Source organism: Medicago sativa, chromosome 1, assembly GCF_051527215.1.
Source record: "Medicago sativa cultivar Bolivia chromosome 1, Bolivia_mono, whole genome shotgun sequence".
NCBI classification, from domain to species: domain Eukaryota; kingdom Viridiplantae; phylum Streptophyta; class Magnoliopsida; order Fabales; family Fabaceae; genus Medicago; species Medicago sativa.
In genome coordinates, this window is record NC_140749.1 from 6,613,597 (window position 1) to 6,674,544 (window position 60,948).

At 32.2% G+C, this 60,948-nt stretch overlaps 4 protein-coding genes, 2 non-coding genes and 1 pseudogene across 62 annotated transcripts; 3 read left to right on the forward strand and 4 right to left on the reverse strand.

Annotated features, from left to right (window-relative positions):
• Positions 1–3,265: 3,265 nt before the first annotated feature.
• LOC146952116 (strigolactone esterase RMS3) lies at positions 3,266–4,822 on the reverse strand. Its single transcript, XM_085758003.1, has 2 exons — positions 4,259–4,822; positions 3,266–4,118 (listed from the first exon to the last, which is right to left on the reverse strand). The coding sequence occupies exons 1-2, from the start codon at positions 4,630–4,632 to the stop codon at positions 3,686–3,688; spliced, it is 807 nt and encodes a 268-aa protein (XP_085614129.1). The 5' UTR covers positions 4,633–4,822; the 3' UTR covers positions 3,266–3,685.
• Positions 4,823–12,652: 7,830 nt separating this feature from the next.
• LOC146952117 (DNA mismatch repair protein MLH1-like) lies at positions 12,653–15,477 on the forward strand. Of its 6 annotated transcripts, none has more exons than XR_015033541.1 (5): positions 12,653–12,905; positions 13,258–13,614; positions 14,449–14,583; positions 14,713–15,065; positions 15,171–15,477. XR_015033541.1 is itself a non-coding variant. In XM_085758015.1 (5 exons), the coding sequence occupies exons 3-5, from the start codon at positions 14,470–14,472 to the stop codon at positions 15,224–15,226; spliced, it is 381 nt and encodes a 126-aa protein (XP_085614141.1). In that variant the 5' UTR covers positions 12,653–12,905; positions 13,258–13,614; positions 14,449–14,469; the 3' UTR covers positions 15,227–15,477. The 6 variants fall into 6 exon arrangements, 5 of the variants coding, with proteins under 5 accessions (XP_085614141.1, XP_085614148.1, XP_085614146.1 ...); XM_085758015.1 differs by having other exon boundaries at positions 14,713–14,923; XM_085758022.1 differs by having other exon boundaries at positions 13,443–13,614; positions 14,713–14,923.
• A 5,506-nt stretch (positions 15,478–20,983) lies between these two features.
• Positions 20,984–22,540, reverse strand: LOC146952118 (strigolactone esterase RMS3). Its single transcript, XM_085758071.1, has 2 exons — positions 21,977–22,540; positions 20,984–21,836 (listed from the first exon to the last, which is right to left on the reverse strand). Exons 1-2 carry the CDS (start codon positions 22,348–22,350, stop codon positions 21,404–21,406), a joined length of 807 nt encoding a protein of 268 aa, XP_085614197.1. The 5' UTR covers positions 22,351–22,540; the 3' UTR covers positions 20,984–21,403.
• An 11,364-nt stretch (positions 22,541–33,904) lies between these two features.
• Positions 33,905–40,490, reverse strand: LOC146952119 (uncharacterized). Of its 50 annotated transcripts, none has more exons than XR_015033715.1 (11): positions 40,101–40,490; positions 39,708–39,815; positions 39,288–39,468; positions 39,128–39,185; positions 38,900–38,995; positions 38,678–38,736; positions 36,327–36,392; positions 36,124–36,204; positions 35,431–35,541; positions 34,341–35,147; positions 33,905–34,217 (listed from the first exon to the last, which is right to left on the reverse strand). It is a non-coding gene; the product is annotated as an uncharacterized LOC146952119 (transcript). The 50 variants fall into 50 exon arrangements; XR_015033817.1 differs by having other exon boundaries at positions 35,431–35,484; positions 36,024–36,204; XR_015033823.1 differs by having other exon boundaries at positions 36,024–36,204.
• Positions 40,491–41,838: 1,348 nt separating this feature from the next.
• TRNAC-GCA (transfer RNA cysteine (anticodon GCA)) lies at positions 41,839–41,910 on the forward strand. The gene has a single exon. It is a non-coding gene; the product is annotated as a tRNA-Cys (tRNA).
• A 1,434-nt stretch (positions 41,911–43,344) lies between these two features.
• Positions 43,345–45,982, reverse strand: LOC146952121 (elongator complex protein 1-like; annotated as a pseudogene). The gene is made up of 2 exons (XR_015033909.1): positions 45,819–45,982; positions 43,345–45,205 (listed from the first exon to the last, which is right to left on the reverse strand). The product of XR_015033909.1 is annotated as an elongator complex protein 1-like (transcript).
• A 342-nt stretch (positions 45,983–46,324) lies between these two features.
• LOC146952122 (methionine--tRNA ligase, chloroplastic/mitochondrial-like) lies at positions 46,325–54,093 on the forward strand. 2 transcript variants are annotated; one of them, XM_085758082.1, is made up of 13 exons: positions 46,325–46,356; positions 46,398–46,667; positions 46,914–47,057; positions 47,481–47,630; positions 47,880–48,047; positions 48,944–49,068; positions 49,616–49,709; positions 50,254–50,352; positions 52,028–52,208; positions 52,320–52,435; positions 52,948–53,103; positions 53,496–53,624; positions 53,703–54,093. In XM_085758082.1, exons 2-13 carry the CDS (start codon positions 46,401–46,403, stop codon positions 53,877–53,879), a joined length of 1,806 nt encoding a protein of 601 aa, XP_085614208.1. In that variant the 5' UTR covers positions 46,325–46,356; positions 46,398–46,400; the 3' UTR covers positions 53,880–54,093. The 2 variants fall into 2 exon arrangements, with proteins under 2 accessions (XP_085614208.1, XP_085614207.1); XM_085758081.1 differs by lacking the exon at positions 46,325–46,356 and having other exon boundaries at positions 46,389–46,667.
• Positions 54,094–60,948: the final 6,855 nt, after the last annotated feature.

Here is a 60,948-nt window from a genome sequence, read left to right on the forward strand (position 1 = left end):
TTTTTTTTTAAAAGGACTGATTTCAAACCAAAATTTTTTCTAAGGGGTAAACCGAAAATGACCTATTTTACACGGGGGAAAAGCACTATTAACTTTTTTTTTAAATCAATGCATATATTTTAAACTTATTTTTTTTACAAGGCATAATCTTATTTCACGAAGCATATATAATATTCAAATTTGTATTTTAATTTTTAAGCTGTTATTTTTTCACTATATATATGTTTCTCATGCGCCTTTTTTTTGTTATTTTCAAAATACCCGTTGTTGAGATAATAGAATTCGAACCATATTTCGGATTTTATAATCCAAAATGTTGAATTTTTGTTTTCGAACACACTTCTATGACCTGGGAACCCAGAGATTGGAAAATAAAATGTTCGGATGACCTAGGAACCTTGAGATTTGAAGATATAGTGTTCGGATTATAGAGTTTGAAATTTCCTCAATGGTTTCTCCAAGACATATTCATGTATTAGTTTAAGGAATAATAACGGTCAAACTGTAACTACTGTCAAACATATTTATAGTGTATGTCTCGAGTATAGTCAGTCTATTAAGGCTAGAGATGAGAAATGCAGTATTTGATGAAATCATTGATGGAGAATAAGTATGTGTATCGTTGTTGGAAGTATGTTGATTTCGATTATATCAAAGATATTTTTTGGATGCATCCGGAATTCATCAAGTTGTTTAACACGTTTTCCATTGTGCTTGTGTTGGATTCCACATATAAAACCAACAAATATTGTCTTCCGTTGTTTGAGTCTATTAGTGTCACAACATCTTAGAGTCACATCATACTCATATACACGCGTCGTTTCAGACGAGCGTGATCATGTTTGAACATAGGTTCATAGGAAATATGTTGTGGTCTAAGTTGGTTAGAAACATATCAAGGAACGCTTTGCATTTTCTCGCAGATGAGGTTGATCGAGCAGTTGGATGTGGTACCAATAAATCTATATGTGGTTGCTTAATTTTCATCACATACAGATTGTCGTGTGCGTATAAAATTGCAAAAAATATCAAGAACACCCTCCCCCTCTCTCCTTTTGGATGAAATTCACACTCACATGAAATGGTCGTGATTCGAATATGAAGGTGATTGTACAAATAGAAAAGCGTTAAAAACGCATATGATGAGAAAAATAATAGCCTATTTTTTATTGCATGGAGAGACAAGATTCTAACACTTTTAATTTAGGGTCTTGCTAACAAGTGCCCTTAGGGCACTTTGTTAAGGATGCAAAAATAGAAAATAATTGATAAATTTAAAGTAGAAAAAGTTACTTTTTAAAGTTTTCATGCATTGAATGCACCATTTCCAAGACAAAATTTCTTCTTTGGTCTTCTTAACAAGTGCCCTTAAGACATTTGTTAGCATTTCCCTTTAATTTAATACTTATAAAATTGAATGACCAGAAAAGGTCGACCTCACATGAGTTTTCGTTGACAAACCCAATATCACATTATAGGCCTAAGGCCTTATTTAAGTTTAGTTAGGAACATCCTTAAAAAAAAAAGAAATAGTGTCAGCATATATGTTTATTAATAAGAAGCCCAACTTGGACCTAAATAATGAAAAATGAACCTGGCTCATTTTGAAGTTTAAAAGTGACAATGAAAAAGTAATGGATAAAATTAAGAAAACAAATGCTTAATTACGGAAAGCAGCATTTGTTCAAAGATCAACTGACTAAAATCAGATTCTCAAGCACGACAAAGCATTCGATACCCACCTAAAAAAGGGATTAAATATCTTTAATAACTCAAAAGAACTACTTCTATTTACAGTAAACTAAAAGAAAATGCATAGATTAACTGCTTAAGGAATTTCAAGTAAAAATGAACTAGATTATGTTGATTAGCATATATTAACTGATTAATAGGTATTCGACCTATTATTTATGTTCTTTTCTTCTGCCCTCTTGCATGCAGAAAAGTGGATTGTAATTTTACATATGTATAATCTTTTCATTATTTTTTGGTTTTTTTAAAAGGCTTTATCTTTTCGAATTATATATACATGTAGACTATAAAGGGGATTTGAACAAATAACTTTCAATTTTGGTCGGGCTTTTTTTCCATATAAAATTGCACTTGAAAACATATTTTTGGAAAAAGGAAGTGGTAGAACTTGTAGGATAATCCATGGAAAAAGGAAGAAAAAGAAGAGAAAAGGAAAATTATGATGAATGCGGAAGAACAATGTTCACTGCCATATAGAGAATATTACAGTATAGAGAAAGTGAATCAACATTGTATTGAATGATTACAAGGGGAAGGATTGCAAGTATATATACACAATGTGTGAAGGAAAAGTCTCTAACTAACTGTAACTAACAATCATGACTAATTGTAACTATAGTTAGTTTATCAGTTAAGTCCAATGTAATGTATAAAACACAGATGACCCTTATAGCAAGTAACCATGTTAAGGCTTAGTATCTAATAGTTTCAATACTCAATTTGATTCTATATAAAATTTTGGATTCAATTTGATCCCCTCGAAAGCTAACTCAGTGGTGAAATCATTAGTTAGCTACCACATAGCTAATTTTGACGATGCTCGTGACTAAATGACCTTGTCAATGTATTGTTTGTAAAATAAAAGAGCAATTCATATGAAATAATACACCAGGTGTCACATTGAAACCTAAAATAAATTCGACGAAAACCAAATTGACACATATACTTAATCTTGTATGTACTATTTCTTTATGTTGATTTTAATGATATCCTTCACGTGCAACTATTAAGACTATTTTATTTGAAGGTTCATAACACATTTAAAGGTATATCAAACTATGAAATTCATTACTAGTGTTTTAGAGAATGAATCTATACAATTATTTTTTTAAGGAATTCCAACTATTTACCTTATTGACTTACCCATGCAGCTTTATGAATTTAAAGAAGAGTTGATAGAAGACATGTTTTTAGATAGACTACTATGATTGATGATATGCAAGATATGAATATGTAAGATTTTAATACGTGATCCTTAATTAATTTTTTTAATAAATCAAAATTTGTTTGGTCTAAAAGTACTTAGATGAGTTTGTTTGAACAAAGCCAAAACCCATAAAACAAGTGGACCATTCATATCGTGGATTGGATTCTAGCAAGAAATCCAAAATGCAAAATATTATGACCGGATAAGCCATTGTCTTAAAACTTACCAAAAGTCAATCATAGTGCATAAGGTAGCATCAAATCAAATAATTGAAAATCACTAGATAAAATTTTAAAACACAAAGAATAAACCAGTAGAAAACAAAAGACCTTTATAACTAGTAACTACTAATAATCATCATCAAGTCAAAAAAACTACTAATAATCATCATGATGATGATAACAATAAAATCATATATAAAAGAAACAAGGCATTTCTCTTTTCTTTTTTTTCTTTGTTTCCTTTTTTTCATATCGCAAATTAAAAGTAAAAGAACCTAAAAATGGCCACACATCACGTGACATCACGTGCAGATTCTTATCCTACATAAAAAAAATCTCATAAAATCTATGAACCAAAACCCACACATTATTCGACACGTGTCCACTTCGAACCTCTAGTACATGTCTTCTAGAGTTTTAGACCAGTACAACCATGGTCCTTGGTCAGCATCCAATAGTTATAAACTCTCAACCACGCGCCCAAGGCAAGCTTAAATACCACGCGCTACTGTGAAAGTGCTATCTCCAGTTGATGAGCCAAGTAAGAAGGAGCACTCAAATGAGGAAGATGCCCCTCCGTGTCCAGCCACTGCACCGTACTCTTCCCGCCAAGATGCTCCTTCATGTACGTCGCCACCGTCGCCGGAACCGACATGTCTCTCGCCGTTTGCATGATACAACAAGGTACCTTAACCAGTCCTAGAATCCCTCTCAGATCACTGTTGAAAACTGTCCTTGAAACAAAGAGAGATATATCTGGTCTCATGTTAAAGAGCGTTCTAGAAAATTCTCGAACAGCTGTCGGAACATCGGCCCCGACAGCCAGTGGAGCAAAACCGTTCACCCACGCTTCATAGTTTGCTTCCATTGCTGAAAAAACTTGCTCAATTTCTCCCTGCTCGAATCCTCCGTGGTAATTTTCACCGTCGTTCAAAAATCTGAATAAATAAATAGTCATGTTACAATTTTAGTTATATCTGTCAGCAGTTATATTCATAGGCGAATCGAAATGACAAGAGCGTAATAAATGACAAACGTGTTTAAAAATTAGTTATGAGTGTGATGAATGTTGTGTTACCTTGGGGAGGCACCGATAAGGATGAGTTTGGAGAAGAGCTCAGGGCGGCGAATGGAAGCTAGCATTCCGATCATGGCGGAGATGGAGTGACCGACGTAAGCACAGCGAGTGACGTGGAGGGAATCAAGGATGTTGAGGAGATCATCAACGTAAGCGTCAAGAGTTGTGTAACGGCGGTAATCAAAGTAATCGGGGTTGACACTGCCGGCGCAAACGAGGTCATAGAGAATGACTTTGTAGCTGCGGGTGAAGTAAGGGAGCACGCGCTGCCATGCTGATTGGTCGGTGCCGAAGCCGTGAGCGAAGACGATGTATTTGTCGCCGGAGCCTTCTACGCGGACATTGAGTGCGTCGAGGATGGAAGTGCTGCCCATGTTTGGACAAAAGAAATGTGTGGAATTTGATTTGAAGGTCAAAGGTGTGGCAGTGGATAGAAACGATTGTTTATGTTTTGGATTTGGATGTATAAGAGATGTGTGTTTTTTGGCGTTTGGCTTTTGGGAATTTAGGATATGAGCCAACGTGAATATAAATACTAGCCTCGTCTGTTTTTTCTATCTCACTGTGTTTTTCCTTTATTTGAGTGGTATTTATAAGAAGAAAAAAAAATGTTGTTTAGACACTCATTAAGCCACTCTAGATCATGTGGGAGAAAAATAGAAAAATAGATGTAATACATGTAATATTTTGACAATATGATAATAAGAATGAGATGGAAAGAAAATAATATGTTGAATGAGTGTGATGAAATTGAGTTAAGATCATCTCAACTTCTTAAAAAAAAAAATGAAATTGCTCATTTAAGAAAGTGAAAAAAAGACATTAATGAATTTAATTGGTCTACCAAATATGAGTTCATTAATCATGAAAAACACCGAACTCCTTGTAAATGGAAACCTTTATTTCTTTGAGAAATGAAAAAGATTTTGATGCTAAAAATTTAGGAGTATCCAACTAACATTGTTGTGTTTATATTGTCAAGATTAGAATCAGCGTCAGTCATTTACACACAATATATAACTCCAAAAATGGAATTTAAATTAGGGAAAACACTTGTGTATTGTTAAGATTAGGGTTGCGACGATACAAGTATATCTCTTAGATCAGATGTATTGTGACCACATGACACACACATCTCAGACGATCGTCTTGATCGGATGATCTGAATTTTAAAGTTGATTTTTATCTTATTAAAAGCTAAAATTTGGATTTGGAAATATGGATCAATTCATCTTGATATAGCAGCCAAAATACATGTGTGTGTAACTACATGCAGTCATAAGGCTGTGCACACAACTTGAACCCCTGAAAATGTATCGTATCAACCACACACCTTACTTGTTGTGTCTAGACTAACTATTCTTTAAAAAACAATTTTTTATACATTAAACTTATTACTAATTATTTCCTTAGCGCACTTGTCAGCAAAACTCTATGAATATTATCAAAAATCAAATGTGAAATCGAATAGGAGATGAATGTTAAATGATTGTTTAGTTATTTTTATAAAAATATTTATATTTATAATGCCACAAATTTTTATACATGATACCTCCACCTAGGGGCGGATGCATGTTGGAGCTATGTGGGACTATAGCTCCACATGCTTTTCCCTATTTTTTTATTTTTAGTAGATAAAACACATAACGTCAAAAAAAAAAGTAGATAAAACACATATATCACACACGTACGGTAGCAAATGCAAGTGTTGACCATTTTTTTCAGCTATGAAAGTTGTGAAGAGTAACCTATGTAATAAAATGAGTAATCAGTGGTTAAGAGATGCTCTATTAACAATTAGCAATGATGTCATTTTATCTCATTTTCAACAAATGGATATGAGATGATTTTCATTGTAATGTATTGTATCAAACAATGAGGTAATAATATTTGTCGATTAAAAAAAATTGTTTGTATTATTATTTATTTGAAATTTTAGCTCTACATGTACTAAAGTCTAGATCCGCCCCTGCCTCCACCGTTCAAAATTTCTGGATCCGAAGCGCGTCTCAAATGTGTGAATGGAGATAGTCGGCTCACACTATGGAGCGTGATTGTTGGAGCACTAGTACACAAACAAAGGGTGACGCTGATGATGACGAATAAGGAATGACAGTAGATGATAATTAATTCAACATGTATGGTTGTACATTCATCCAAGTTCAAGGCACTGGAAAAAAACGAGTACATGTGTACCAGTTGCTAGTTAGCTTCAATTTTCACCAATCACCAGTACATCATAATCCAATTGTCAAGGCAACAATTGCTATCATTTGCTGTAGTTTGGTGTAGACGTGACAGAGATAGAATCTTTGCATGAATTGTTGTTTGATTAAAAATAGAAAGATGTAATGTAATAACATAGTGGAATCTGATTCATTGGAAGTAGCCTTCAAATTTCTTTCCCCTTCATTTACCTAGCTTAAAAAAATTAAATTAAATATAGTACACTATGCAGTATGGTCCATTTCTTTCTTGTTTCCACAGAATACAAAATTCACACACAACAGGAAAATCAAAACGAATATGGAATTGACAAAGTCTGCACTTTTTTTTGTCTATTCGTAAAATTTCATTGTCTCTCTCTGACAAAGATGTAGCAAGCTGCTTTCACCATCTCTAGTGTCTAGCAATATGCTTTTACTCGAAGCCACTAGTTAAATGCATATATAAAGAACTTCACTTATCTTCAATTGCTAATTTATGAAAATTTATTATATGCATGCATCACATGATGCTTTCCTTTTTTCTTCTATTTTTTTATTTATTAAAGATGCTTTCCTTTTATTCGATAAACATATATATTGATACAAAATTCTAATGTGAAAGTTGATTGTCAAAAAAAGTTCCTAATGTGAAAGTTACGTACCATAACAATTAACTTTTTATTTTTTTGAAGAAATACAATATAATTAACTTATTATTTCTTCAAAAAAACAATTAACTTTATATCCATTAAAAAAACAATTTATTATATGCAGTTTTAGCAAGCACAAGTTTTTTTTTTTAAGCTCTACCTATGACGCAAAATAGTATAGGAAGTCCCAATTATATATGAAGTTTGATCAAGTAATAATAATTATATTAAAATAGATTTGGACCACAGAACAGGATTCAGATTAGTGGATATAAAAATATACTTCCGACCAGGTGGATAAACTAATTGACTTTAGGAAGAAAAATCTCTCTGAGTCTAATTTTATATATGGAACTTTAGAGGATCACACAGTATCCTCAAAAAATTTAAACTCCAACAAGTTAACTTTATAGTACATATGATTCAAAATGCAATTCATTAATTTGATATTCATTTGTTGTATCAATTAGCAATTAACAATGATTTATATATGCGAGAGAAGCTAATATTAGAAATGAAATATCGATGTAAAACAATTCACAATGAGCTTGATTTTCATCAATTAAAATCACAAATTCGAGCTTCATGAATAGAAAATATGTTCTTCCAATTCAATTTGGATTATTTGAGATTCAATGTAGCGCCTAAGTGTGCAATTGATATGTGGTGATAAAAATTAATTTCAAATGAGTTGATTATTTAAAATTTATTTTGGGTAAAAGTTGGTTGAATTTAATTAAAGTGATTTATATTTAAAATATATTTATATAAAAGTTGGTTGAGCAATAAGTTCGTATATTATAGAGCAAAAGTTCAAAATTAGATTAGAATTAATTCTAGAAAGACAATTATCTTTATTCATAACATTCAAACATGTTAGAATCAATTTTATCTAATTCAAAAGTAAAACTACACATACACAAAATACTTGTGTGTAATCTCCAAGAAAAAAAAAAACCCTAATGAAATAGATAGTATAATGTTTTTTTTTGGTGTCTGGGGTTCGAACCCCAAACATTGCATATATTATGCATTATCTTTACCAACTGAGCTAAGCTCACGGGACAGATAAAAAAAGGGCAAGCTGTCAAGGACCTCAAGGTTCTACATAAAGCCAATAATTTTGCACCATAGATCATCAATGAAATCAAAGATAAGAGAATGCAAACAAGGCTCATCCAAAAAGAAGTAGATAAGTTTTGAATATTGGGCCCTTGCCCTAACTGGCATATTCATTCATATTGTGACCCCAACGATAAGGAGAGACAATGTAGGTATTCCAAAGTTCTATATATGGTGTTGGCACAAAGAAGTGACCTAGTTAGTAGTTGGGACAAACTTTCTTCCATGTTTAATTGTTCTGCTGACTCATTACTCTCTCATATGTTTTCCTTTTGCCTTTTCTAAACCTTGACTTTTTTTCCCTATATCTTTAAAAAGATAATGCTTTGTGTTTAGCCATCTTCTATCTATTATTCTTGACTAAATGGAAAGTTTAGAATGAGAGAGACGTGTAACTAATCCTCATTAATTAAATGCAAAAACAAATTCTCCACTACTCCCTCTGTCCTAAATTATAAGTAAAAAAACTCATTTTCTTTGTCCCAAATTATAAACAAAAAAGACAAACTTTTATCATATTTAATTATGTTTTATCATAAAATTACTCCCTCCGTTTCAAAATACATGTCCAAGTCAACCACTTCACATATGCCAATGCACAATTTTGACTGTTAATATCTTTAATTAGCTAAAGTAAAAAATTATAAAAATTTAATATTTTGAAAATATTTGTCGAGACAAATCAAACAATATCTTACATGCTAATATTTGTATTTATACATTAGTTAAAAAGTATGGTCAAAGTAAGTCAAGTGAATAGTGCACATTGCAAAAATTGGACATGTATTTTGAAACGGAGGGAATATCTTTTTCAAAGGAAAATTAAATGCAAAGTGCATTCAATTTGCTCTCTTTTTCATTTTCTCTATAAGCAACTACCAATGAAAATTATTTTTACTACATCTTCCTATAAAACTTATTTTAAAGATAACACAAAAAACTGTGTTACAAACTACTACATGTTTTAGTTTTCTTAATAAGTGTGATTTTTCTTTTTTTTGCTTAGTAATATGAGACGGAGGGAGTACTCCCTCCGTTTCAAAATGAGTGTCGCTTTAACCAAAAAAAATTGTTTCAAAATGAATGTCACTTTCAGTTTCCAATGCAATAACTTTTTCTTTTCAATTGTACCCTCTAATTAATACTCTGCACACTACTTCCAAAGTATTACTTTTAAAACTAACCAATAGTTAATAAGGATAATTTGGTAAAATAACCTTTCTCTTTCTTTTAATCATTGCATTTCTTAATATGTGTGTAAACACCTAAAACGACACTTATTTTAAAACGGATGGAGTAATATATTATTCTTGGGTACGTGGACAAAGAATTAAACACTACCTGAAACATAAGAAACGTTGAAAACATCCCACAAATGCAAAAATCTAAACTCTATTTAATGTTGCTCTTTATTTTTGTCACTAAAGTTTCTTGGGTTTAAGTGAGTTACATTTGAAAAGTCAAATAGATTTGACTCTTTAGTAAGTATGAAATCCGAATTTGAGATTGCAAAGTTATTTAGTATTTTTTGCTTCCACTATAGCGGTTTAAATGTATTTTTTGTGACATGAAACAAAATTTTACTTTGTTGATGATTCTAACAAATTTATCCTTGAGGAGTATATGTGAAGATGGGAAAAGAAGCTCTCACTGTTTTCCTTTGTGATTTATTCTCAGCACTGCAGTGCAACCAAGTTATGGTGGGTTTGGGTACAGGAAGCTTGAAAAAAAAAAAAAAAAAAAAGAGAGAAGGTGCTACCTGCCTTTGTGGGAAAAAAAAGATAAGGATTCTAATTTAATTAATCCAAAAGTGTCATACTAAGGAACGTACTAAGGAACGTAGCCGAAACACTTTTTAAGAATTCCAAATTTAAAAATTAATCATTTAAAAGGTTAAATATTACATATTTCGATTATGATGTACTCCCTCCGGTCATTATTATAAGCAAATTTTGGCTTTTTATGTTCATTCAATAAATGATGTATGTGGTCTATATTGTAGACCACATACATCATTTATTGAATGAATCTAAAAAGTAAAAATTTGCTTATAATAGTGACCGGAGGAAGTATTAGATGCACGAATTTTCATAAAAACTTATTATTAAATGTCCTTAAAAAACGTCATGTGGCATTTGTTAACATTTCCTTTAATACTCTCGTTAGCAAAATGAAACCAAAAGGCAATAAGAAGGTTATCCCAAAAACAATATAGGGTTGACCCACCAACGATTAGTATCAAAATTTAAATCTAATTTTCTTGCTTTCATCCATAAAAAAGAGAGTAACTTTAATTCTATCAAACATTTTAGTCATTGTCTTCTCCTTTTACCGAAAACAATGGAAATTTCTTTCTCTCTAAATAATTCAATCAGAGGTCAGCCAAACAATATATATATATAGATGACTTTATTCTTCTAAAATAACCACACAATGAACTAAAATGCAAAATATATATGATCAGACAATTGAAGGTGATTCATTGGAGAATATTTATTAGTTCTTTTATGAAGAAAAATAATAATATATTTGTTAATTTGAAGAGATATTTCACAATGAACACTCTCATTCTTATTAATAACAAATAAACCTATACTACTACTAATAAAGAGGATAAAAAAAAGGACACAATTCTTTTGGGTATAGCATATTTTCAATATTTATAAATCATCTTTAAACAATTTTACTCTTGCATCTATCTATATTATTAAAGGGCATATACAAAAATCAAATTCTAAGAGTAGTCACAAAACATCTAAGTGGTTGAGTAATTAATCAATTGATATAAATTGTAGGAGAAGCTTTTAATTTTAGATGTAATCTAAGACCAAATAAAAAAATTCACCAAATCAACAAGAGGACTTTTAGGCCGGTCTTGTTCACCAAAAACAACTTGATTACATTGTTTCAAATAACCCAAAAACCATCCATATTCAATAAAGACACTCCTTCACTTTTTCCCCATGAAAAATCAAACCTATAAATTGAATAAGATGTCTAAAACTGATGTTTGGAAAGCAACAATAGTTGCTCGAGGTTGTTATTGTATATTTAATAATTATCTGTTTTTTATTATGATTTTTTTTACAATAAAATAAGTTTTCATTTAAAATTTGAAATAACTAGAATACAGTAAAATTAGCTATGAATTAAGACATTTGTCATTCATATTTTATAATTCAAATACATGTTTTTTTAGGGGAATTCAAATACATGTTATCAATACACATAAAAAGATTCAAAAATCATAAGTATATTAACAAACCAAACTCTTAACGTTAACAAGTAAACTAAATTGTTCCATATACGACCAATGATCAAGATTAATGAAAAATCCACGATCTTTAATTGCATTCAACTTTAGGGGGAAAAATATCGGTGGTGTTCGCCCATTTTAGCTATATGTAGTCTTTAAAATGACCAATTCAAATGAATGGATGACAAAGTAATTCTATCATATTATTACGCATGAGAATTATTTGATGGGATTTTAGAGTTTAGACTCTTTTACACGACTTAAGGTGATTTTAGACATACTCATTGAAATCCACTTAAATATACAAGTCAATTACCATATTTTATCTTTGATTCATCTTAACATATGCCAGGTACTATATCTAGTTTTGCTATTTTTCTTCTTCAGAGATCCACACAACAATAATTACATAGAATTGTACTATGTTAACTTTCCTTTTTTATGCACGCGTGTAATGACTAAGTAGTAGTAATATAAGTTCCCACTTATTTTGTGGTCATAGAGCTCTCTACGTTAAGAATAAAATTAGGATGTGACCTTTGTATCACATATTTTCATGACTTTGATATACATGATGTTCTTTAAAGTTCATGTCAATGGAGAGAGTACATCACTAGAATTTGCTGCGCAAGCTCCACCAATTAAATATATATGTGCATGCTCTTTTCCCCCTCTCTTTTTAGCAAAAGTTCTCATCCAATCCACACAAACTTTACGTTTTTCCTTGCTGCAATCATCAATTCACCACACAACCATTCTGACACTACAAAAAATAAGCTTGATTGCGGAGGTTTTATTGGGGAGGTTTTTAAAAAACCCCGCAAATTGGCTTATAAAATGACGCGTGCACTTGATTATGTAACAAATACACCCTCCGGTCACTATTATAAGCAAAAATCTACTTTTTAAGTTCATTCAATAAATGATGTATGTAGTTCATTAAATAGTCCATATACATCATTTATTGAATGAACCTAAAAAATGAAATTTTGCTTATAATAGTGACCGGAGGGGTACTTATTATTCTACGGCGGTTCAAAAACCCCCACAAAATTGAAGTAATTTTTCCCATTTTTCCATTATCCCGCTTGTTTTTCCCTATGCGCTCTTTGTTTTCACAAAAATAAAAAAATAAAAAAGGTTATGGGTAAAGAAACTCATATTTCAGAAACAAAGAACCCATCTCACTCTCTCTCTCTCTCAACGTGAAAACCTCTGTCTCTCCAAACGCATGGTTCTAACAGTCTCACTCTCCGTCGCCGCGCCGCCACAAAATCGTATGTCAATCGATTTGTTTACATTCCAATTTGTGTTTCTTTACGATCTTTTTTTAGTTCCGAGAATAGCTCGCTCAGTCATCAATCTACTTTAGCTTACTCAATCATCCTTCTCACTCGAAATCCATCCAGAAAGTAAGTGAATAACAAAACTCATCTCTGTATATTGATTTGTTTACGGCTAGGTTGTGATTTGGGATTTTAGGGTTTCTGATTTGGGGTTTTAGAGTTCTAATTTGGAGTTTTTGATTCACGTGCTCCTTCAGGTTGTGATTTAGGATTTTTGGGTTTCTGATTTGGGGTCTCTGATTCATGCTTTCCTTCAAAATTGGGTTTTAGGGTTTCAGATTTGGGGTTTTTTTAGTTGGTTTTAGTGTTTATGATCTGGGTTTTTATTTATTTATTTATTTGTTGCTACATTGTGATTTTGTGTTTTTGTGGTTTTTGTTACTGATCTTTTTTTGTGGTTTCTATTTCATGAATTCAGTCATGGATGCTGTAAATTTGAATGTATGACTCTATTGTTGGGAGTCTTGATTTGGAAATAAAAGAAATCAGAAGCATTGCTATCAAGCAGACTTTCATGCACATTAAGTCACTTTGATACTTGGTATAAGATATTGAGTTCCAACAAGTTACACTAGTCTAATGTCCTTATTGTTATACTGACAGAATAGTCTAATAGTCTAATGTGTGAGCGGCATACGACTTCGAAGTTGTCTGCGTTTAAGGATTTGCATAGGATTACGTCTATGGGGTTTAGAGGTGAAGCGCTTGCTAGTATGACTTATGTGGCGCATGTTACTGTTACTACTATTACTAAAGGCCAATTGCATGGTTACAGGTTAGGTTTCTTTCTCTCTTTCAATTCAATTTCTGTAGCATCGACACCTCTGATGAAATGTGTGTCCGGTGTCTGACATAGACACCGAGACATTTGATTAAGTTTGAATAATCTATTTTCTCAAATTATTACCCGTACGTACAAACGCCTATCATGATAAGCGATTATGTATAAGCTATTTCTATAGAAAAAGATAAAATAAATTTAAATTATTTTCTTATAAGTTGTTTTTATAATCTATCTTGAAGAACTTATGAAAATAAGCTGAAAACAGCTTATGAACAATGTCATAAGCTGTTTTCATATGTTCTCCCAAACAGTTTTGCAAAACTTATGTTAGTAGATAAACTCAAATAGGTCAATCCAAACTGGCCTAAACTAAAATTAGTGAAATGTCATAAGTTGATTTTAATTAATTGTCTAGTTAATGAAGACAAATTGAAGGTTATTATTAGGATGTTCTATTTCGATTATAGAAATGCTAGTACTCTTTTTGGAACTATGTTGTGATTAAATGTTTATGCTCTTCTAAATAAACAATTGAAATCGGAACATTAATTCAGTCTCTGAAATTGTAGATGACATGCAATTTGGTTCTTGAAATTAACAAATCTCAATATTACTAGTCTTTTTAGATTTGTCAATTTGGTTCCTGATAATGTGATTGTGAAATTTTTAATTTTGAGGATCATTTTGAAATTACGTTAATTTCAGAGACTAAATTGCTTGACTCTTACAATTTCAAGGACTAGATTAGTGATTCACTCAATTGGAATTGAATGTTTACATGTAACCGATTGAGATTCTTGTGCCTGCATGTGCATGTGCTGTCAGGTTGAGAATCTATTCTATAATATGGCTGCAAGGAAGAAGACGCTACAGAATTCCTCGGATGATTACTCAAAGATAGTAGACGTTGTCAGCCGGTTTGCAATACATCATACCAATGTCAGTTTCTCTTGCAGAAAGGTTGGTTTTTGTAACTTGAACAATAAAACTAAGCTTATTTACCACTACATTCTTATAGCGGTATGCGTTGTGAGTTATGTATGTTAATTAATTTCCACTGATCATTTGGGACTCTACTATTACTATTAGCACGGAGCTGTTAAAGCAGATGTTCATACAGTAGCCACATCTTCAAGGCTTGATGCCATCAGAACAGTTTATGGGGTCTCAGCTGCTCACAATCTGATTGAAATTGAAGCTTCAGACAATGATCCATCTTCTTCAATTTTTGAGATGCATGGTTATGTGTCTAATGCTAACTATCCTGCCAAGAAAATCACTATGGTGCTTTTCATCAATGGTATACATTATATTAGCTATGTAAACATAAACTATGATGCGTTTTGAAATGTTTAGAGGTGTTTATAGTTATTAGATGAAGTCTCTGCCAGTGTTTGTTTATTCTGTCAGATAATATGTTTTGCCACATAGAAACTCATAAGGTTCGTAATTGTGTTTGTTTACTGCTGTAATTTTGTTTTGTTTTTTACGAAGTTTCGTCAATGTATTTTAACTAATGAAGTGTTTTTTTTTTTTTTAAATTTCAGTCGAGCTTAATTCATCTTTGAACACAAGAGGATCGTGTGGTGGAGGCAACATCTGATGTTTTTAGAGTATATTTAAGATTATATGTTAGTTTTATGTTTTATATCAAACATCAAACCACAGTTGGTTAGATGTTCAAGTTGAACAAGAGTAATATTAGTTGTATATTTAAGTTGAACAAGAGTAATATTAGTTGTATGTTTAGTTCTGATGATATCCCTTTTAGAGGAAGACATATTTTATTCTATTATGTATTATGTGTTGTATTGTTACATTTGATATTTGATTATATATGATTTTTTTTAACTACATATATGCTATAATGGTTAGATATTTATTTTGGAATTTTGAGTGTAATGATATAATTTATTAGATATTTACCATTCCAATAAATTAGAAGAAAAAAGTAAAAAAAAATAAAGATCCACAAAAGTATAAAAATGCATAATTTATTTTTTAAAAAAATATTATTGTATTTGAGGAGGTTAATAACCCCCACAAAATGGTTGACATACTGCGGGGGTTTTTTGGAAGCAATACCAGCGGTTGGCCAAAACTCCCGCAAATAATTTGTGGGATTAGAATAAGCGGGGGTTTTGAAAACTGCCACAAAATATGTTGTGGAGGTTAAAAACCGCCGCAAAATAGTGAAAAAACCGCCGCAATTCATGCGCGTTTTTTGTAGTGTGAGTAAAATGTCATTTAAATTACTTCCACTATTATTCAATGATTATCACATTTATTTAGCATATATTAAGAAAATGAGCTATGCTATTTACAACGGAAAAAAAAACTTCACGAAAGTATCCCGATATAAACTTTGGCCGATTAAAATTTAGCGCTAGCAGAATATATGGGTGTGGTGGGTGGATAACAAACAGGTCAACAATAATCATGCAATAAAAATATTTCACCTGCGTCGTGAAGGTTTCGCTGGCCCATTATTCGCTAACAATAACATTTCTCAAAGAAAATATGATAAATGAAAGAAAAGGAGTGATGATTCAACTAAGTTATCCTTATTATCTATTAATAATTGTCACTTTATATTTTTTATCCGTCTCCAAATAACATAGAAGAACTAAGTCCAACCCGATATAACGATGTGCAATTTAAATTGTGTTTCGTTTAAATTATATTACTATACAGGAAATTGGTAACTTAATACAAATTCTCAACTTGGTTCCGAGCATGCAAAAGTAAGTAAATAATATGATCCTTAACGAATTTGAATCCTCTACAGCCCATTTAATGATCTAGCAGATTGTAGAGTCGTTGGATCTAAATCCCAAAAATAATGTACTTGAATTCAACTAACTCTTGGAATACGTTGCATCGTGCAGCATGTATAGACATCTGTGAAGCCCCGATACTTCAAAATGGATGACGTACCGTACCCCCTGCGTATCCTGCACCGATACCTGCCCGATACTTCCCGATACGTATCCAGAGAGTATCCAAATATTAAATTTTAATTTTTAAAAAATTAATTATCCGATATTTTCCGATACGTCCCGATACACACGGATACCTGTGTTTTTTATATTATTTTGATTTCTTTTTTTTTTGTAAAAAATAAGAATAAAAACATTATATTACTATAATATATATACATTTCCTTTATCTTTATTTGGTGCCAGTACGACCCACACCACACCACACAACACAATTGCATCTTTCCCTTTCTAAGAAATTAGGGTTTCAACTTTTTCTTCCAAACTGGTCGCCGTCCACTTTGGCCACAGTCGAAGTCTTGGTATCGGACGACTTTGGTATATATTGCGTATGTAATTGACTAATGATCACTCTCTTAATCGTCAATATTATTTATATTTATGTTAATGTGCTACGAGCCTGGTTTCTTGTGTTTGTTAATATATTTGCATATTAAAAAAATGGTTATAATTATATTGTACATTTAATTATATAATTTTTTTTATTAACGTATCCTAGCCGTATCGTATCTTGATTTTTGAAATTTTTCCGTATCGACGTATCGGTGCAGTATCGTATCCGTATCGTATCTCGTATCCGGGCTTCACAGATAGACATTCTTTTGCAATTTTTGAGAGTAATGGTTTGAAATTCAATTGAAATTCAACCATCTCCTTGTATTCTTCAGTTTGAAATTAAAATTTACAAAAGGAATAAAACTCATAACACAATCTACATAAGTTGGAAGAGATAGTGACTCATTCCAAAAAAAAAAGTCTATTTAGTTTAATAAACTCATAGTCTCACTTCTTACTTAAATTCACCGATGTAAAACTCATAACACAATCTTCCAAAGGTTCTTGATTATCATTCTGATACCACTTGTATATGAAAAAATATTTTATTTAAATATACAAAAAATCACATAAAACTTTAGCTTAAATATAGTTTTTGGTTCTCTGTTTAACATTTAAAAATAGTAACTTTTAAATTGAATATTGGGTAGTTACGACTTTTACATGTGTTTGATTTGTATTTTCAAGACAAAATTTCTTTTTTGTGGTTTCCTTAAACAATGCTCTTAAATATTTGTTAGCGAGACTCATATTTTAATCATGACATAGAAAATAAAATAATAAAATTTAAACTACACGTATATGCACTATCGTTGTGATGTGCCAATTTGGTGTTCTTGGTTACATCAGCAAGAGTAAATTTCACATTGAGTGATGGAGAAATGTTTTGAAATGAATTTAATAAACTGAAGAACTATGTTTTGAATTTAGAAACAGATGGGTTAAAATCGTAAACAAGTAAAAAAGAAGAGATTAAAAATACATTTAAACTTAATTTGGACGTCAATTGATATGTATATTTGTCATTTGAACACTTAAAAATAGGGATTAATGATGTTCGAAATCTTGAGTAAGTATATTATTTAGCAGATGTTAAATGAGTTGAAGCAATTTATTATATTCACTAACCTTTTTCCTAAACTCAATACTACTACTACTTATTCAAAGAGGTATGTTATTTGAACAACCATTTTTTATACAACTTATAGGACAACCAAAATTATAAAAAGAAATGTATGTCTTGACACGAAAACCAAAGCAATCGAGAGAGAAAGCAAGAGCATAATGAGTGTATGAAAGAGAGGGTTGTCCTAAAAGTTGTAAGAAAATGGTTGTACAAATATCATTTCTCTTATTCAAATTGTGCTAATTGATGTCAAAATTAAACAACTCATTTTGATAGAGAGAAAAATTGGAAGAGTAATGATATTTTGACATCCATTTGATGGGGGATAACAGCATCATGTGAGTATGAGAGAGAAAGTTGTCAAAAAGTGGTTGTCAAAATATCATTTCTCAAATTGGAAAGGTTCGTAATGAAAGAGAAATGATATTTGTACAACCATTATGATACAACTTTTGTACAACTTTCTCTCTCATACTCACATTATGTTTTTATTCTCTCTCTTCCTTTTTCTCTCTTTATTATTTTTGACCAATGAGAAGAGAGAACAACAAAGTTGTCTCAAAGGTTGTAACAGTTGGATGTGGTACCAATAAATCTATATGTGGTTGCTTAATTTTCATCACATACAGATTGTCGTGTGCGTATAAAATTGCAAAAAATATCAAGAACACCCTCCCCCTCTCTCCTTTTGGATGAAATTCACGCTCACATGAAATGGTCGTGATTCGAATATGAAGGTGATTGTACAAATAGAAAAGCGTTAAAAACGCATATGATGAGAAAAATAATAGCCTATTTTTTATTGCATGGAGAGACAAGATTCTAACACTTTTAATTTAGGGTCTTGCTAACAAGTGCCCTTAGGGCACTTGTTAAGGATGCAAAAATAGAAAATAATTGATAAATTTAAAGTAGAAAAAGTTACTTTTTAAAGTTTTCATGCATTGAATGCACCATTTCCAAGACAAAATTTCTTCTTTGGTCTTCTTAACAAGTGCCCTTGGGACATTTGTTAGCATTTCCCTTTAATTTAATACTTATAAAATTGAATGACCAGAAAAGGTCGACCTCACATGAGTTTTCGTTGACAAACCCAATATCACATTATAGGCCTAAGGCCTTATTTAAGTTTAGTTAGGAACATCCTTAAAAAAAAAAAAGAAATAGTGTCAGCATATATGTTTATTAATAAGAAGCCCAACTTGGACCTAAATAATGAAAAATGAACCTGGCTCATTTTGAAGTTTAAAAGTGACAATGAAAAAGTAATGGATAAAATTAAGAAAACAAATGCTTAATTACGGAAAGCAGCATTTGTTCAAAGATCAACTGACTAAAATCAGATTCTCAAGCACGACAAAGCATTCGATACCCACCTAAAAAAGGGATTAAATATCTTTAATAACTCAAAAGAACTACTTCTATTTACAGTAAACTACAAGAAAATGCATAGATTAACTGCTTAAGGAATTTCAAGTAAAAATGAACTAGATTATGTTGATTAGCATATATTAACTGATTAATAGGTATTCGACCTATTATTTATGTTCTTTTCTTCTGCCCTCTTGCATGCAGAAAAGTGGATTGTAATTTTACATATGTATAATCTTTTCATTATTTTTTGGTTTTTTTAAAAGGCTTTCTCTTTTCGAATTATATATACATGTAGACTATAAAGGGGATTTGAACAAATAACTTTCAATTTTGGTCGGGCTTTTTTTCCATATAAAATTGCACTTGAAAACATATTTTTGGAAAAAGGAAGTGGTAGAACTTGTAGGATAATCCATGGAAAAAGGAAGAAAAAGAAGAGAAAAGGAAAATTATGATGAATGCGGAAGAACAATGTTCACTGCCATACAGAGAATATTACAGTATAGAGAAAGTGAATCAACATTGTATTGAATGATTACAAGGGGAAGGATTGCAAGTATATATACACAATGTGTGAAGGAAAAGTCTCTAACTAACTGTAACTAACAATCATGACTAATTGTAACTATAGTTAGTTTATCAGTTAAGTCCAATGTAATGTATAAAACACAGATGACCCTTATAGCAAGTAACCATGTTAAGGCTTAGTATCTAATAGTTTCAATACTCAATTTGATTCTATATAAAATTTTGGATTCAATTTGATCCCCTCGAAAGCTAACTTAGTGGTGAAATCATTAGTTAGCTACCACATAGCTAATTTTGACGATGCTCGTGACTAAATGACCTTGTCAATGTATTGTTTGTAAAATAAAAGAGCAATTCATATGAAATAATACACCAGGTGTCACATTGAAACCTAAAATAAATTCAACGAAAACCAAATTGACACATATACTTAATCTTGTATGTACTATTTCTTTATGTTGATTTTAATGATATCCTTCACGTGCAACTATTAAGACTATTTTATTTGAAGGTTCATAACACATTTAAAGGTATATCAAACTATGAAATTCATTACTAGTGTTTTAGAGAATGAATCTATACAATTATTTTTTTAAGGAATTCCAACTATTTACCTTATTGACTTACCCATGCAGCTTTATGAATTTAAAGAAGAGTTGATAGAAGACATGTTTTTAGATAGACTACTATGATTGATGATATGCAAGATATGAATATGTAAGATTTTAATACGTGATCCTTAATTAATTTTTTTAATAAATCAAAATTTGTTTGGTCTAAAAGTACTTAGATGAGTTTGTTTGAACAAAGCCAAAACCCATAAAACAAGTGGACCATTCATATCGTGGATTGGATTCTAGCAAGAAATCCAAAATGCAAAATATTATGACCGGATAAGCCATTGTCTTAAAACTTACCAAAAGTCAATCATAGTGCATAAGGTAGCATCAAATCAAATAATTGAAAATCACTAGATAAAATTTTAAAACACAAAGAATAAACCAGTAGAAAACAAAAGACCTTTATAACTAGTAACTACTAATAATCATCATCAAGTCAAAAAAACTACTAATAATCATCATGATGATGATAACAATAAAATCATATATAAAAGAAACAAGGCATTTCTCTTTTCTTTTTTTTCTTTGTTTCCTTTTTTTCATATCGCAAATTAAAAGTAAAAGAACCTAAAAATGGCCACACATCACGTGACATCACGTGCAGATTCTTATCCTACATAAAAAAAATCTCATAAAATCTATGAACCAAAACCCACACATTATTCGACACGTGTCCACTTCGAACCTCTAGTACATGTCTTCTAGAGTTTTAGACCAGTACAACCATGGTCCTTGGTCAGCATCCAATAGTTATAAACTCTCAACCACGCGCCCAAGGCAAGCTTAAATACCACGCGCTACTGTGAAAGTGCTATCTCCAGTTGATGAGCCAAGTAAGAAGGAGCACTCAAATGAGGAAGATGCCCCTCCGTGTCCAGCCACTGCACCGTACTCTTCCCGCCAAGATGCTCCTTCATGTACGTCGCCACCGTCGCCGGAACCGACATGTCTCTCGCCGTTTGCATGATACAACAAGGTACCTTAACCAGTCCTAGAATCCCTCTCAGATCACTGTTGAAAACTGTCCTTGAAACAAAGAGAGATATATCTGGTCTCATGTTAAAGAGCGTTCTAGAAAATTCTCGAACAGCTGTCGGAACATCGGCCCCGACAGCCAGTGGAGCAAAACCGTTCACCCACGCTTCATAGTTTGCTTCCATTGCTGAAAAAACTTGCTCAATTTCTCCCTGCTCGAATCCTCCGTGGTAATTTTCACCGTCGTTCAAAAATCTGAATAAATAAATAGTCATGTTACAATTTTAGTTATATCTGTCAGCAGTTATATTCATAGGCGAATCGAAATGACAAGAGCGTAATAAATGACAAACGTGTTTAAAAATTAGTTATGAGTGTGATGAATGTTGTGTTACCTTGGGGAGGCACCGATAAGGATGAGTTTGGAGAAGAGCTCAGGGCGGCGAATGGAAGCTAGCATTCCGATCATGGCGGAGATGGAGTGACCGACGTAAGCACAGCGAGTGACGTGGAGGGAATCAAGGATGTTGAGGAGATCATCAACGTAAGCGTCAAGAGTTGTGTAACGGCGGTAATCAAAGTAATCGGGGTTGACACTGCCGGCGCAAACGAGGTCATAGAGAATGACTTTGTAGCTGCGGGTGAAGTAAGGGAGCACGCGCTGCCATGCTGATTGGTCGGTGCCGAAGCCGTGAGCGAAGACGATGTATTTGTCGCCGGAGCCTTCTACGCGGACATTGAGTGCGTCGAGGATGGAAGTGCTGCCCATGTTTGGACAAAAGAAATGTGTGGAATTTGATTTGAAGGTCAAAGGTGTGGCAGTGGATAGAAACGATTGTTTATGTTTTGGATTTGGATGTATAAGAGATGTGTGTTTTTTGGCGTTTGGCTTTTGGGAATTTAGGATATGAGCCAACGTGAATATAAATACTAGCCTCGTCTGTTTTTTCTATCTCACTGTGTTTTTCCTTTATTTGAGTGGTATTTATAAGAAGAAAAAAAAAATGTTGTTTAGACACTCATTAAGCCACTCTAGATCATGTGGGAGAAAAATAGAAAAATAGATGTAATACATGTAATATTTTGACAATATGATAATAAGAATGAGATGGAAAGAAAATAATATGTTGAATGAGTGTGATGAAATTGAGTTAAGATCATCTCAACTTCTTAAAAAAAAAAAAATGAAATTGCTCATTTAAGAAAGTGAAAAAAAGACATTAATGAATTTAATTGGTCTACCAAATATGAGTTCATTAATCATGAAAAACAGCGAACTCCTTGTAAATGGAAACCTTTATTTCTTTGAGAAATGAAAAAGATTTTGATGCTAAAAATTTAGGAGTATCCAACTAACATTGTTGTGTTTATATTGTCAAGATTAGAATCAGCGTCAGTCATTTACACACAATATATAACTCCAAAAATGGAATTTAAATTAGGGAAAACACTTGTGTATTGTTAAGATTAGGGTTGCGACGATACAAGTATATCTCTTAGATCAGATGTATTGTGACCACATGACACACACATCTCAGACGATCGTCTTGATCGGATGATCTGAATTTTAAAGTTGATTTTTATCTTATTAAAAGCTAAAATTTGGATTTGGAAATATGGATCAATTCATCTTGATATAGCAGCCAAAATACATGTGTGTGTAACTACATGCAGTCATAAGGCTGTGCACACAACTTGAACCCCTGAAAATGTATCGTATCAACCACACACCTTACTTGTTGTGTCTAGACTAACTATTCTTTAAAAAACAATTTTTTATACATTAAACTTATTACTAATTATTTCCTTAGCGCACTTGTCAGCAAAACTCTATGAATATTATCAAAAATCAAATGTGAAATCGAATAGGAGATGAATGTTAAATGATTGTTTAGTTATTTTTATAAAAATATTTATATTTATAATGCTACAAATTTTTATACATGATACCTCCACCTAGGGGCGGATGCATGTTGGAGCTATGTGGGACTATAGCTCCACATGCTTTTCCCTATTTTTTTATTTTTAGTAGATAAAACACATAACGTCAAAAAAAAAAAGTAGATAAAACACATATAGCACACACGTACGGTAGCAAATGCAAGTGTTGACCATTTTTTTCAGCTATGAAAGTTGTGAAGAGTAACCTATGTAATAAAATGAGTAATCAGTGGTTAAGAGATGCTCTATTAACAATTAGCAATGATGTCATTTTATCTCATTTTCAACAAATGGATATGAGATGATTTTCATTGTAATGTATTGTATCAAACAATGAGGTAATAATATTTGTCGATTAAAAAAAATTGTTTGTATTATTATTTATTTGAAATTTTAGCTCTACATGTACTAAAGTCTAGATCCGCCCCTGCCTCCACCGTTCAAAATTTCTGGATCCGAAGCGCGTCTCAAATGTGTGAATGGAGATAGTCGGCTCACACTATGGAGCGTGATTGTTGGAGCACTAGTACACAAACAAAGGGTGACGCTGATGATGACGAATAAGGAATGACAGTAGATGATAATTAATTCAACATGTATGGTTGTACATTCATCCAAGTTCAAGGCACTGGAAAAAAACGAGTACATGTGTACCAGTTGCTAGTTAGCTTCAATTTTCACCAATCACCAGTACATCATAATCCAATTGTCAAGGCAACAATTGCTATCATTTGCTGTAGTTTGGTGTAGACGTGACAGAGATAGAATCTTTGCATGAATTGTTGTTTGATTAAAAATAGAAAGATGTAATGTAATAACATAGTGGAATCTGATTCATTGGAAGTAGCCTTCAAATTTCTTTCCCCTTCATTTACCTAGCTTAAAAAAATTAAATTAAATATAGTACACTATGCAGTATGGTCCATTTCTTTCTTGTTTCCACAGAATACAAAATTCACACACAACAGGAAAATCAAAACGAATATGGAATTGACAAAGTCTGCACTTTTTTTTGTCTATTCGTAAAATTTCATTGTCTCTCTCTGACAAAGATGTAGCAAGCTGCTTTCACCATCTCTAGTGTCTAGCAATATGCTTTTACTCGAAGCCACTAGTTAAATGCATATATAAAGAACTTCACTTATCTTCAATTGCTAATTTATGAAAATTTATTATATGCATGCATCACATGATGCTTTCCTTTTTTCTTCTATTTTTTTATTTATTAAAGATGCTTTCCTTTTATTCGATAAACATATATATTGATACAAAATTCTAATGTGAAAGTTGATTGTCAAAAAAAGTTCCTAATGTGAAAGTTACGTACCATAACAATTAACTTTTTATTTTTTTGAAGAAATACAATATAATTAACTTATTATTTCTTCAAAAAAACAATTAACTTTATATCCATTAAAAAACAATTTATTATATGCAGTTTTAGCAAGCACAAGTTTTTTTTTTTAAGCTCTACCTATGACGCAAAATAGTATAGGAAGTCCCAATTATATATGAAGTTTGATCAAGTAATAATAATTATATTAAAATAGATTTGGACCACAGAACAGGATTCAGATTAGTGGATATAAAAATATACTTCCGACCAGGTGGATAAACTAATTGACTTTAGGAAGAAAAATCTCTCCGAGTCTAATTTTATATATGGAACTTTAGAGGATCACACAGTATCCTCAAAAAATTTAAACTCCAACAAGTTAACTTTATAGTACATATGATTCAAAATGCAATTCATTAATTTGATATTCATTTGTTGTATCAATTAGCAATTAACAATGATTTATATATGCGAGAGAAGCTAATATTAGAAATGAAATATCGATGTAAAACAATTCACAATGAGCTTGATTTTCATCAATTAAAATCACAAATTCGAGCTTCATGAATAGAAAATATGTTCTTCCAATTCAATTTGGATTATTTGAGATTCAATGTAGCGCCTAAGTGTGCAATTGATATGTGGTGATAAAAATTAATTTCAAATGAGTTGATTATTTAAAATTTATTTTGGGTAAAAGTTGGTTGAATTTAATTAAAGTGATTTATATTTAAAATATATTTATATAAAAGTTGGTTGAGCAATAAGTTCGTATATTATAGAGCAAAAGTTCAAAATTAGATTAGAATTAATTCTAGAAAGACAATTATCTTTATTCATAACATTCAAACATGTTAGAATCAATTTTATCTAATTCAAAAGTAAAACTACACATACACAAAATACTTGTGTGTAATCTCCAAGAAAAAAAAAAACCCTAATGAAATAGATAGTATAATGTTTTTTTTTGGTGTCTGGGGTTCGAACCCCAAACATTGCATATATTATGCATTATCTTTACCAACTGAGCTAAGCTCACGGGACAGATAAAAAAAGGGCAAGCTGTCAAGGACCTCAAGGTTCTACATAAAGCCAATAATTTTGCACCATAGATCATCAATGAAATCAAAGATAAGAGAATGCAAACAAGGCTCATCCAAAAAGAAGTAGATAAGTTTTGAATATTGGGGCCCTTGCCCTAACTGGCATATTCATTCATATTGTGACCCTTGCCCTAACTGGCATATTCATTCATATTGTGACCCCAACGATAAGGAGAGACAATGTAGGTATTCCAAAGTTCTATATATGGGGTTGGCACAAAGAAGTGACCTAGTTAGTAGTTGGGACAAACTTTCTTCCATGTTTAATTGTTCTGCTGACTCATTACTCTCTCATATGTTTTCCTTTTGCCTTTTCTAAACCTTGACTTTTTTTCCCTATATCTTTAAAAAGATAATGCTTTGTGTTTAGCCATCTTCTATCTATTATTCTTGACTAAATGGAAAGTTTAGAATGAGAGAGACGTGTAACTAATCCTCATTAATTAAATGCAAAAACAAATTCTCCACTACTCCCTCTGTCCTAAATTATAAGTAAAAAAACTCATTTTCTTTGTCCCAAATTATAAACAAAAAAGACAAACTTTTATCATATTTAATTATGTTTTATCATAAAATTACTCCCTCCGTTTCAAAATACATGTCCAAGTCAACCACTTCACATATGCCAATGCACAATTTTGACTGTTAATATCTTTAATTAGCTAAAGTAAAAAATTATAAAAATTTAATATTTTGAAAATATTTGTCGAGACAAATCAAACAATATCTTACATGCTAATATTTGTATTTATACATTAGTTAAAAAGTATGGTCAAAGTAAGTCAAGTGAATAGTGCACATTGCAAAAATTGGACATGTATTTTGAAACGGAGGGAATATCTTTTTCAAAGGAAAATTAAATGCAAAGTGCATTCAATTTGCTCTCTTTTTCATTTTCTCTATAAGCAACTACCAATGAAAATTATTTTTACTACATCTTCCTATAAAACTTATTTTAAAGATAACACAAAAAACTATGTTACAAACTACTACATGTTTTAGTTTTCTTAATAAGTGTGATTTTTCTTTTTTTTGCTTAGTAATATGAGACGGAGGGAGTACTCCCTCCGTTTCAAAATGAGTGTTGCTTTAACCAAAAAAAATTGTTTCAAAATGAATGTCACTTTCAGTTTCCAATGCAATAACTTTTTCTTTTCAATTGTACCCTCTAATTAATACTCTGCACACTACTTCCAAAGTATTACTTTTAAAACTAACCAATAGTTAATAAGGATAATTTGGTAAAATAACCTTTCTCTTTCTTTTAATCATTGCATTTCTTAATATGTGTGTAAACACCTAAAACGACAATTATTTTAAAACGGAGGGAGTAATATATTATTCTTGGGTACGTGGACAAAGAATTAAACACTACCTGAAACATAAGAAACGTTGAAAACATCCCACAAATGCAAAAATCTAAACTCTATTTAATGTTGCTCTTTATTTTTGTCACTAAAGTTTCTTGGGTTTAAGTGAGTTACATTTGAAAAGTCAAATAGATTTGACTCTTTAGTAAGTATGAAATCCGAATTTGAGATTGCAAAGTTATTTAGTATTTTTTGCTTCCACTATAGCGGTTTAAATGTATTTTTTGTGACATGAAACAAAATTTTACTTTGTTGATGATTCTAACAAATTTATCCTTGAGGAGTATATGTGAAGATGGGAAAAGAAGCTCTCACTGTTTTCCTTTGTGATTTATTCTCAGCACTGCAGTGCAACCAAGTTATGGTGGGTTTGGGTACAGGAAGCTTGAAAAAAAAAAAAAAAAAAGAGAGAGAAGGTGCTACCTGCCTTTGTGGGAAAAAAAAGATAAGGATTCTAATTTAATTAATCCAAAAGTGTCATACTAAGGAACGTACTAAGGAACGTAGCCGAAACACTTTTTAAGAATTCCAAATTTAAAAATTAATCATTTAAAAGGTTAAATATTACATATTTCGATTATGATGTACTCCCTCCGGTCATTATTATAAGCAAATTTTGGCTTTTTATGTTCATTCAATAAATGATGTATGTGGTCTATATTGTAGACCACATACATCATTTATTGAATGAATCTAAAAAGTAGAAATTTGCTTATAATAGTGACCGGAGGAAGTATTAGATGCACGAATTTTCATAAAAACTTATTATTAAATGTCCTTAAAAAACGTCATGTGGCATTTGTTAACATTTCCTTTAATACTCTCGTTAGCAAAATGAAACCAAAAGGCAATAAGAAGGTTATCCCAAAAACAATATAGGGTTGACCCACCAACGATTAGTATCAAAATTTAAATCTAATTTTCTTGCTTTCATCCATAAAAAAGAGAGTAACTTTAATTCTATCAAACATTTTAGTCATTGTCTTCTCCTTTTACCGAAAACAATGGAAATTTCTTTCTCTCTAAATAATTCAATCAGAGGTCAGCCAAACAATATATATATATAGATGACTTTATTCTTCTAAAATAACCACACAATGAACTAAAATGCAAAATATATATGATCAGACAATTGAAGGTGATTCATTGGAGAATATTTATTAGTTCTTTTATGAAGAAAAATAATAATATATTTGTTAATTTGAAGAGATATTTCACAATGAACACTCTCATTCTTATTAATAACAAATAAACCTATACTACTACTAATAAAGAGGATAAAAAAAAGGACACAATTCTTTTGGGTATAGCATATTTTCAATATTTATAAATCATCTTTAAACAATTTTACTCTTGCATCTATCTATATTATTAAAGGGCATATACAAAAATCAAATTCTAAGAGTAGTCACAAAACATCTAAAAACATCTAAGTGGTTGAGTAATTAATCAATTGATATAAATTGTAGGAGAAGCTTTTAATTTTAGATGTAATCTAAGACCAAATAAAAAAATTCACCAAATCAACAAGAGGACTTTTAGGCCGGTCTTGTTCACCAAAAACAACTTGATTACATTGTTTCAAATAACCCAAAAACCATCCATATTCAATAAAGACACTCCTTCACTTTTTCCCCATGAAAATTCAAACCTATAAATTGAATAAGATGTCTAAAACTGATGTTTGGAAAGCAACAATAGTTGCTCGAGGTTGTTATTGTATATTTAATAATTATCTGTTTTTTATTATGATTTTTTTTACAATAAAATAAGTTTTCATTTAAAATTTGAAATAACTAGAATACAGTAAAATTAGCTATGAATTAAGACATTTGTCATTCATATTTTATAATTCAAATACATGTTTTTTTAGGGGAATTCAAATACATGTTATCAATACACATAAAAAGATTCAAAAATCATAAGTATATTAACAAACCAAACTCTTAACGTTAACAAGTAAACTAAATTGTTCCATATACGACCAATGATCAAGATTAATGAAAAATCCACGATCTTTAATTGCATTCAACTTTAGGGGGAAAAATATCGGTGGTGTTCGCCCATTTTAGCTATATGTAGTCTTTAAAATGACCAATTCAAATGAATGGATGACAAAGTAATTCTATCATATTATTACGCATGAGAATTATTTGATGGGATTTTAGAGTTTAGACTCTTTTACACGACTTAAGGTGATTTTAGACATACTCATTGAAATCCACTTAAATATACAAGTCAATTACCATATTTTATCTTTGATTCATCTTAACATATGCCAGGTACTATATCTAGTTTTGCTATTTTTCTTCTTCAGAGATCCACACAACAATAATTACATAGAATTGTACTATGTTAACTTTCCTTTTTTATGCACGCGTGTAATGACTAAGTAGTAGTAATATAAGTTCCCACTTATTTTGTGGTCATAGAGCTCTCTACGTTAAGAATAAAATTAGGATGTGACCTTTGTATCACATATTTTCATGACTTTGATATACATGATGTTCTTTAAAGTTCATGTCAATGGAGAGAGTACATCACTAGAATTTGCTGCGCAAGCTCCACCAATTAAATATATATGTGCATGCTCTTTTCCCCCTCTCTTTTTAGCAAAAGTTCTCATCCAATCCACACAAACTTTACGTTTTTCCTTGCTGCAATCATCAATTCACCACACAACCATTCTGAGTAAAATGTCATTTAAATTACTTCCACTATTATTCAATGATTATCACATTTATTTAGCATATATTAAGAAAATGAGCTATGCTATTTACAACGGAAAAAAAAAACTTCACGAAAGTATCCCGATATAAACTTTGGCCGATTAAAATTTAGCGCTAGCAGAATATATGGGTGTGGTGGGTGGATAACAAACAGGTCAACAATAATCATGCAATAAAAATATTTCACCTGCGTCGTGAAGGTTTCGCTGGCCCATTATTCGCTAACAATAACATTTCTCAAAGAAAATATGATAAATGAAAGAAAAGGAGTGATGATTCAACTAAGTTATCCTTATTATCTATTAATAATTGTCACTTTATATTTTTTATCCGTCTCCAAATAACATAGAAGAACTAAGTCCAACCCGATATAACGATGTGCAATTTAAATTGTGTTTCGTTTAAATTATATTACTCCCTCCGTTTCAAAATGAGTGTCGCTTTAGCCAAAAAAATTTGTTTCAAAATGAATGTCACTTTCAATTTCCAATGCAATAATAACTTTTTCTTTTCAATTGTACCCTCCAATTAATATTCAGCACACTACTTCCAAAGTATTACTTTTAAAACTAACCAATAGTTGATAAGGATAATTTGGTAAAATAACCATTCTCTTTCTTTTAATCATTGCATTTCTTAATATGTGTGTAAACACCTAAAACGACACTCATTTTGAAACGGAGGGAGTACTATACAGGAAATTGGTAACTTAATACAAATTCTCAACTTGGTTCCGAGCATGCAAAAGTAAGTAAATAATATGATCCTTAACGAATTTGAATCCTCTACAGCCCATTTAATGATCTAGCAGATTGTAGAGTCGTTGGATCTAAATCCCAAAAATAATGTACTTGAATTCAACTAACTCTTGGAATACGTTGCATCGTGCAGCATGTATAGACATCTGTGAAGCCCCGATACTTCAAAATGGATGACGTACCGTATCCCCTGCGTATCCTGCACCGATACCTGCCCGATACTTCCCGATACGTATCCAGAGAGTATCCAAATATTAAATTTTAATTTTTAAAAAATTAATTATCCGATATTTTCCGATACGTCCCGATACACACGGATACCTGTGTTTTTTATATTATTTTGATTTCTTTTTTTTTTTTTTGTAAAAAATAAGAATAAAAACATTATATTACTATAATATATATACATTTCCTTTATCTTTATTTGGTATCAGTACGACCCACACCACACCACACAACACAATTGCATCTTTCCCTTTCTAAGAAATTAGGGTTTCAACTTTTTCTTCCAAACTGGTCGCCGTCCACTTTGGCCACAGTCGAAGTCTTGGTATCGGACGACTTTGGTATATATTGCGTATGTAATTGACTAATGATCACTCTCTTAATCGTCAATATTATTTATATTTATGTTAATGTGCTACGAGCCTGGTTTCTTGTGTTTGTTAATATATTTGCATATTAAAAAAATGGTTATAATTATATTGTACATTTAATTATATAATTTTTTTTATTAACGTATCCTAGCCGTATCGTATCTTGATTTTTGAAATTTTTCCATATCGACGTATCGGTGCAGTATCGTATCCGTATCGTATCTCGTATCCGGGCTTCACAGATAGACATTCTTTTGCAATTTTTGAGAGTAATGGTTTGAAATTCAATTGAAATTCAACCATCTCCTTGTATTCTTCAGTTTGAAATTAAAATTTACAAAAGGAATAAAACTCATAACACAATCTACATAAGTTGGAAGAGATAGTGACTCATTCCAAAAAAAAAAGTCTATTTAGTTTAATAAACTCATAGTCTCACTTCTTACTTAAATTCACCGATGTAAAACTCATAACACAATCTTCCAAAGGTTCTTGATTATCATTCTGATACCACTTGTATATGAAAAAATATTTTATTTAAATATACAAAAAATCACATAAAACTTTAGCTTAAATATAGTTTTTGGTTCTCTGTTTAACATTTAAAAATAGTAACTTTTAAATTGAATATTGGGTAGTTACGACTTTTACATGTGTTTGATTTGTATTTTCAAGACAAAATTTCTTTTTTGTGGTTTCCTTAAACAATGCTCTTAAATATTTGTTAGCGAGACTCATATTTTAATCATGACATAGAAAATAAAATAATAAAATTTAAACTACACGTATATGCACTATCGTTGTGATGTGCCAATTTGGTGTTCTTGGTTACATCAGCAAGAGTAAATTTCACATTGAGTGATGGAGAAATGTTTTGAAATGAATTTAATAAACTGAAGAACTATGTTTTGAATTTAGAAACAGATGGGTTAAAATCGTAAACAAGTAAAAAAGAAGAGATTAAAAATACATTTAAACTTAATTTGGACGTCAATTGATATGTATATTTGTCATTTGAACACTTAAAAATAGGGATTAATGATGTTCGAAATCTTGAGTAAGTATATTATTTAGCAGATGTTAAATGAGTTGAAGCAATTTATTATATTCACTAACCTTTTTCCTAAACTCAATACTACTACTACTTATTCAAAGAGGTATGTTATTTGAACAACCATTTTTTATACAACTTATAGGACAACCAAAATTATAAAAAGAAATGTATGTCTTGACACGAAAACCAAAGCAATCGAGAGAGAAAGCAAGAGCATAATGAGTGTATGAAAGAGAGGGTTGTCCTAAAAGTTGTAAGAAAATGGTTGTACAAATATCATTTCTCTTATTCAAATTGTGCTAATTGATGTCAAAATTAAACAACTCATTTTGATAGAGAGAAAAATTGGAAGAGTAATGATATTTTGACATCCATTTGATGACAACTTTGTTGACAACCTTGTTTTTCTCATTTCTTATTGTTCAAAAACAATGGAGAGAGAAAAATGAAGAAAGGGGATAACAGCATCATGTGAGTATGAGAGAGAAAGTTGTCAAAAAGTGGTTGTCAAAATATCATTTCTCAAATTGGAAAGGTTCATAATGAAAGAGAAATGATATTTGTACAACCATTATGATACAACTTTTGTATAACTTTCTCTCTCATACTCACATTATGTTTTTATTCTCTCTCTTCCTTTTTCTCTCTTTATTATTTTTGACCAATGAGAAGAGAGAACAACAAAGTTGTCTCAAAGGTTGTAACAAAATGGTTGTCAAAATATCACCACTCATGATAAAAAAAAGGTGGTTGTGTACGTAAAACTTTGATACTTTTGAGGTGAGGGTTCCAATTCCAAAAGAATTTGACGCGAAGAAATAGGTGAAACTGAACAGAAAAGATAATGGGAAAAGAGATAAGGAGACAAAGGGTGGGACTAGACTTATGAATGACAAGCAAAAGTAAAGCAATGATGCGATTAATTAACGTTTGATTAGATATGGATTGCACGCGGCGTGCGTAAAACACACATTCTACACATCCACACATCACACTTTTCCTCTTTTATTATTGGTGTATGACTAGTACATGACGGGAAATACTTGTGTGACATTAATGTCACGGTGACATTAAATCTGGGCCATACATTGGGTGATATTAGATGTGTTGTGTAGCCCAGATGCAATGACAATGACGTTGTGTAGCCCAGATGCAATGGCACGGTGACATTAATGTCACCAAAGTGCCACCCGTACATGACTGGGTTCACTCCTTCATTTTTTTCAAATAAAATCTTAGGTTAGTTGGGTCGTGTGATTATGAGCTACTAGTCGCCGACCCGCGCTGTCGCACGGGTTAATGTTGAGAATCATATAGAAGCATCGTATGAAGCATATAGAAGCATATTCTATAACAGAACTATATATCCAACCAATTTGAAAATGATATTACTACTTCTGATAAAAGTGGTAATAGTAATATCACAATTTGAATGATTTGTTGTCAATTTGAAAATGATATTACTACTTTTGATAAAGGATCTTAACATTGATATTACTACAATTCTTTATCATAAATGTTTTGATGCAACTGAAAGTCAAATGAGTTAAAAAAAAACTTAGAACATAACATAAGAATTACCATCACTGCTAAAACTACTAATTCTTGCAAGAAAATTACTTGACATCTTCAATTTTCACACACAACACGTTTGGCTTTTTTGTGGTGGATGCACCGTCTTCTTTCATAATGCCTTTCTAGTTGGAGTATGTGTTGAATCAACAACAATCAAGTCATCCTTAAGGTTTCCTGAATGATTAATTGAACAAATAATTAGTCAAAGTAAATTAGTTAAATAAATCTCGACTATATGCCAGCAAATAAATTTAAATAAAAAAATATATACAAATGGGGCTTGATCAGCCAACTAACCTTAGTCCAGATGCAGGGGCTCCAAAGCAGGATCCATCAATGTTAACCTTAGTCCAACCAATATCCGGAGGGTGCCAGTAGACATTCTCAACAACACTTTGGTGTTTTTGGCCTTAAAGGAATATGAAACATATGTGATAATTTGGTATCCAGCATAGCAGATTTAGAAGCTTGAATTATGTTGAAGCTACAGCCTACTTCCACAATAACACTCCGAAACATAAGTTCCATCGAATGCACATTATTATTGAAATATCTATCATTATGTTTTATCTAAATCCTCCAGATAATGTGCAGAACTGCTGCTATCAAAACCTGGTGAACCTGTTTGCTCCAGTTACCAACACAACTCTCAATTCAGACATCTAGAGCAGTCCAGGCCTTGGTCAATCCCAGTGCACAACCTCTGCCAAAGCTTCTGCGTTTATGGGCAGCGGAAGAAAAGATGAGTGGATGTTTCTTCATGTTGATGACAGAAACAGCAGATTGACACAATCTTGCAGCCCCTTTTCCTAAGATTCTCATCCGTCGGCAACTTGTTGTCAACTAATCTCCAGAAAACGAAAGACCTAGAGGGAGGGACGAAATTGTTCCAAACTAACTTACACCCTCACCTTAGGACCAGAGATGTGCAAGGTGTTATAGGCAATTTTGCTAGTAAGTTCTCCATCAACAGAGGCCCTCCAATTCAACCTATCACGGGAATCATCGATGGAGAGGGTAACCATGAGAATTTGCTTTGTTAACTCTTCAGACTTTTGTATCAGATACATGGGGATATTCCAATTACAATCCAGAATTGGCAAGCTGAACAAAATTGAATTATAGATTAATTGATACCAAAGTGCTTAACAAATAATAAAATTCAGTTACTATATATATTAAGTATACCCTATGAAAGCCAAGACTTCTACAACGAATGCAGTGGAGATTTACAATGATATTCAGATATATGGAAGTAAAGTAAAGGTAGTGTAGCCAAAAAAAATTAAATTAGCATTGTATTGTATTTTATTGTAAGTTATTTAAATAGAAAATTCTACTGATCAGTCTCCAAATGAAATTTATCAATATTCAATTTTAAAATTACCTTGTAGAACTTGAGAAGCATTTAGGGAGACTAAGAAGCACTTGCGAATAATTTCTACAGCATCGGAGGTGAAATTGAACCAAAATGAGATAAATGGAAAGCTTTCATATTCTGTAGTTAAAACCCTTATCTCCATTAATCTATCATAAATTTATGCAGTAGCTACATTTTAATCATTCCTCACATTCTTATCACTAAAGCTTGAGTGTGCTGATACTAAGGACAGCATCAACTCTAAACTCAATTAAGCTATCAGAAAGTTAATCACAATTATATATAACATAAGATACTCATGTCAAACTATAGAATAGAACTGTGTGACACAGCTATTGATTTAGGAAAGAAGGCATGTGAAGTAGGATATGCAAAATCATAACAGAGTTTGTATGGGTGGAGGAGGCAAAGTCAAGGAACTAAGCAAACAAACGGATCAATGAACAAACAAACTGAAGAAAGTTCATAAGCTACTTTGTTAAACCTAAAAAAAGTGATAAATTTCTTTTTAACTCAATAAGGATCAATTTCATAAAATCTAAAAAATATAAACCTAATTTATGAAGAAAAACAAAAACAAAAAAATAGCACCACCATACCTTCCAACATTTGCAGGTTACGGCTATGCCAATGACTCCATAGAGTTGCTAGCATCATTACCGAAAAGCATTTTAAACTTCAATTCATTGTTAGATTTACCTGAAGCAGCAGTGTCCTCAAATTCATTATCAACATCAGCCCCAAATAACTCATTGACATCATTCATCTCAATTTTGACGCCTAAAAAAATAATATCTAATTAAAAATCTTTATATATGAAATGCAGACCAATTATAGTGTTCACTAATGATCAGCTTTTATTAACGATGGACATTCTTCGATCCTATAGACTAAAAACATACCTGAATTCGACGGTACATTTGAATCTTCGGCATTATATATACAACAAATGAGCCATCCATCCATCCCTAAGGGTATGTCCGATATATATACAGCATATATATGGAGAAAAGATGATGAGATTCGATATTTTATATCGCAACTAAAGTATAAAAGCAAACATTGCATACCGATGAATCACAATTTGATCATTTTTATATTCAACTTGATCACATCTTGATTAAATTTAAGATTCTCCTAATATTTGATTGTTTCCTCCGTGATACAATTTATTTCAGTGTCAACAGAGTCAATAGCTTGTCAGAAAATTGTGCTCAATAAGTTTATTATTGCATTGTTCAATATCAGTGATTGAGGACTTTTAAGATTGAATAAATAATGTGACAATAGTTTAACATAAGTGCACAAATATAGATAATGAGAATCCTCTGTCAAGCATTCAAAATACAACTATTCCATTTGAAATAAAAAAATCCAGAAAACAATATAGTCAAATTTAAAACTTCAATTCACTTCAAGCAATTTCATTCCTTCCTTGGAGAAGAGTGTCACAACACTCACACAATAGTTAAAACCCTTTAGATATATTAAATTACTAATTCACATAATCATCCATCACTTATTTGTTAAAATTTAATGTCACTTGCAATGTGAAAAGTAAAGAAGACCATTTAGGACTAACACATACTTCACCCCCACTAACAACCTTATTTTTCCCTATGAGCATCATATTTTTTTATAACAACAAATTTTATTAGGCAACTTGTAACACCCACGTCGTGGCTTTCGATATCCCGCTAGGTGGATACGAAAGGTTCCCGACCTAAGGGGAACGGTTTAAGCCGCAAGGGACCCCCACGACAATAGTAGGAACCGAAACACATCGGAATGAGAGGGATCCGGAGGCCGTGTAGGTATGGGACTACATGGTTGAAGGAAGGCTTATAAGAATTGTTAGGTACTACCCATATCAACAAGATGCATCTTCTTTTCGGGAGCTCAATCCATAGGAACTCCACAGTTAAGCGTACTTGGCTTGGAGTAGTACTAGGATGGGTGACCTACCGGGAAGTTTCCCGGTAAGCATGTGAGTGAGGACAAAGCATGCTGAAAAGACTCGTGTTGGTTTGTGGGGTTAGTCGGCAATCCTGTAAGCAGTCTGGGATGTTACACTTGGTATCAGAGCAGACCTCTCCCAGTACGGTGTGGTTCGGGGACGAACCAGGCGGAAGCTGGTGGGCATGTAACACCCACGTCGTGGCTTTCGATATCCCGCTAGGTGGATACGAAAGGTTCCCGACCTAAGGGGAACGGTTTAAGCCGCAAGGGACCCCCACGACAATAGTAGGAACCGAAACACATCGGAATGAGAGGGATCCGGAGGCCGTGTAGGTATGGGACTACATGGTTGAAGGAAGGCTTATAAGAATTGTTAGGTACTACCCATATCAACAAGATGCATCTTCTTTTCGGGAGCTCAATCCATAGGAACTCCACAGTTAAGCGTACTTGGCTTGGAGTAGTACTAGGATGGGTGACCTACCGGGAAGTTTCCCGGTAAGCATGTGAGTGAGGACAAAGCATGCTGAAAAGACTCGTGTTGGTTTGTGGGGTTAGTCGGCAATCCTGTAAGCAGTCTGGGATGTTACACAACTGCTGCTAGGCTAAAACACAAGCGCCCAACACACCAAAACAGCCACAACCCCTCAAAATCCAACAGCTGCAACAACAACGTAAAACCAGAAAGAAAAAAAAACTACCAAATAACTGCAGCAAACCACACAGCAGCCCTACACACACAGCAGAACCACACCAGCAGCACCCAAAAAATTTATGAAAACAATACCGAACTTAGATTTACATTGAACCAATTACCAAATAATAAGTATTCTTCACACAAAAAATAATAGTATGACTATTAAACAACAACATTTAATAAGAATGATGTCAAGGGTAGGGGCAAAACATTTGGAGCGAGTGAACCAATTTCAATAACAGTGAACCACTTAACAGCAGATAGTAACAAAAATATTAGGAGCTATCAAACCCTTGTGCTGTTTTATGAAACCAATTAGTATCAGTGAACAAACGCATTTCTACACGAAAATGGAATCAAAACACTGTCAAAAAGAAAACAAACCGCAATAGCTAAAGAGATGTTAAAATGGCGATGAGAGCATCAACAAAATTGGAAGAGCATAAATTGAATCGAAAGACAATTACACCTACTCAATTTCTGGTGCGCGTATTAATTTAAAATGAGGAACGTTGTTAAAAAAATCAGATTTAAAGATCAGAGATATAATCTAATGCATGGACTAAGATATAATGTTATTCAACAAAAGAGAAAAACCTTTTCAATTAAGCAAAGTAGTTGCAGCATCTTTTCATGTAGAAATGCTGATTTCCATTCTACAAAATAAAAAATAGAAGAGGAAGGGTAAGATGAGAAATTCGAATATGTCAAAAGCATCAAATAAGCCTACATAAACTTAATGCAATCTAAATCATTACATGCTATAAGCCCGTATACTGTGTAAAAACAAACAAAAAGATGTACCATTTTACTTCCTACCTTTTGAAGTGGTTTGAGAATATCTTCATTTTTTCGCCGATAATTAGAAGACTTTTATTAAATAGCGTCACACGTCTAACAGTGGCCAAGGAACATCTTATGGCCCATAAAAATTATACAAAATAGATCAATACATACTGGAAGAGATACACCAAAAAACAAAACAATCTAATACTATAGCCTATAAGTCTATAATGATCTTGCAAAACACCCAATGCAATGAACTACCTATTTGCTTCAAGCAATGAGATTTAACACCAAGGCCCCCACTCGATTAATCAGAGCTCTAAAATAGCCAAACAATGAAACATAATCAGCAGGAAAACTTTGCACACCAGAGGTAAAAACCATAAGAAAAAAGACAACAGTAAATACTCTTGAATATCACCTAGTTTCCATGATCCTTCTCAATTTACTAAGAGAATACCAGCAGCAGTAAATACTCTTGGAAATACTCTTCTGCAAATAAAAAAGATGTTGTTTACCAAGGAGTGTTGAAGTAAACAACATGAAGATTGCCTTATATTTATGAGAAGGGTCCTCATAGAAGCCATTCAATTTTCTGCAAACTGAAAAGTAGAATAAAACATAAGATATGTTGAATATGTTGAACAATATACACAACCATTAAAATTTATTGAAGCAACTCATATTGAAACTGGGAAGATAGATGGCAACTCTTTGTAGAACAATTGATTTGCATAAATAAAATTTGAATATAAATGCATTTATAGAAATGCAAATAGATTAAGTTCAGACACTAAATAACAGCTCACAAAAATCACATATAATAAACTCTTAAATTTACTCAATCAAAATTCAACATCCATTCATGAATGACAAATTTCAGCCTAAGAGTTTTCCTTGCCCAAGATGTGATTGTTCAAATGCACCAACTAACTCCTTGAACCAATACCTGCACTAAAACAAATTGATTAAACAGATGACCAAAATAATGACACACAAAAGTAATAGCTGCAACAAACAAAACCAATATATTCAATTTGCAATCAACAGTAATCAATTTAAGAGATAATAGCAAATTAGATAGCAATGCAATTCAAAAACTCATCATATTACAAATAACCAAAAATCAAATTAAACAAATACTTTCACTCTTATTACAACCCCCAATTTGAAAAAACCATAAACTGTAAAATCAACAAACAAAACTCACAAAAATCTTATGAAAAACAATTACCTTATTTTTAATAGAGGCCTAAAAAGCTGTTGCAAGCCAGTTTGAACAATAAAGGAATTGACAGGGAAGAAACATATAAGATGAGGAGGCGGTGGTGATGGGAGGACGGTGGGCTGGTGGCGGTGGAGCGTTTGAGACGAGACAGAGAGAGAAGACAGAAAAAGGGAGAGTGAAGGAATGAGAGGAGGATGGCGATGGTGGTGATGGGAGGATGGTGGGGCTTGCAGAGGAGGAGAGGGTGGAGGGTTTGAGAGGAGGGAGAGAAATCAGAGAAAGGGAGGGTGAAATAATGAGAGAAGGAAGACGAGTAAGAGAAAGGGAAGTTTGGTGTGTGAACTCTGAGATTGTATACCCAATAGTCAAAAGATTTGTTATGCACATTATTTCTTTGAGTTTGTCAAACCTATCACAGACCATATGGTTTATTAGTCAACTTGGCACCCAATGCATGAAACTTTGACAGCTTTCCACCAGAAGGGTAAAAGGGTAAATTGTGCAGCAATATATATGAACCATCTAGGGTTTTCCCTCCAAAAGGCTAGCAGTTCAAAATGGTTGGGTTTGCAAAGGGATTTTCTAGGGCTAAATTGCAGAACTTTGTTACTTTTATAATATTAAGATATATGCAATTTTTAAAAAGTAATTAACCATGATGATTTTGATAGTAAACAATGTGTGAAGACTAAAAAAGTGTGAAGATTTCTTTTCGTCAAATAGCTCAATAGTTAGAATTCACTAATTGAAGTGAATGAGTTGAGAATACAAGTTTTAATTACAACTCTTACATATCATAATGTCATTGTCAATTGAGTTAAAGGATGGAGATTCAACCAAAACAAAAGTGTGAAGCCTGATTTTTTTTTTTTTTTTGGTACAACAAGCATAAAATAAGAACAACATAAATATCATTTTTATCAAATAGAAAGAGTTAACTACTATCAGGGTCGGTTCCTCTAAAAAAGATGGCGTGGCCTTTGCTACAAAAAAAAAAAAACTATTCTTGAATGACGGGTATCTATTTATATTTAGTTATCCCAAATAAGTTTGGTTGTCTAAAATTAGCATAAATACGAAAAAGAAAAATTGCTACATGATTCATAGATTATTTTTTTTTGACCAAAATGATTCATAGATTTATTCATACTGCCTTGATACTTTCAATCTCAATAACAACTATAGGTAGAAAATATTTCAACAACAATAATTAGAAACAAATTAAAAGACCTCTAAAAAAAACAAATTAAAAGGATAATAAGTTCTTGGAAATAACTTGTTTGTTTACATTGAAAAGGCATTAATAATCTATTTATTAATCAGTCAATTATGGATAAAATTGACTTCTTAAAATGTGTTTGCCCAACTTTTTTAAATATTTGTTGTCAATTTTTATTTCGTTTTTTGTTGCTCTAATATTTGTTGTCAATTTTTATGGATTTTTTTTTCTTCAATATTTGAGGAGTTTTATCGTTCTTTTTATTTGTTCATATAACACGTCATGTCTTCATGAGTTTAACTTAGTTGATATAGACAATGTGTAATACATGTAAGGTTCGGAGTAAAAAAATATAACTCGCCAATTTTTTGATAGAATGAGGAAATAATATATTCTCAACCAGTTGCAATTCGGAAAGTTATCGATTGATAAATTTGTGAAAGAATGAATGCAGGTTTGTCTTTATTAAATCGCGTACTTTGTGTTTTATACATATTGATATATCGAGAACTACATACACAACAAGGGTCCATAGCTCAGTGGTAGAGCATTTGACTGCAGATCAAGAGGTCACCGGTTCGAACCCGGTTGGGCCCTTTTTGTTCGAACCCGGTTGGGCCCTTTTTATTTTATCGGGCCCTTTTTATTTTATCGGTTGGGCCCTTTTTATTTTATATTTATATTTATTTTTCCCTTTTTCTTTTTCTTTCATACCATTTGCTTCCCATTCCCTAACTACACTACTTCACATTTCGCAAACTTGAATAACCAAACGATCTCTTTGAAGCCTGCTTCGTCCCTTTTAATTTTTGCTCACCATAAACCATTTTTTTCCAACTCCTATATCATTCTTAAGAGGCACCACAAACACTTCATTCAATCATGTTTCTATGGCTCATGACAATCACTGGTGTATTGTCCTCGTGAGTTTAGCTTAATTGGTAGGAACAATGTATAATATATGTAAGGTTCGGGGTTCGAAACCCGAATATCATAAAAAAAATAAATAAAAACAATCATTAGCGTATTTGTGGTCTTGCATGAAATGTGATTTTATGTTTCTTGCATTGAAACTTTAATTTGTCAAAAAAAAAAAATCCATTGAAATCATTATAATGTAAGACCAATGATATATTATATGCTATGAATGAAAAAAATCATAGGAATTGCAGGAAACTTGATTGTCATTTTTTAGTAAAAAAATATTGTGATTTTATAAACTATAAAGTAATAATTTAAATTAAGTTCTTCTGTTCCGTAGAAGCATTATTCCTTCTGAGGCTCAGTTGTGTGTTAGTGGTTGCGGTCATCAGGAATCAGAGATTTATTTTTAACATGTCGACTATTTGGTCAGATTTGGTAGCTTGTTAGGAACTGGTTTTGTGTTCATTCAGTTGATCCATCTAACATTGTCGATCATTTTCATCAGTTTGGTTCCTCTTCAAGTTTTGCAAAGTCTCGTCGTTCTTTCATGCATTTGATATGATTTGCTAGCTCTTGGGTGATTTGGAAGGAAAGAAATCAGAGGTTATTCCGTGGTATAGAGAGCTCTCCTATTCAGCTTCTGGAGAATGTTAAATTTCTTTCCTTTTGGTGGTTTAAAGCTAATTCAGTTGTTTTTCATTATAGCTTTCATAATTGGTGCCAAAACTCTTTCATTTCATATGTGCGGGAATTGGTTGATTTTTGCTGTAATTATCGGGTGTCTTCTTGGTATTTTTTGTGTCGGGAAGGTAGTCCGCTGTTAGTTATATATATCATTTTGATTTCTTAAAAAAAAAATTCTTGAAAGAAAATCTTATAAACTGTAAAGTAATAATTAAATTAAATTCTTGAAAGGAAAATAAAACAAAGATCAATGTTGTTACCATGGATTCATCAAAATTGCAAAATAGTATAAAAGAAACTCTCCCATTAAAATAGATGAGTTTGAATCCACCTGAAAAGTCTCGAATCGACAATTGATTTATTACATCAACATCTCACTTGTCTTGTTACCCTATTCTAATCTCAAATTCAAGGATAAGGATTTCATGCAATCTCAGCATTACTACATTCTCATGTGGTTAGTGTAAAGTGTATATAAGGTAGGAGAGATTGAAAAGAGTCTGTGTTACCTGTTAAGGGACAAGGTTGCTAATGAGAAGGAAAAAAAAAATCCCGAAAATTTGCTATATGCATGATTTTTGATTTAGAGAATTTATTTTCCAAAATCAAATGTAGTGAAAATTTCGGACATTTATAAACTCCAGAGACGAAAAATACAAATTTAGAAATAAGAGGACCTCTTGTTATAAAAAGAAAAGAAACAAGAGGGTATATACATTCTAGGTTTCCCCGAGTCGTTTGTAGTATAGTGGCAGCTTCGTCTCCATGTAAAACTCCAACTATTTTAGTACCCCTCTCCCATGTATGTATGTAATTTTCATTTTCTTCCCTTTTTCTGCTGTTACTGCGGACAAAATTCCCATACTTCGAGTCTAATTCCCCATTAAATATATCAACAATGTCAACAATAAAAAGCAGATCTTGTTTAGTTACAAGAATTAGATGTGTCACAACTTGGTCTGCCAAATTTGAGTAAAATGAGAAACTGTTGCAGTTGTTGCAAACTACTAACCCCCCCGCTAGCATGCAATCTGCCAATCTCGTCCAGCCCAAAAAGCACTGGTTTTGACTGGCCAGCACTTCCGACCAGCGCTACATCCATCCAAGGGCAGGCTGCAGAAAGACCTTGATATTCTTTTTCCAAAGATCTGCCACCAGTGCCAATTTTCGATAAATACTCGTTGATTTTCCCGTCAGAAAACTGCATATATGCAGAATATTTACTAGAAGGATTTGGAACAATGCCAATAATAAGCTCTTCAAGTGTATTTTGCTTTAAAACTGTTGCATTCCAACCTGAACATGTCAGCAATCCTGGAACAATATCCTCGGAACATTCAAGTTCTATTTCCTGCAAATAGAAGCCTCGAAGTGCACCCTCGTTTAGTGAGCTTTGGAATAGGTCATTGCTGTGACTGAAACCATAATGCGAAACAGATAACAGCGTATGTGAATCTAACCATACAAGATGTAAGATGGATCCAAACACCGTTTCAGTACGAGAGGCTTCAACACTAAATTCTTTCCCCTCCAGTTCTTCCCAAGTTTCAATTGATGGAAGCTCTACAACGCATAAACTACCATCTGAAAGAAATGTAGCTAACTGGTTCTTGGAGTTTTTATGGTATACTGCCATACCCCGTACATGAGAAGAAAATTTTAGGCTAAGTACATAGGAGGTGGCATTAAGGATAAGGATAGTGGTGTTACATGAATATTGGAGCCATCGTTGACTAGTGCAACGGAATTGTCTGTAACAGCTGCGATCCAAACAAAATTGTAAACTGTAATCTGACCACCAAGAGTCCAACAAATCAACTGCAAAGGTTTTTCTTGATTCCACATGAACCTGACTTCGTCATGCTTCAAGTATCTAATTTCATGCTTCAGGTACCAATGATTGTTGCTAAAATACCATAACTTTAGAGCCTCATAATTTTCACATTCGACAACACCGGCAAGAAGATCAGAACTGCAATTCCACTTCAGAAATCTTACTTTCGCATTAATTCCTTCACCAACACTAAATTTGCTTCTTTCTAATCCATTTCTCTCATATACAGCTTTTCTATCAAATACAGCTGCAATTTTAGCACCGCTGGGCATCCACTCCAAAACTGCTCCTGCAAAAGCTTTTTCCTCCGAAGAAGCAAGTAATGCCCCTGAATCTCGTTCCAAAATCTTAAGTTTCCGTGATAAATTAGAACAACGCATACTCATCGTAGCAAAGTATTTTCCATCTCCTCGCCATGATATAGGATGTTGTTCCATAAAGTTTCTCCATCTGAAAAACAGTAGTACAATCACTATTTTGAACCAGCTCTACATAAAGAGACAACCAAATTTGCAAATAATAATATACAGCTACAAGGCACAGACATTCACTTGTACTGTATGCGAGTAGTTAAAAAAACCTAATAGAAAAATATATAGATCCAATTTGGATAAACTTCTTACAAACACTTATGTAAAAGAAATATTAAAACAATCTTACAATTACTATAGGTTCTTTAAACAGAAACTTCTCATATAAGTTGAAACTTGCTTCTGCATCTCAATTTTTTTCATTAACTTCTATCGGCCACATATAAGCTTATAAAAACTTCCCAGTAACTGAACCACCATAAACTTATGGTCTGTTTGGATTAACTTATTTGAGCTTATCTATTTATTGGCATAAACACATGTGAGACTGTTCAGGAAACAACTAATGACAAGTCCATAAGTTGTTTTTAACTTATTTCCATAAGCACTCCAGGATTTTATGATTGATTTTTACACTCAATTTCAAATAAATCTATAATTCACTCAAAATCAATATCCTGGCATAACCAAACATACACTTAATTTATGCTAAGATTGTAATAAAATTTGTGAATAGTCCAGTCCTTACTTACGTGAAGACCTTGATCATCATCATCAAAGAGTGATATTTGATACAACAAAATTTGTTGTATGAAATAGTTCATCCTAACAAATCCCAATCATGAGTCATAACCAAAACCAAAACCAGTAACCACAGCAAGCAATAACTTCACCATCAGGACTAAGCGAAATACAACTAACACCGCCATCAACATTCCCAACAACTTGAGTCACGTTCGCATCAACATCAAAAAGCAACAAAAGTCCGTTCGAAGTTCCAAGTAGAAGCGCTTCTTTCTCCATGAGATAATCAAAGGAAGTAACGGTATCATCAGGTTCAAGATCAACGATGGCATGGGTAGTGGATAATGATGAATTGATTGTTGTTAAGAGAGATGAGAAGTGTGGATGAAATTGTGGGAAGAGAGGAAGAAGAAACGGTTGCGTTAGATATCTAAGGCGGAGAATCGGAAAGTTTCGTCGTAAAGGAACTTCATGGAAGAGTTTTAGGTTTTTCATTTTCAAGCTACCGTATGATGCATCTAAGGGCAGAAAAACCCCAGAGTGCTTACTAATGTTATCTGCGGGAAAAGAAACGAGGCAGCATAAAAAAAATGGCAGTGAGAATGAACTGTTCGTTACACAACACACTCTCCATTCTTTCACTCCGTTCCAATTCCAATGTTTCACACCTCAAATCCAACAAACCCTATTTCCATTTCCCTTCTTCTCCAAGAGCAGCTTTCTTCTGCAAATGCGCCACTTCCTCAAATGATGACAAACCCTATGTCATCACAACCCCTCTTTACTACGTCAACGCCCCTCCCCATATGGGTAGCGCTTATTCCACCATCGCCGCCGACGCCATTGCTCGATTTCAGGTACCTATTCATTTCACCACAAATTTGTCCCTCCGTCTCAGAATAATTCTTTTTAACATTTTTCCTTTCTCTGTCTCGAACTAATTGTCACTTTATAATACCAATGTCACAAACCTTAAACGACTATTATTTAGAGACGGAGGCATTATTATCTAACTTTAGTGGGTTAGTTTGGTTTCTTGATGAAAAAAAAAAAAGTTATTATCTAACTTTGGAATTTTAATTTCGTTGTATGTAATTTGACAGCGGCTTTTGGGAAAGAAAGTTATATTCATTACCGGCACCGATGAACACGGTGAGAAAATTGCAACTGCTGCCACTTCTCAGGGTTCCACCCCTACTGACCACTGCAATCTCATTTCACAAGCTTACAAGACGCTTTGGAATGATGTAATTCCACTTCCACCCTTACTTTTTTTTTCAAGTAGTAAATCGTCATTATAGTCATTTTGAAAGGTTCATCCATTTAGTGCCTCAAATTTACAAAATTGCTATTTAGTCCCTTAACGTGAACAATGTCCGTCAATTTAGTCATTTTTCAAATTTAGTATCACAAGTTTAGAGATTCTATGCTTGTCTTGACGCAGCAAGAGACCGACTATTCAAGTAAACATTAGGTCTTTCAGTAGTTTTGAACTTTTGATGCATTTTTAGTAAATATGGTTTTCAATTGATTGACTTTCTTTGATTTATAGGACCGTAAAATGGAGGACCAAATTGCTTGACCCTAAAATTTTGAGGACCGAAATTTTAATTATTCAAGTTAAATATTCTTGTTTATGTGTTTTATTTTTACGAATTTTGTAATTGCAGCTAGATATTTCATATGATAAGTTCATTAGAACAACGGATAGCAAGCATGAAGCAGTTGTGAAGGAATTTTATTCGAGAGTGCTTGCCAATGGTGACATTTACCGAGCTGATTATGAGGGAATTTATTGTGTCAGCTGTGAAGAATATAAGGTGATAGTTTTAACTTCAGGTTCTAACTCCTAGACTGACAATTTTTTCTTTTTAAATTGTACAAGCTCTTTACTTAGAAGGGCATGATTACTTGCTTCTAGAACTTCAAATGGTTCTATTTACAATCCTTTAATAGGAAGATAGATAACTGCCTCTCAATCTGATGATGGGAAATTTTGATTGAGATTGTTCTCATCTTACTCTTAGTTTCATATTTTTACTTGAAGAATGTATTGCTATTTGGTGCAGGATGAGAAGGAACTGCTTGAAAATAATTGTTGTCCGATCCACCTTAAGCCTTGTGTTTCAAGAAAAGAGGACAATTATTTTTTCGCATTGTCAAAATATCAGAAGTCACTGGAGGAAATTTTGAATAAAAATCCAAATTTTGTGCAGCCATCTTTCCGTTTACACGAGGTAAAGGAATATGGAGTTCATTTTTCTCTTATCTGTATAACATACAAGTTTCCTCTATCTGTCTGTTACATTTCTCATATACTGCAATTTAAGCTGGCTAAATTGAAATTTACTTTGAGAACTTATTTAACTGCATTCACTTGAGATTGTTCACAATGGAAACTTATCAAATTAAAATTGATAGAGTAGACTAGTCATGATGTAATTAAACTATTCTATGTTTCACAAGTCTTGGAGCTCGAGTTCACAACTAATCTAGTCAATTAACACTCCTTACATTACACAAATTCTAAAAGAATAAGAATATTCTAAAAACATTTAAATCTTTTTATTTTTATTTGCAACACCCCCGGCATGAGATGACATGACTATAAGTTTATATTTTGTAAGGTCGTGTAACTGTATAGTTTTTCATTAAAGTGATTCTGTGGTCATTACATATATTGGGTGTAGAAGAGGGTAAAAACCAATAGCATCCCAAATTGATTAACTAAGTTTTTCTGTTTCCCCTTGTCCGTGTGTTTGTTTTATTAATCTTATTGAGCTTGAAATCTAATTCAATCATTTGATATGTTAATCCCATCTGAATTTGATCACTTAATGTAAGGAAAAAGAAATACAAATACAAAGGTGTTTTATCTGGCTTGTTTTAAAAACATCCCTACCCTTGCATGCTTCCCCAAAAATAGTGGAATAATGCTTTACAGCAGCTTCACCTGTGAGATAGGTATTTCATGAATTCCATATCATCTCTTTCAAATGGGTTTTCTTTAATAATTTATTTTGCTTTAACATTATGGCGTAATTTGATCCATGTAGCCGACCCCACTTAGTGGGACAAGGCGTTGTTGTTGACTTGTTGTTATTGCAAAAATAATTTCTATATAAATTTCTAGGTTCAAACCTGGATCAAAAGTGGCCTGCGGGACTTTTCCATTTCCCGAGCATCGGTTGATTGGGGCATACCTGTTCCGAGTGACAAGACTCAGACTATATATGTATGGTTTGATGCTTTACTAGGGTAAGAACTTTTATTTTATAATAATGTGTGCTCCTCTTACTTTCCCTGGCTCTTCTATTAGATTTCAGTTTCTGTTTAACATTATTGGTGCTTGACGGAAATACGTTGGTGAAATACATATAAGTTCAGATTATGCACAATTATTTGTATGGAAAAGTGATAAAGAAAAATCCACACTTCTGCTATGCTGTATAATACTCCCTCCGTCTCAAAATAATAGTCGTTTAAGATTTGTGCATGATTTTTAAGAAAATGATTAATTATGTTGATTTCAATGATAAAATTAGTATCATTTACTAAAATACCCTTATTAATTGTAGTTAGTGAAATAGTTAAGTTGGATGAAATTCAATAAATAAAGGTATAATAGTGGAAGAAAAAAAAATGTTGCATTAATATTCTAAATTGACGATTATTTTGAGACATAAATAATGCTAAAGAGGCAACTATTTTGAGACGGAGGGAATATCTTTCATCAATTCGATTGTCAATTACATAACTAAACCCTTGTTGAACACTTTATTTTCCTTTCTTTTTTTATGTGCAGCTACATATCAGCACTAGCTGATGACCAGGAGCAACCTGATTTACTAAACACTGTTTCTTCAAGTTGGCCAGCTACACTGCACTTGATTGGTAAGGTATGTCTCCTCTTTTCTTTCCTATTTTTTCAAATCTCTCTCTCTCTCTCTCTCACACTCTCTGTGCGCGTGTCTATTTTTAACATACATTTTTTCATTTCCCTTTTCTTAAGTGAGAAATATACGATTGCTGTACTCTTAACTTGTTAAGGCAGAAGGATGTCATAATTCCTTTTTATTTTCTATCGTTTTGATACCATTTTTTTCCACTTGTCATTATTCTCTCTTATAGTCAATCCCAAATACTGGGAAAAGGCTATCATACTTGTTCGGTCAAAATCTCTTTCTACTCGGCATTCTCCATCTTAAGTAATTACACACCAAATCCATCTGTATTTTTGTGATGGTTTTGTTCATCCCTTTATAGTTCATTGGTTTTCTTTTGTGACTGCAGGTAACAGCTACTACACATGTAACAGTTACTAATTTATAATATATTAAATACTCAATTACTAATATTATATAGCTTCTTCCCTTAGGAGTCCTATTACTTACACAAAGCATTCGAGTTCATTATTTCATTAATGGTTTTGTTACTCTGTAGGATATTCTACGTTTCCATGCTGTTTATTGGCCAGCTATGCTAATGTCTGCTGGGTTAAGCCTTCCCAAAATGGTATATGGCCATGGATTCTTGACAAAGGTATTAGTACTCGGACCTATTTATTATCTTATGTTTCTTTTTGAGGTAACTTGGTAGTAAGTAGTAACTTCGTTAAATTCCATCCTATACTTAGAAGAGATGCTGAATCCTGTTCATGGTTCAGTGAACTGAACCATATTGAACTGAAAAGTGAAAATATGGTTCATATGAACTGAACCAAGCCGCTGCAGTTGTGCGGTGAACTGTTGGTGAATATCAAAACCAAACCAAAACCATTGTGAACAGTACACTGAACCGAACTGCTCAATTACCACTTCAGTTTTCAATCACACAGGATACATACAAGAGTGTAGTAGAAACTGAGAACAGAGTCAAAGAAAGTGTTATGAGTACCTCCAAAAAAATAAAACGAGAATGCTGCTCAGTTGCCACTTCAATCTCTGCTATGTCAGTAAAGTACATTTCATTCCATTTATTGAATTTGGATTTATAATAACATATCAATATTAATATATTTGAAATTTCTAATTAAAAGCACCTAATTATAGTATCGTAAAAATATAATTATAGAAAATATACAAAATCAAATTCGATGATTTCTGAATTTTCAAGGAAACAGGGTAATGATTGTGTCAATAAAGCTAACAGGATAATGAGATGAGAAATGTATACATGCTTAGATTCTTAATTTATATCTGTATTTTTTAGAAGCTTTTTAAAAAAAAAAAAACTAGTTACAGAGCTTCAATGCTTCTTTGTTGCATTGGCCACTTGGACTGACATGCTTTCAGACTTTTGGCACCTAGCAATGAGTACGTGATTGAGAAATACAAAGCAGAATGAACAAACAAATACTTGTATTATTAACCATTGGTCACCGACTCACCATATTTCAAGCTCTTCTCCTGAACTGGGTTCTAAAGCGAACTGAACTGAACTTTGAGAAGTTGGTGGTTAGTGAACTCGTGTCAACTAAACAGTTTAACAAACTGAACTGCGTCACCAGTTTGGCTCTTTTGCAGTTTGGATCAGTGCAGTTCATGGTTCGGTTCATTTTTTTAATGAACCGTGAACTGGCCCAAATTAATGCTGAGTGTCAAATCTGAGCAAAGCAAAGGGAGATAAATTACGCCTTTCTCCTCTTTTTTGATAGCTAGGCCATTTTTTTATCATTCTTATGCTTGATAATGATATTAATAAATTATTATTTATTGAAATAAATAGTTCAATAACATTGAGGTGATGGCAGAAAAAACTCAACTTTAAGTATAATAATAGTACTTATATTGGTTTGTTAAATTACCTTAATGCTTTATATAGTTTTCTTTTTTACTGCAATGCTTCAAACGTATTACTTAGAAAATAAGAGCTAAATAACTATACGCCAATAGTGTTAGCAAGTTTTATACAAGTGTTCAATCATATTTCACCATCTTTCCAAATCATATCATTACTTAAATCTGGTCAAAATGTGGTTAGGATGGGGGTATATGATTGGACCTCCTTGTAAACTTGTTAAGATTATCGGTGTATTATTAAACTCAGAAAAAAATTATATTTATACTCAACATCAACAGTAGTAATAGTAATTTGATTGTTGGTATGAAGACCATAAACTAAATTTGGGCTTATGTGACCAAGCAAAGTTTTCTAAATCTGTTTCTTATTTAAATGTTATTTCATGCAGCAATGTTTTTTATTTTGAAAATGTTAGGATGGTATGAAGATGGGCAAGTCACTAGGAAATACGCTTGAACCAAACGATTTGGTTAGTAAGTTTGGGACAGATGCAGTTAGATACTTCTTCCTCAGAGAGGTGGAATTTGGCAATGATGGGGACTATTCAGAGGAACGCTTCATCAATATTGTAAACGCACATCTTGCCAATACAATTGGTACTTTGAGCCTTGCTTTCATTGCTTGTAACATTCGTCAACAGCATATTGCTTTTACTTTTGAATTTTTACTATGATTCTAATGCGAAATCTCTTTCACTATTTTGGCAGGAAATCTTCTTAATAGGACTCTAGGACTTCTGAAAAAGAACTGCCAATCAACACTGGCAGTGAATTCCACTACGGCTGCAGAAGGAAATGCATTTAAGGACAATGTAGCGAGGCTGGTAAAGTCTCTAAGAAACTCTAATATTTCTGTAATATCTGTACTAAAATTTTAAAGCATGCCTTTTGCAACAGTTTGAGGTTATGCAAACTGTTCCTTCTATTTTGTCCTGTGTTTAATTCCCCTGCCGCCGGATGAAACAATCTAAACAGATGAAAAGAAGAAAAATATGGTTTTCAACTTAGATAGATTGTTATAGGCTAGATGCAACTCTATCTGCGAGAGCCCGGCCCAGAAAATTGTATTCATGCTACTCTATTTCATTATTATATTCCTAATAAAAATGAAATAGTTATTTGTTTCATGTTATAACATATCACATTAAATCACTAGAACTGTTGTTTTATATTATATTTCGCAATAGAACAGCACAAACTGACCCTTTGTTTGTGTTCTAAATTGTGTTTCTATAATTGCTAACTTCATATGTTTTAAATCCATCTTTCAACCATTTGTTGATAAGTTGTGGGAGCTGCCTGTAACACAAAGGTTGATCAATATTTACTTTTGTAGGTTGATAAAGCTCATATGCACTATGAAAATCTCTCCCTGACATCAGCTTGTGAGGCTGTTCTGGAGATTGGTAATGCTGGTAATTCCTATATGGACGAGCGTGCCCCTTGGTCTCTCTTTAAGCAAGGAGGTACTGCTTCTGAAGCAGCTGCCAAGGTATTATCCTCGAACATATATTACATAAACTTCATACAATAAAATGTTGGTCTAAAAGTTAATATCGTTAAACAAAAAAGTAACATCATTAGATTAATCATTGTATTTTATTTGCCAATAATATTTGTAACATTATTATAAAAGATAGATTCAATGGTTTGTTTCCACTAAATCTTTACCTGATATTTGATCAAATTAAATCCAAATACTAAACCCCTTTTTCTTTTCTCACATTAATCAATTTGCTTTTCATATATTGTCATCAGCAATTGAAATTTGTTTTTCGTCCTTAACCAAGTATAATAAGCATATTCCATATCTCACTTCTTTTCGTTTGTGTTGAAGATAAGCAAATGCCTAATAAAGAATTTTCACTTATGATCTTGGAGCAGGACCTTGTAATTATATTAGAGACAGTGAGAATTATTGCCATTGCACTATCTCCAGTTACTCCGAGCTTGAGTTGGAGAATATATGCTCAACTTGGCTATTCCAGGGACCAATTTGATGCAGCAACCTGGGTATCTCTCTCTATCTTACACACACACACACACACAAATTCTGTTATAGTGTTTGATTTAAGTTGTTTTGCATTGTAGAGAGATACCAAGTGGGGTGGACTTACGGGTGGTCAGGTCATGGCTCAACCTCAACCAGTCTTTGCTAGGATTGAAAATCAAACTGAAGTGGAAGAAGACAAAGGGGTTGCAGTCGGTAAGAAGACTCTGAAAAGTAAAGGGAAGTCGAAACAAGCTCAAGAAGTTGTTGGAGCTTAGATGCATTGCCCTATTCTGAATTAATTTTGTTTTCACCAACTTCTGTAATGTAAAACTAATTCTTTTGCTAATGTGCACACAGATTTTTTTTTTTTTGACACACTATTTATATACTGGAACATAGTACATGTGCAAGAATATTTACGTGCATTATGCATGTGTATGTATGGAAATTTTGAATAGAAATTTCGATATTTTTCTTTTTGGGAATAAAGTTCATGGTTTTAATATTTGTATTTGACCACTCACTCTCAATTTAGTTCATATCTTTACCCAGCTTTTATTAAAATGGTTGGTACATCAATGAATAATAAAAGAGTCGGAAATTGGAAACATGATAAATTCACCTTAAGCTCCAAAATACTACTCCCTCCGGTCACTATTATAAGCAAAAGTTCACTTTTTTGATTCATTTAATAAATGATGTATGTAGTCTATATATAGACTATATACATCATTTATTGAATGAACCTAAAAAGTCAAATTTTGCTTATAATAGTGACCGGAGGAAGTACTTTTTAATTTGACCAGAAACAAGGTTATCTTGCTATCATCACAACTTTAATTCAAAAACACCATAAATATTAGTAGCAAAGTAAAATCCAGCAAAGTGCATAAAACCTTAGCATTTTAAGTTCAACTGCAACCCCTTCAAATTTGAGTATAATCTCTATCATTCTAAGTTCAACAACAACCTCTTAACTAAGTAAGGTTTGACAGAGTCAGAGATACTTTTGCAATGTTAATAGTCATAGTCGTTTTTTAGAGCGAGTCATAAAATTAAGGACCAACTTAATCACTTAACTAAATGTCATTGTTGTTAACCGTGTCATTAAACAAGTCTTGACGGAGGGATTCAAGTGAGTAATGTTTATTTTTGTAATCGAGTTAGGGGTAACTTACTAGTTTTAGGAGTAACTTAGTACTCCTAGTTTAGTTGTTTTTATTTTTTACTCCTCCGTCCCTCAATATTTAATCTACTTGACCATTTCACACAGTTTAAGAAAAGTGTAAAGATGAAAGAAAAAGAACGATACTTTTACTGAATTGTCTTTGTTATTATTTTTGGGTCATGTTAACTTGTGCCCTAAGGGCACAAGCTAAGGAGCTTAAAATAGAATTAATAAATAAACTTTATATTTAAATGATAAGTTTTGAAACTTTCAAAGCATTGAATGCACAACTTTTAAGAAAAAATTTCTATATTTGGTTCCTTAACTTATGCCCAAGGGCACAAGTTAACATTTTCCAAAAAGTATTTATAAAGGGTAAATTTGTCAAATTCTACTTAAAAATCTAAGAAGGTCAAGTATTGTGGAACAAATATTTTTTTCAAATAGGTCAAGTATTGAGGGACGGAGAGAGTATTGGGCGGAAGGCCCTATGAATAGAGGGGGGACTTCACAAAATTAAATGACGACAAAATAAAAAGCATTCTCTGCTGTTGCTTTTACTAGATTCTCTAATCTAATGAAATCATCCCCACCTCACATGGTAGACACCTATGTTCCTATGTTCTCTTCAAACGATATCACCATGTGCAACCTTTTGAAAATGTTGTCACCCATGATTGCTTCTTTTCCGCAATCACCCAGAAGAATTGTGGCTCATTTTTATATTAGCAGTACTGGTCTGATTTGCTAAAAATAAAAAATAAATTCTGATTATTTTATTTTCAACTACTGCTATTAAAGAAAATAATACATTATTTATATTTTGTTCCATCATGGTACGATGTTAATAATTGTATTCACCATAATACGGATCATACCCTTCATTTCTCAACTTGCGTGTGATTGACAAAGCAACATAGAACAAAAATAGAAGTTTTTAAAATTAATCTACGTAAAAGATATCAATTTATGGGCTACAAATATCCACAAATATCATATCATATCATTATAAATGATAATCGTTTACATGCACTTAAGTATAGTTTCAAAAAAGAGGAAGAACTCAATTATTTAGGCTACTTAAATTGAATAATCTATTGTAGAAAAATAATATTTGTTTGATTTGATATAATCATCAAAATATGTGCAAGTTTGGCGTTAAACTTTTTATAAGAAAAATTTGAAAATATGAATCACTATATGAGGAAAAAAACAATTTTATATGAAAACAAAATTATGGAATAACTACATGATAAATTGAACAAGATTAATTTAATTTTAAAATTCAAATAAAACTAGATTTAACATTTAAAATGGAAAGATAAGAAAGTGGTTGATGAGCTCTTTTCGGCGAAATTTTAGGAGAATATGAATTCAAATTCTGATTTAAATATTTAAAAATTCTAGTTCTTTTTTTTTTTTTGAAACATCAAAATAAACATATTAATAACAGGAATTATTCTAGACCCGAAAGTACTTGTAACAAAAAAAGACCAAAAAGCATTTTGATGGGATGGTAAGTGATTTCTTCCCCCTTAGTTACATTGTTAAATATTTTTATAGATAATTTTGTCATCTATTATAATATTATTCGACTTAAACAAATTAATCTATACAATTATGCACAAATGATACACAATTAAAAATAGGTTTAAATGTGTCATTGGTCCCTGCACTTTCATCAGATTTTGGCATTGGTCCCTGCACTTTTTTTTTGTTTGGCATTGGTCCCTGCACTTTGTAAAAATATTGGTATTGGTCCCTCTGTTAACTTTCTGTTAAAAAAAAACACAAAACTAACGGAGTGCCACGTGGCCCAATCATTTCACGCCACGTGGCACCAATACCAATATTTTTACAAAGTGCAGGGACCAATACCAATAGTTTTGTGTTTTTTTTACCAGAAAATTAACATAGGGACCAATACCAATATTTTTACAAAGTGCAAGGACCAATTCTAAACAAAAAAAAGTGCAAGGACCAATGCCAAAATCTGATGAAAGTACCGGGACTAAAGACATATTTAAGCCTTAAAAATAATGGAACTATTCTAGCACAAAAAATTCATAGAATAGCTATTAGCTCACAACAAGATTCATCATCATACAACGACTAAGAGCAAAAATGGCAAAAAAGGAAGAAACCATCGAGAAGCAACGAGCCTAAGACAACTTATGGGATCAAACCACCACTAAACAAAAACTTTTACTTGACCTACAATCTATGATACTGAATGACTAATTTGGTCCGATTTTTGAGTATCTAAAATTATTATTTTTTTAATTCATGTAAATGATATAAAACAACCTATTTGAAAATATAAACCTACTAACCTCGTAAATAGTATTAAAACATTTAAAACCAACAAATAATACTATATTGCAATATATTGTACTAATAAAACCAATAAATAAATTAAAATATATGTAAATGTTTGGTTATAAAAAAATAAATCCAAAATCTAATCTGAGCGGTTTTCACAAAAAACTCTTTATGGGTCGCTTTTAACTTATACACACATATTAGCAATACATTTTTTTAACATACATTATTCAACACATTCTTTTATATTGGTTGAAATTTATGACCCAGTAAATTATGTTGGTCCAACATAAATTTAGTTAGATCCAAGTGTGTCGAGGATTGTGATATTAATATTTTTCTCATAATAGTATCACTTCAATAAACAACTCTTTATGGGTGTATTCGGTAGTGTGGTGTAGATAGTTAAACATTCTTAGTGATGAGCAAATTTTTTTAAAATTTTGACATTAACACTCAAGTTGAGAGTATTTTTTGACGGGAAAATGATTTCACTAATAAGTGTCTGACATCAAAACCAAAAGCCCAGACAACCGCAATAGAATTAGGAGTTTCCTCAATTCAAACACTATCATAATTAAAGAAAGGGTCTTGTTAACCAGTGCCCCCGGGGCACTGGTTAAGGAATCCAAAAATAGAATTTTCTGTCTTGGAACTATAAACTATCATTTTTCATCAAGTAATAATTACATTACTTTTTAACAAAAACTTACTTCTTTTGGTGCTTAACCAATGACCCGGGGGCACTGTTTAACATTCTCCTTAAAGAAATCAAATGGCTAAATAATGAGCACTTGATTAGCAATTTTTCTAACATTTGAAAAATATAAATAATGAAAGTAATCGGATATACCTTTGCAATCCTCTATGATGATTCCCATGTAGGAAGGTAAATTATCGCGTATTTTGATATACCTTTGCAAAATCTAAAGACTGCCTTAATTGATGTTCAAAATATCAAAAATTAATCTGTGTATGAACTCCAAGCATATTTTGAAACCATGTGGGTGATCCCTTCTAAGGCACCACCGGAAAAAGCTTCATTTTGTAGCTTCTATATATTAACGTGAAATAAAATTGAAAAACAAGACTTAAAAAATGAACGCATACCAAACGAGCTGTAAAAAATTTGTCGCATTCTGAGGACAGACAATATAGAATTTAAGCTTGGTATTTTTTATTTAAAAAAGTAAAATAAACATCACCATTCTATTTCGAACGAACGATCAAGGGTGTGACGACTATGTGAATGCGTCAAATTTTTTAATGCAGTCAACCCGATTTCAAATTCAGAGTCTTTTTGCCATGTTGCCACTTCTTGGTAGCAACCCATCATGACAGCCTTTGGTTTTGCTTTCATTTCACTTTCATCCATTAAATGTTGCTCCAACTCGAACAACCTCTTTACTTCCATATGTTACAGACATGTACTATCAACATAAAGTATGAACTCAGATAATAACAATAACATATTGTTGAAACTTGAAGCTAACTCAAAGTCAATCCACCAAAAATCTGCTGCAACTCTGTACCGCATCCAGGACTATTATGATCGGAGATAATAATGTTTGAGGTCAACAAATCAATAAAATTATGACTCTTTCATAGAAATTTAGTTTAACAAAGAATTGAATGATCTTTTACTAAGCTGTATGGAACAAAACATTCTTCATACAAGTATAAAGAGAAAGTAATAAGTAATCATTGAAGTAGGTATATGAATCTAATGGAGTATATTGAGTCGTAAATTTAGTCTTTAAAATTAGAGAAAAAATATTTGTACAACCACTTTATTACAACTTTTTGACATATTTCTCTCTCATACTTACATTATATTCTTATTCTCTCTCTTCTTTTTTCTCTCTATATTGTTTTGGACCAATAAGAAGAGAGAAAGTGAAAGTTGTCATCAAAGTTGTCCCAAATAGTTGTACATATATCACTACTCTTAAAATTATTATTATTTCAAAATAGTTTACAAAATTTAAAATCTTTTATCATGTGTACCCGAATACACACGTTTTTTAAGGGACACAAAAATATAGAGAGATTTAACTCAAATTGCAACGATGATATTGTTAAACTGGACACCTTCACCTGAATTTGAGTATGAAATCTCTATGTGTGTAAATTTCATTTGGTACTTGCCACTTCGTGTGTATGTGTAGGGTCGTGTTAACTTGTGCCCTTAGGGCACATGTTAAGCAACCCAAAAATGGAAATATTTTCTTAAATTTTATGCATTTAATTATTGAAAAGTAAAAAAGTTAAAGTCAAATGCATTAATTACAATAGAATATTTCTATTTTGAATCATTAACTTGTGCCTTGAGGGCACAAGTTAACATTTCCTTAACAAAAATCATCATATAATTGTCTCAAACATATGTAGGCTTAAGCATAAACAAAAAATAAGTTCAAATATCATGAGTTCTAATCTAGGTTCAGAATACAACAGTATTAAATCTCTTAAAAGAGTTTTGCCACTCATGCAATCCTAAAAACAGTCAAACTTGTCCCCTCGAAAAAAGTCAGACTTGATGTAGTTACAAGCAATGCTGAAAAAAATAAGTACCACATTTATTTTTTGAAGGGAATTTTACGACATTTATTGTTTTTTATTTTTCTGAAGAAACGACATCTATGGTTATTGTTTTTTTGACCGGATATTTAATGGTATCATAAAAAAAATTAACTAATTTGTGCGTAAAATAAATTTTCATAAAGAATATCATTTAATTAGTAACATATAATGAAATTAAATTATAGTATTATTAACGTACCATTTTCCCCTAAAAAACTCCTCCCATTTTTTTTTGACTCGATTAACTATTATTCTTAATTAATACACAAATTTTTTGTTGAATAATTAATACATAATTTACAATGTTTGCTTCTACCATATGGTCTAACGTTTGTGAATGACTAGAAACATTGCTTCTTAGCAACAGTTACGAACTGGACCAAAGCCAAATCTGGGTTAGACCCGAGCCCGCTGAAGACAAGCAAGTCCATACGATGACATACCCTAAATTTCACTGGATAACAATTCTGACCTATATATCTCGGACCGTCCATTCTGAATCCAATGTCAGACAACCCCTCATATGGTTACAAATGTCCTTCATGGACTTCTGAGTTCTGTCCCTGTGAAGGCTTAACAACTATTAAAATCCTACTTATTCCTTATAAATACTAATGCACAATCTTGGGGTTAGATATCTCAGTCTTTATCATATTATTAGACGTACTCTCTTAAGCCTCATCGACTTGAGCGCTAGAACACGTACAAGTACAACACCCTCCTCCGTTGGAGAAGGACTCACGATGGATGACAAAGAGTTCATCTCGTTTACACAACGAATCTCAATCCAACAAACGACCTTCCTAGGTTCGGAAGGATCGGCAACTATGGATGGGACTACGTCTAACGAAAAAGCTTAAACTCCTACAATATGACAAATTTATTTTCAAACTTCAATTAAATTTACATTTAATGTTCGACATATTTCAAATATGAGTTACTTTTGACGCCGGGAGGACACATAATTAATCTTATATTCAAAAATTATTATTTAAGTAATGTCCTCGTAAAAATAAGTTCCTATGAAAAATTAATTTAAAAGGAAGAGTAATTTATGGAATGCATTTATAATTTTATCATCCCTAAAAAATTTATGTTTTTAGCATTTATCTTAGTCAAAAAAATATGTCGTCAAAAAGAAAAGTTAACATTATTATTTAAAATTCTTTTTTGACTAACAATTTATTATTTTTTGCTATATACAAGTTTTATATTTTTGAATGAATATATTTTTCCTATTATATTAACGTTATGAAATTTTAACCGAAGTT

Coding starts and splice junctions, on each gene's coding strand:
- LOC146952122 (XM_085758082.1), top strand. CDS start 46,401: ATGGCAGTGAGAATGAACTGTTCGTTACACAACACACTCTCCATTCTT. Junction 52,436..52,947: donor AGGACAATGTAGCGAGGCTG/GTAAAGTCTCTA, acceptor TTACTTTTGTAG/GTTGATAAAGCTCATATGCA. Junction 53,104..53,495: donor CTTCTGAAGCAGCTGCCAAG/GTATTATCCTCG, acceptor ATCTTGGAGCAG/GACCTTGTAATTATATTAGA.
- LOC146952117 (XM_085758009.1), top strand. CDS start 14,470: ATGGCTGCAAGGAAGAAGACGCTACAGAATTCCTCGGATGATTACTCA. Junction 14,584..14,712: donor TCAGTTTCTCTTGCAGAAAG/GTTGGTTTTTGT, acceptor TATTACTATTAG/CACGGAGCTGTTAAAGCAGA. Junction 14,924..15,170: donor TATGGTGCTTTTCATCAATG/GTATACATTATA, acceptor TTTAAATTTCAG/TCGAGCTTAATTCATCTTTG.
- LOC146952118 (XM_085758071.1), bottom strand. CDS start 22,350: ATGGGCAGCACTTCCATCCTCGACGCACTCAATGTCCGCGTAGAAGGC. Junction 21,837..21,976: donor CTTATCGGTGCCTCCCCAAG/GTAACACAACAT, acceptor TTATTTATTCAG/ATTTTTGAACGACGGTGAAA.
- LOC146952116 (XM_085758003.1), bottom strand. CDS start 4,632: ATGGGCAGCACTTCCATCCTCGACGCACTCAATGTCCGCGTAGAAGGC. Junction 4,119..4,258: donor CTTATCGGTGCCTCCCCAAG/GTAACACAACAT, acceptor TTATTTATTCAG/ATTTTTGAACGACGGTGAAA.